At 30.3% G+C, this 72,089-nt stretch overlaps 1 protein-coding gene, 5 non-coding genes and 1 pseudogene across 6 annotated transcripts; 5 read left to right on the plus strand and 2 right to left on the minus strand.

Annotated features, from left to right (window-relative positions):
* Positions 1-17,138: 17,138 nt before the first annotated feature.
* On the minus strand, positions 17,139-18,965 carry LOC129314080 (albumin-2-like; annotated as a pseudogene).
* A 25,299-nt stretch (positions 18,966-44,264) lies between these two features.
* LOC129314756 (small nucleolar RNA Z199) lies at positions 44,265-44,345 on the plus strand. Its single transcript, XR_008594261.1, has one exon. It is a non-coding gene; the product is annotated as a small nucleolar RNA Z199 (small nucleolar RNA).
* Positions 44,346-44,645: 300 nt separating this feature from the next.
* On the plus strand, positions 44,646-44,733 carry LOC129314701 (small nucleolar RNA Z161/Z228). Its single transcript, XR_008594212.1, has one exon. It is a non-coding gene; the product is annotated as a small nucleolar RNA Z161/Z228 (small nucleolar RNA).
* A 919-nt stretch (positions 44,734-45,652) lies between these two features.
* On the plus strand, positions 45,653-45,733 carry LOC129314753 (small nucleolar RNA Z199). The gene has a single exon (XR_008594258.1). It is a non-coding gene; the product is annotated as a small nucleolar RNA Z199 (small nucleolar RNA).
* Positions 45,734-46,028: 295 nt separating this feature from the next.
* On the plus strand, positions 46,029-46,115 carry LOC129314702 (small nucleolar RNA Z161/Z228). Its single transcript, XR_008594213.1, has one exon. It is a non-coding gene; the product is annotated as a small nucleolar RNA Z161/Z228 (small nucleolar RNA).
* A 573-nt stretch (positions 46,116-46,688) lies between these two features.
* On the plus strand, positions 46,689-46,777 carry LOC129314698 (small nucleolar RNA Z161/Z228). The gene has a single exon (XR_008594209.1). It is a non-coding gene; the product is annotated as a small nucleolar RNA Z161/Z228 (small nucleolar RNA).
* A 5,944-nt stretch (positions 46,778-52,721) lies between these two features.
* On the minus strand, positions 52,722-57,218 carry LOC129314081 (albumin-2-like). Its single transcript, XM_054957457.1, has 3 exons — positions 56,905-57,218; positions 53,730-53,920; positions 52,722-53,452 (listed from the first exon to the last, which is right to left on the minus strand). The coding sequence occupies exons 1-3, from the start codon at positions 57,216-57,218 to the stop codon at positions 52,722-52,724; spliced, it is 1,236 nt and encodes a 411-aa protein (XP_054813432.1).
* Between the last annotated feature and the right edge of the window lie 14,871 nt (positions 57,219-72,089).

Consider the following 72,089-nt stretch of genomic DNA (forward strand, 5'->3'; position numbering starts at 1 on the left):
ACACAATAATTTTAGACCAAGATCCCATCTTTCTTAGCAATTTTTAGCGAGAACTTTTTCATCTTAAGCAAACCCATCTCTGGATGAGTACTGCACATCACCCTCAAAGTGATGGTCAAACAGAGGTTGTAAACTAACATGTCGAAACCTATTTACATTATTTTGTCCATGAGCAATCAAAATTATGGTGTCAGCATCTTCCTTGGGCTGAGTACTCTTTTAATACCAGTTTTCATACTATTGTAGGACATACTCCCCTTGAGATTGTATATGGGCGTCCTCCTCTACCAGTTCTACCTTATGTATATGGAGAAACCATGATTGCTGATTTGGAAACTCAACTTCTAGAAAGGGATGCTATGTTGAAGCTTATTCATGCAAATATCCTTAAAGCTCAGTCTAAAATGAAAGCTCAAGTAGATGCGGACAAATGGGATCTAAATTTCAATGAGGGGGACTTTGTTTATTTGAGAATCCAACTATACCACCAATTTATTTTAGCTTTGAAGAAGTATGAAAAGCTGTCACCTCATTTTTTTAGGACCTTATCAGATTATTCTCAATGTGGGACCTTATCAAATTATTTTGGCTTCGAAGAAGTATGAAAAACTATTTTCACTTGCATAAATATTTTAGCCCACTAATATAAACATAAGCATCAAATCACATTTCCAAGGGCCCAAAATACATTTTCACCCAACACAAAACCTATAATGCAAGTAGATCAAGAATATATTATCCTAGTTGGCAATATCATAAACTAAATATACATCAAAATAAAAAGAGAAAGGCCTATAGAAGTGATTATTATCACTTGGCTTAATGCTCATTTTCTCTATTCTTCTCAGATGAGTTAGCTCATGTAATATGTTAAAAAAAGGGGCGAGCACAACCACTCAGTAACCAAGGTACATCTAAGTTATACAAATGCATGACAATTAATCATAAATGCAAGTGGCTAATAAATTCATCAAGATAACCATGTAGACAATCATATCAAGAACATGTTAATTACATTAACATCTAACTCATGTGAATAATTTCAATAACAAAGTCAAATACAAAATTAACATGATTGCCCACAAGTACTAAATTTTCATATAAAATTGGTACAAATGGCCACATATACATTATTCACATATTTACCACATGTTTTCATTTTCACAATTTCAATCATAGTCTCAAACATAGCCATCAATCACTCAAATGGCATGATAATAATAATATGCATGATCAATCTCTTCCTTATATCGCCCTTTATTTTCTTTGACATAAAATCTACGGGCCAACAACTGGAAAAGATTGTCCTTGTGGTGAGACTACCCAAGGCCTTAACCATATTGTGAGGGGCTATTGGGCTAGAGTCACCTTATTCACTTATAAACACAGTTTTCCCTAAATCACATACTATGAGGTGTTATATCCAAGACTAGCTCTACCCAAAACTTCAAGTAGCCCAATAGGGTCAAGTCCCTTAATAGGAACAATGCTACAATGCCTTACAAGGTAAGTAGCGGCAATAATCCTAGTGGCTATAACCCTTAGGATTATTGGTTATTAGCCAAGTACCACATGGATTTTGCATAACTGCTAGCTCCTTTACTAAGGCAAACCCCCGTCATATGATCATGCTCATGAGAAAAGGCATTTCAAAAACTAATATATATAATTCACAATTATCCCACATGCTTATCAATTTTCTTACTCAATAAGTATCAAGAATGATATTTCAATCATGCCTCTTACATCAATTTTTATATTACCACATAAATCACATTAACATCATATAAAACTCAACAAGCTCATATACAATTTATCACTATGCATAATCCATAATTTATAATCAAGAATATGCACATCATCATCAACCATCAATCTCATTACTCAAATCATGTCACAATTAACTTGGTCATAAATTATAGGGTCTCAACAAAGCCATAATATGTATTACAAACAGCAATTCAAGATTTATGTGTGTATATATATATATATATATATTCATTTGTTTTGCAAGCATAAATAATTAATTAATATATAAATACATAAAATAGATTTCTCTCGATTACCTTAATCTTTGAGAGGTCAAATGTTACTTCTCAAATTACAACACTTCCAAAGCTTTCCAAAGCTTGATTGGCGCTTTGTAACAATTAATATACATTTAATCATATCACAATGTGTCAATCATATTATTAACACAATTTTCACTCATATTCCAACACTTAAATTTTTTCTTTTATTTATTTCATTTTTTTAAGACCCTAGTCTTAGCCTCTTAAGTTCTAAAATTCAATTTCATATATTTGAATCTATCTACTTAGTTCAATAGCTTTCTTCACAATAATTTCATTGAACTTTGGCTAAAATCATCATTCAAATAATTTTCTACTATTAAAATTTTTCTTTTTATTCCAAAAATTCGCACATAAAAATACCAAAAAATTGCAAACTTGGTCTCAAGCCTAGAATCATTATTCTATAGCCATAATAATTTATTTCTCATCCCAAATAATCATGTAAATATCAATAAATTAATTTATATTTTTAGATTTAACCAAAAATCTATCCATAGAGATCTGGAGATAAACTCAAAGGCCTCAAATTTTAATTTCATCAATAAAATAATACTCTAGAATATTTATTATATTACCAACAACCTCAATAACATATTTATTCATCAAAAATTCATCCCTCTTCCAAACTCTAAATTTTTCATAACCTGAAAACTGTAACTAAAGAAGAAACATGACTAAGAAAAATGTTTAGGTCATTACATAGTCTTAAAATACTTAAAATTTTATTTAAAATATTCTATTATGAAAATCTACCTTTTAAATGAGCTCCTCTGCTGGTGACACTCTCGCTTGCGCTCTCTGTTTGGTGTTCGAGCGCACAGAATGAAAAAGGGAAGAGAAATAAAAAGGGCAAGAGGTGTGTGTTGGTTTTAGAACAAGTGTGGATCCTTCATATAATTTTATTTTCTTCCTATGCCTTAAATCAAACACGTGCACGCGCGCACGCGCGCACGCACACATATTTAGCAAATCCATTCTCTCTCTCTCTCTCTCTCTCCCTTTTTTTTGCACTATTTACACATTAACACACACACAAGCAAAAATTATCCCCTCCCCCTTCTTCAATTTTTTTTATGTTCCTTTTCCTTCTTCTTGTTTCTTTCTTCTTTTTTTATACTATTATTATTACTATCTCTATTTTCTAAAAAAATCATAACTTAGGATATGGATTTATTTTAAATTAAATCCAATAATAATCTCCTATCTAAAATTATTTATCTCTAAATACTGAGATAAATACTCTTTCAAAATTATTCATTTACTCTTTATTAACTTAATTAATCTTAGGTTAACTTTTTGGGATGTTACAAAAGGGAGATACTAATAAGAGCCCATTACTAGTATATAAAAGGTGCAAGCACAATCCCAATTTGAATGCTTCCTTTAGATCAATTGACAAAGGAGTTATACATGTTAAATAACTACCTTATGTGTTGTTAGAGTTATAATGTTGTAGTTTATGTTTCTTATCTTAGGAATGTGAGTTGTCAAGTTATTAGGAATTCAAGTGTGTGTGCTGTCAAAATTACATTGATAACTGTAATTATGTAGTTTTATATATAAAATTGTAAGATAATCTATGTAGGGAATTAATTTCTAACTTATCATTTGGAGATTCTCTTTCACTTAGCTTTATCTAGTTTGTATGAGATTCTTGTCTAGACTTAGATAAAGATTTATTTCATCACATTGTTATCTAAGTTCTAACATTTTTATCCTGAGACTAAATGATGAATTTAGATTTATATTTTCTCATGACGGTCGTCTAAGATTCACTTTGATGGAACAATCCAAAAATTCTAACATGTCATACTGATGCAATAGCATACTATTATGTTGCTATGGTAGAGTCTACGCTTAGCTTCAGTTCTATTTAGTATAGAAGAATGTATTGCCATTGCACTTTTTATTAAGCTGAAAGCTGTTGCTAAAGTTAATGACTTGAAATCAACTGTAAAGTGAGAAACTCCACTTTCTCTCTAGCTTTTTGTAGAGAAGGTTAATCTTCTTTCTTGCTTCCTTAACAGTTTTCATTTCTCAATCTCTCTCATGAATTCTCAGTCTAAGATTGATGCAAACTTCATCTTCTCTACCTTATCAACACATAAACAGGCCTTAAATCCCCCTGCATCAAAAGAAGAGATAGATTTGTGTGAACATTGTATTTTGTTCGGACATTTTTTAATTTAATAAAAATAATAATAAATAACTAAAAAATATATAAAAATGAAAAAATAAAATTCAATCCTTTTTTTAGGATTATATTTAAAAAAATAATTCAACAAAATTAAAAAAATCTTTCTTAAATCTTTAAAGATCTTTCCCAAATTATCCTAATTATTTAAAAATATTGGCAGTCAATTTTTAAGAGTTAAACTTTCTCTCCTTAAATTTTATTTTTCACTTAAAAAATATATATATATATATATATATCTGTGTGTGTTAATCTAATCAAAAAATAATAAAAAAATTAAAAAAATAATACATGAGGGCCGGATGAAAACACTGATCATCACAGATCTAAAAGGGCCTCCTTTTTCAACGCATGCAAGCAGAGAGTAGGCGAAAAAACTGGACATGCACACAGAAGAAGCACACACAAAACACACACAGCAGAGAAAGCTAAAAACACATAGAGAAAAACATAGAAAAGCAGAAGCAGAGATGCTTGCATGCATATAGCAGAGCAGAGTGAGAAAGGTGAAGCACGTAAGCTCTCTCCTTACACACAAGCTCTTCCCTGTTTTTGCTTTAAAAGGGATGAGTACAGAAGAAGCCTAAAAGGGAGGAGGGGATCGAAGAGTGAGAGAGAATACCGAAAATAGGGGGAAGAGAAATGAAAAAAGAGAGAACCGAGAGCAAGACAAAAGAGACTGAAAGAAAGAGAGAACTAGGAGCAACACGAAGCTTTTTTGAAAAAAGAAGAAGACCGAGTGAGAGATACATAGGAGAAGGACAGAAAACTGGAGAGGAGACAGACGTGAAAATGGAAGAAAAATAGAGCACAGAGCGAGAAAAACAAAAATGCAAAAAAAAATAGAAAAAAGAAAGCACGAGAATGAGAGCAAAAAACCAAGGAAGGAGAGAGCGATAAAGCACAAAAGAAGCTTGAACAAAGAAGAGGAGAGCTTTAGCGAAAAACCACACGAGAACCAGATGAAAAAGAAGGAAGGAAAAAAATAGAGATCGAGGAAGAGAAGAGAGAAACTGAGGAAGAGAAAAACAGAGCACCGAAGAAGGAGAGAGCACTATCCAAAACTAAAAAGAGAGAGCTAGAGACGCAGAAGAGGGAAGGAGACATAGGAAACACAGCCATGCATAAAGGGGACGTCAAAATAGAGAACAAGAGAGAGAAGAGAAGCTGAAAAAATAGAGACGAAAAAGGGAGAAAAATTGAGGGAGAACAGAGCACTATTCAAAACTTAAAAAGAGAGAACTAAAGATGAAGAAGAGAGAAGGAGACGGAGGAAACATAGCCATGTAAAAAGATGACGTCAAAATGAAGAACGAGAGAGAGAAGAGAAGCTGAAAAAACAGAGGACAAGAGAAAGAGAGAGAACCGGGAAGAGGAGGACGAGAGAGGAGATAGCAAAGTGGAGGAAAGAAGGCCTGGCACTTGCTTCAGATTTTTTAGAGGAGACCGAGAAGCTCTGGAGAAAGAAAAGAAAGAGATCAAAATGCAGCAGTGAAAAAGCTTCAGAGAACTTTACTCTCAGAAAATGCATCGAACCTACATTAAGCAGGTTTGGATAAAATATTTTTCTTAAAGATTTACTAATGTGATTATGGTCGTGACAAATTTTATGTGCATATATGTTATAGAAGGGATGTGTGAAATTTAGTTTAATTTTCTATGATCATGTATTGAATGAATGTTTGTTCTGACTTGGTGATTAATGCATGTTTAAATTCATTTAAATGCTTAAAGATGGATTAGCAATCTAGTTTTTCAAAATTCTGATTTCATGATCTTACTGTTTGCATTATGAGAGCTATCCAAATTTAAGTATTTGATGATATAATATAAGAGTATGCTCTCAAGTTTTAAAGCATCAGTAAAAGTGTTATGGGTTTGAATCACATTTTTTATTTCAAGTTTTCATAGGTCACTGTCCAACTAAGATGATTCTATATCATGAAGATCAATAAGATTTCGCAGGTATGAGGATTAATTTGTATATAATAATATGAGTTCCAAAGACTCGTCATTAAAATTAATTCTCTTTTTATAATTAATAAAATATTTAAATCTTATGAGAGATTTCAAGAATCTTCATAGAGAATTAAATTAAGTGCATTATCATGTGGGATAATAAATCCTCATAGAATTTCACAATTATTAATTTATATAGTAAACAAATGATTTTTTGTAAATAAAATTATAAATGTTTTTAATAAAATTAATTAATCAAATTAATGTATTAAATCTTTTGGTCATATGAAATTTTTAAATGTCTATAGACCTTTAGAATAATCATCTTACCGTGAAAGTCAATAAGACTTCACAGATATATCAATTAAGATTTCTATATTTAAAAATGTAAAATACACAATTATGCATTAAAATATATTTAAAATATATATATATATATATTATTTAATCCTTTATTGTGTGAGGATTTTGAATCTCCACAGATATTTAGGATAATCGTATTACCGTAAAAGTCAATAAAGCTTTGCAGGTATGATGATTAAGAGTCTTTTAAAAAAAAGTATATATGTACATACATGATTAAAAAATTATTATTAATACTTAAAAATATACATAAAAATATAAATAAATAAATTAAGTTGCTAAATTCTTTTATCGTGTGAGATTTTAAAATCTTCATAGATATATAGAATAATTGTATTACCGTATGAGCCAATAAGGCTCTGCAGGTATTGCGATTAAATTCCCATCATAAAATATAAAATAAAAATAAAAATAAAAATAATTTTTAAACTCTTTTCTTTTCTTTATTCCAAAAATTTAAAAAAATTGAGAAAGTAGTTAAAATTAAATCACTTTTTACAATTTAAAACACACATATCAAAATTTCAGAAATTGTTTTATTTGCAAAATGGTGAATTATTTCTAATTAATTTTTCTTCAAAAAAAAATATTTTCACCAATAATTTTTAAGCCCGAATTACGTGGATTTTGATCCCCATCACAGGGTACGTAGGCCTCAGAGTCGGATTCTGAGTCAAGTCCATCCTCATAAATAAATAATATTTCTCACTTAATTCTTATCATTTTTATATCAAACATATGAATATTAAAATAATTTTAAAACCATATTTATATTGCACAACAAACTTCAGGTAACCGTTCTTATGAATGGATGTTATGGCCTTCCCTATACTCAATCGACTCCTGAACTTATTTTCTGTTTTCACAGACCATCCTTATCCTCCTTTAAACAGTTTCCCAAGATTTTTCTCAAAATTTTGGTGGCGACTCTCATTTCTTCGGTCTTCTTTCTGAAGGCCGGAACATCTGCTCTCGTGCCATCTGCATCGCATTTTTCGGGTGCGATAACTTGCTTAATAGAAATACTTCTAAGCTTGATGACATCGTGGTTGATAAAGATTCCGAAAATTCACCAATAACCAAAACTGCAGATCAAACAGAACAACTCGAGTCTTACTAAATTTCATAACAGTGATTAATAAAGGAAACCTATGGAAATACAAACTATGAAAATCTTAGAAGCCAGACCTAACCATGCAAGCTAGATTTACATCGAGGGGTCAAAGCACCTATCTCTTACAAAGACTCCCTGATTGGATACAGTGGTTGCCATGGTATTAATACAGGAGGAAGCACTAATCATATAAATGAAACTCTTGCAAAGGAATTAGATAAAGCATGGACACCATCTGAAAAAACAAGGAAGCTAATAAATCAATATCCATCTCTACAAATCTCCAATGAAGAATGGAAGAAAATATGCCTACCTTGGATGGATGCCACAGTCATTAATACTTTGGGTTTACATCTCAACTCGAAATCCCTCAAACCAAGGTTAGCAAAAATGTGGCAACTCAAAGATTTTAAATTGATTGACCTAGCCAATAGCTACTATATTATTAGAATTAAGGATCATTCTGCTTATGACAATATTTTGAATGGTGGCCCTTGTACAATTTTTAACCATTATATCCTTGTTCAACGTTGATCTCCTAGTTTTAATCCAAACTTTAACACATTAGGCAAAATTGTGCTTTAGGTTAGCCTGACCAACATTACAATACAATGCTATGATAAAAAGGTGCTTTGGAGATTAGGCAATTTCATAAGGAAAATTCTAAAAGTGGATTCCAACTCATTATTTGAATCCAACTCCAAGGATGAGTAAGGTAAGATTGAAAATGGTAAGTTTGCAAGGATCAATGTGGAAGTGGATCTTAAAAAAAAAACTTGTACCAAGACTCCTTATCAGAGATGAATTATACAACATAGAATATGAAAGCCTAAACCTCATTTGTTTTGGTTGTGGATGCTATAAACATAACAAAAACAATTGCCCCCACAACCTTAAAATCACAACCTTAAACAAACCAAGTTCAGTGAAATACAAAACTGATTAATAGAACAATAACGACAAACCAACCAAAGAACAAGAAGAAATGGTAGACAAAAGCATTTAGCACCTAGGTTTATAAAAAAAAAATCAAAACTTACTAGAGGAAGAGTTTAGTGAGTTCATGAGATTCAGAAGGCTAAGAAATGCGTAAAACCCAAGATACCCAATGGATAACAAACCATCATGTCAGAATTGAGGACTTAACCTCTCAACTAGGATGAGATTCGATGTCCTAGCCACTCTAGAATGTGAAGAGAAAGATCAGAGAAGAGTCAAGTCAACTCTAACTAACGGCTTAGCTAAGATCGCCCCTACGAAGATTGTCAAATAGATATAGGGAAAGAAAGAGATGAAAGGCATGAAAAGGGCAAGACCTAGAGAACAAGAGGTAATGGCCGACTCTCCAAGGGATTTTGATCTGAGTATACAAGAGAAAGGGAAAAGGGTTACAAGGATTGGGCCATCTTTCAATTGGGAAGGCCCAAAAATTGTGAACTTGGATAAAAAGGAGTCCAAGGAGTTGCAGCCCAATAATGCGAATAATAGGCCCACAAAAAGAATACATAGTGTTCTCAAAGGAAATAAGAGAAATTTAGGCTATTCAGATAAGCCCAAAAATGTGAATACTACTCAGCCCACTATTGAATCTCAAGACATAGATAAAATCAAAGTTAAAGCTCAATTCTCCCCTGATCTTAGCGCTTGGAATACATCTGTGAATGATCCAAGAAACTCTCAATAAATTTCTCCAATTATTTTCAATCCTCTTATTGATCAAAGAAAGCCTCCCAACTAGGAAAATAATCAAAGGTTTGTTCCAAAAACTCAATTCAATGATTCTTCCATTATAGAAGCTGACAACAATTTATTAAGACCAGTAGATATTCAAGAGGACTTCATACATGAGGACATTAATGTTGACATTCTTGATAATGATTTGCTTGATGAAGATTATGATAATCAAGTTTATAATGACAATCTTGAGAATGATGAATTCAATGATGATTGAATTGAAGAAGTATTCGAAAATCCAAAAGACTAATCTAAATATAGGTTTATTTACTCCTTTTATTTTATTATAGATATTATTTGCTGGAATTGTAGGGCTTCTTGTGTGAAAAATTTTCCTAAACATATAAGAGATATCATTAATACTTATAATACTTAAATTCTTATTTTGCTTCAAACTAGATGAAACACTTGCCCTGAGTGTTGTTCAAAAATTATACAATTTAAACAAACTAAGTGTGGTTAAGGAGTTGATTGTAAAACCAAATTAGGAAACAAACTATTTAAAACACCAAACAATCTACACAATAGCAAAACACAAATTTAAATTTATTTTTTTTAGAACAGTTTGAAGAATTACGATATAGTGCACGAAAGCAAACTAGGCAAATAGGGGCATTTAATTGCTGTCATGACAATCCTCTCAGGCAAACTTCCAGGAGGTGCCAATTCACCGTTTGGCCTTTGATTGAAGTGATCTCAAAGCTCACATGTCACTTCTAATGTGTATTAATAGTGTTCTAAATTTTAAAAAGATCTAACTGTTGGATTAAAATTTGGACACGTTACAAATTTGGTCATTTTTTTGCTATTTTTTAGCTATCATGACAGCACCTTCGGACTAACTTTCAGAGTACACCATTTCATCATCTGACCTCCGATGAGAGTGATTCTAAAACTCACATGTCACATTCAAAGGGTATTACAAGTGTACCAAATTTTAAAAAGATCTAACGATTGGATCAAAATTCGTGTATGTTGCAAATTCAGTAACTTTGCTATCATGATGGCACCTCTGAATCAACTTTTGGAGTGCACCATTTCTCCTTCTGGTGTCCAATTAATGTGTTTGTAAAAAGCCTATACAAAGCTTATAAAAAGTTTTACTTATGACTCAAATTTTAGAGAAATCTAACGGTCAGATTGAGATTTGGACACCCAAATACAAAAGTACAGTTTTTTGATAAAACCATTTTTAAAATTTTCCAAATCTCATCCTCAGGGTTACAAATTTGTGAGAGCACTTTGGACATGTCAAATAGGACTAAGAGTACTTAATAGAACATTCAAACTATAGAAAAATTTCTTATATCAAAATTTGACCACCCAAGTGCCATTTCCCAAAATAGACCCTAAACCCCTAAAATGCACAAGTCATACAAGAGTGGTCAAAAATTAATCCAAATATCATGTATTTATATATATGCACATGCGGGGCTCACGCACCCACTCTTTCTATCCAAGGTGTATGTTTGCTCATAGCACACCATTTGTAATGCAACCATTTTACATTTGCTTATAGAATCACATATACATCAAAATAAATATATGCTTGTAGTAGAAACTTGGTCTACTAAATAAATCCATCAAAAAACCACAGACTATAACCAAGTTTCTTAGCCACAAGTCTACAAGCAAACAAAAATTCATACACAAGCCATACATTCCACACATATTCACACACACATATATATAATCACATTCTACTAGCTTTGCTCCTTTACAATAGATTTGCTAAATGCATTACAATAGATTTTTTTAAAAAAGGGATTGCAGTTGTTTACAATCCACAAACAACCCCTAGCTTTGCTTCTTTCCTCATCCACCACTGGTTCCTTCACCTGGACCTAGAAATATTGAAAAGAAAAAGGTGAGATAACCACAGTCTCAGGAACAGAGAAATCTACGTTAATTATTACCAAGTAAGATATAATCGAATAAACGAATAATAGATTCAACATAGTATATAATTTAACTATTTCAAATGCATGACATAGGCCAGTATGGCCTTTCTTAACCAACAAAATGCCTCTTGGTACTTTTTAGCTCGCAGGTAAACCTTATACCCACTTGTACCTCTGTAGACACAAAACATAATTCAAGGTATGATCGAATACACCTAACTGCCCGTGCTCTTTCAACGTGAATCCTGAGCAGCTGAAGCTAACTCTTTCCCAGAGCCAGCTCGACATACTCTCCATATGAGGCCTATCTTGGCCTAAATGCTCAACCTCACACTTCATATGCCGGATTCCCTCCTCCACTGAGAGGTGTCAAACACTCAATCTACTAACCACTTTAGTGTACTGAGCCCATAATATAAAAGACAACACTAAGTATTGATAGTGAGCCATAGAATATCACAAGACCGAATCTCCTCATTGGTGAACTCCCACCAAGATCATGCCTCCTACTCTTTTCTGAGTATTGACCACTTCAACATTTAAGGTAGTATAACACTTATAATTTATCTCTTAAGTAGTTCCTTAGTCTATCTAAGGTACCAAACTTAGTTACACTTCCCTAAGTGCAACTCTTCATTTTTTATGATGACAATGCATGCTAATAATCTTATTTCCATCACTAACATCATTATTAAATAGATGTAAATATAAATGCATTATTATTAAAGCAATACCCCATAAACCCTTCTAAAACACATTTTATTTGCATTCAATTGTCTAAAACATGTAATGTATGCTAGATAATATTATCTACTCAAAAATAGCTAAACAAAGCAATAAGAAATATAAATTCTCCTATTAGCTCAACCCTTTAGTATTAAAAGGGTTTTCCTTGTACAAAATAAGAGTTGGCTTGTTCTTTAACCTTTCAATAAATTCCACCAACTATTCCTTACGGCACATATGTGATCCATATCACTTTTCATGAAAAATAGCATAAAAGAAGACTATAACTCATACCACATAACTTGGGTCAATGAGCCATAATCCATCCCAATGGTCCATGTATTAAACCAACTATTCTCATATTACCACTTAACTACCAAAGTCATTTATTAGCCACCATTAAGCAAATTTTCAAACCATACAATTTTTAATCAACCAAAAACCTTCACTTAGTGTTACAAACTTTCATAATTAGCCCTTATAATGAAAAATAAAGCTTAATTTAAATCTTATTGGCTCCAAATAGCATGATTATAACCCAATCAATAGGTTTAAATGATTAAAGAGAAAAACCCAATCCCTTAAGGTTTGATTTTTGCCGAAAACTTCCTTTTTCATCTAATTGCCCACTCAAAATACTAGAGCACCATATAGAAACTCAAAACAACCTCCCTAGGATCCAAGGAAACTAAAGCTCATAAGAAAAAAGCCTTTGGAATAAAAATTCAAAAATTTTCTCTTCCAAAAATTTAAGAAAACCAAGAGGGAAGGAAGAGGATTGAAACAGGGAGTTTACCTACCGCATAGCCAAGCTCGCAACGATTGCAAAGACTTCTAGATTCGAGCCCTAGCTTCCCTCTCTTGCTTCCTCATCTTCACCGTCACTCTCCTCTTTCGTTTTGTTGTGTTTTGTTTCTTTTGTTTGCTCGTTTCTTTTTTGTGTGCTCTTATAAAAAAAACTGATCTAAAAATTTTAGGGCAAATTACAAGTAAGGGCCTAACATTTTTTTAATTATAACATAAAAGCTCAAGTCAATTTTGGTAATTTTTTCATAGTTAAAAATAAATAAAATCAAACTTTTGCTTAGAAAAATTCAAACTCGAGACCTTTATCATACTATTCTTAATTTTTAATTTAATTATAATATTTTATTTAAAATAAATTTAAGTTTTAAAATTTCAGGATGTTACACTAGAGCTAGCGGTACTAAAGGAAATAAAATTGTTAGAAAACTGGGTTTCTATGAATAGATTTAGGTTGAAGCTACTGGTATACTGACGGTATTTGGTTATTATGGAATAATGATATTGTTAATATTGATTATATTTACTCTAATGTTCAGCTGTTATTTTACAGGGTCAACATTTTAGCTTCTAATAATTTTTATATACTATCCTGTGTTTATGGCGATCCTAACCCATACAATTGTGACCCCTTTTAGGACTCTATCATCTCCATTGCTCAAAATATTTTTGATCCTTGGCTAATTATGGGTGACTTCAATGCCTACCTTTCTTGTCAAGATAAATCTGGGGGAATAATTTCAATTGGAAGTCTATGAAGCAATTTAGACATTGTATAAATTCTTCTAATCTTCTTGAACTAAACTTCTATGGTGACGGATTTACTTAGAAAAGAGGCAATATTAAAGAATGTTTGGATTGGGCTTTTTGCAACATAAAATGGAGATTTCAATTTCATTAGGCTTATTCTTTTAACTTGCTTAAGTATGGATCTGACCACTGTCCTGTCAGAATTCAATTACATAAGAAAGAGCACTAAAAGCATCATTCCAAAACCTTTCATTGTCAAGTTGCTTGGATGCTTGAGGATTCCTTCCATCCTCTTGTTAAAGATTCATGAAAGTGACATTGCCTTCTCCAACATGCAGTAGATAATGAATGACCTAAAATTATAATCCAAGATGAACCAATTGAGTAAGAATAACAACAGATATGAAGCTAAATGGAATCTACCTAAACCTGGTTGGCTCAATGTTGATGGCTTTGTTATTAATAATGGTGCTGTTGCTTGTGGTGATATTATCAGAGACGACAAGGGAAATTGAATTAAGAGATTCTCTAAAAATATTGGTTATTACCCAAACACAGCAGCTAAGCTTCTGAGAATTTTAGAAGGATTCAATCTTTGTTGGAATGAGGATCTTGTCAAAATCAATGTCTACTCTGACTTTTTGGAAGCCTTATTGCTCATTAACAACAGGTGCTACGATACCTATCTACTCTTTATGATTATCAAGAACACCGGAGAACTCATCATGAAAGATTGGGAGGTTATCTTTGATTATGTCTATAGAGAAGCCAAGAAATTCACTAATCTTCTAACCCACAAGGCATCCTATGAAGATTTCGATATTTCTATTTTTGACAACCCCCTTGATTGTATAAGCCTCATGGCTTTAGATATGACTAGACCTTAGTCTTTTTTGCATAGTTTCTCCTTGGCCTTGTATTAAAAAAAATTGTTGCTAAATTTTGGTTCAACTATGAAAATATGTTGCAGCTATTTGTCTATGAAATAACATTTAGATTTTTAGATTTTTAGATTTAGAATATTTTTTATCTAATTAATGCAAGATAAGTGGATTTTAATGAGTTAATAACAAAACGTTATTATGTAATAAATAATTTAGAAAATATATATGTATTGATTTAATTAGAAATTATATTTCAAGTATATAAGTTTATTTTTTTACTTTAAAGATTTTGCTTTTAAGTTGGAAGAGCATTTATTTACTAGTAAGGTCTTCATATTAGAAAGCAAGTTTTGAACCATAACCTTGTTATGAGTTAAATTTTAACCAATTTGACCAATTTTTGTTGGTTATACGTATGTTTCTTCGAAGTAAAAGTAGATTAAATGTCCACCCATTGACTTAAACTCACCAGCTAAATTGAGTGATTGGGTCACATCTAGCTATAAAATGTAGAGCATTAGATGGAAACGGACGGCTAGGATTGGCCTATGAGCATCAGGTTCATCCCTCAAGATGATTGATGAAGGTGGGAGAGACCCATTATTGTTTTGGGCCCTGGGAATTATTGGGCCACCAATCATCTGATGTTGAACTCCACTTTCTCATTTGAGTTGGGCTTAATTATTGGTTTTGAGCCTCTTTTCTTTTGGATTACATTTTATGTTTTAAAAAACAAATACAAAGGCTGGAGTTTTCATGAACATTTTTTGTCATTGGTTGTCAAATGGAGGATTGAACCTGCGCAAAGCTAGGCCTACAATGCTTTGCATCTTCAACCTCTCTCTACATGAAGATTTGTCAGCCGATTTACAAGTCAGTGTTTTTATTTTTCCCCCCTTTCACAAGTGAAACTTTGTTATTTTATTGCTCACGATACACATGATCTAACAACCACTTAAAAAATTATAACTAGTCGATTTGTTAATTTTGTTTTAACGTTGTAGTTACATTTTCTTTTTATTTGTTAATATATATTTGTTTTTCAATATATATTTTTCTTTTTGTTTTAACATTACCTGAGTTTTGAGTTAGAGTATAAGATACTCATTAGGAAAACTAGCCACTGTTATGCTTTAACTTAACTTGATTCAGATTAATGAGAGTCTAAAATGTTTGTAATATATATTTCACTTATAAAAAGATATATCAGTTTTTTTTTTTTTGAGAGGGGGTATCTCATAAGATTTTTAGTTTGTGATTATGAGAATCAAAGGAGAGAAGAGGCTTTTCTTTTCTTTTTTAAAAAAATTAATATGTTTAGCCTGTACTCTGTAAGTTCAAACCTATTATTCTACATCCTATAGATAATCGGAGAAGGGGAAAAATCTAAAAAATATATACATACACACAAACATTTGAAGACGGAAACTTAGAGAGAACATTTCAACTTAATTTAATTATGTGGCTATGGTATTCGGAATGGAGTGAATTAATCAAGTTTTCTGTGGCAGGAAAAAAGGAAAAGGGGGAAAAAACAAACCAAAAGTTGGTGCTAGAAGAGGAATATTGAAATATGAAGGCGGAAGCTTAGAGAATCTTTCAACTCAAATTATGATTACATACAACCACTTTGAAATTTTTTTAAGATAAATTGAATATATCACATCATTTGTGGTTTGTTGAATAAAAATATTACATTAACATTAAATATAAATTGATTATGGTATTAATAATAGTAGAAATAGAAAAGATAAAAAATTAAATATGTATTCTATTATAAGAATAAAATTAATTAAAATAATGTTTTATAAATTTTTTATTTAAATGACTAATGGAATATTTCTGTCGCTAATTTACATAGTCAATCCATCACTAAATTTCATCATTAATTTACTTCTCATAGAATATTTCTTGGCAAATTTCATTGGAAAGTTATTCGATTGTTATTCCAAAACTAATTTATTATTTTAGTTATTTTAATATTTATATTATTCTAAAATTGAAATTTAAATAAATTGAGAAAATAGTTAATTGTAATCTAATTTATCGCTTCATGCATTTTGCACTCTACTTTTTCCCCCATAAAATACTATTTTTTGAATATATATATATATATATATATATTTTATGTACTTTCAACTTGATCATATCACAATCGCTATAACTTTATTCAAGTCAAATGTAAAGTTGTCAATTTTCTTAAGTGCATAAAGCTATTCAACATACGTTGGAAATTTCAAGGTTATCCCATTATTGATATAATTTTTATTTATTTAGACTTTGTCTTTTGAGATATTTTGGTATGTCGAATTGACTTTAGAGATAGCAGAGAAAATTGAAATATTCACTTGGTGGGTTTAATTTTTCTTTCTTTTAATTTATCAATACTTTTCTAATCTCATGAAAAGTTAAACATAAGACATTTACGATACACTTCTCTTGATTGTAGCCAACTAGTGATGATATTAGTAATGTATTAGTGATACGATATTTATAGTTATGTATTATAATTAATATTAGTAATATTTTAGCAATTCATTATAATTACTAATAAATTTTTTATAGCAAATTAAATTATATTATGATATTACACACACACTATATAAGTTTAGATTTATGATATTACAATTCACTTGTCTCATTAGTAGCCTATATCTACTTTTATAACTGGGAAATGCATTATATCAAACAAGCATAGAAAAGCACAAATATGAAAGCATACATAAACCAAAATGACAACATGACACCACGACAAACAATACATGCTAAAATATGAAAAAGTTACAACGCAACAGTGCCACAAGGAACTTAAAGACCAGAGAGAGAGTACACCAAACTTGCAAAATATCCCCAATTCCCTATAAGGTTTGTTGTCAAGCATGCATGCACTGCAAACCTACAAGAACTTTTGTGCCATCAAGCTAGTCCTTCAGGTTAAAGAAAGATGATTGAAGAAACTGTGCACCAAGCTCCATTCGGCAACCAAATAATTTGAGTGAGTCCCCTTCAGTCAGCGAACATGTGGCTTATTCATAGAACACAGTATCCAAACAGCACACATAACACGAAAACTGGAGAAGACACCATGCCAGCAATGCTAATGCATATTAAATTAAGTGGAAAAAAGATCATCAACAAAAGATTATATTCCAATATTCATACCATACTATAAGTATGTTCTCAGCTTCTTAAAGCTCGTCGTGGTCTCGGTTGTCTTGTTTACCGTGATGATCATGTTCATCAAGCCCGTGATTGTTGCGAGGCAATATTGGCTTAAGAGAGGGCCAATTGTCAACTATTTTCTTCACGCCACCAATTATAGTCATTAGTTGAACCTGGGGCAAAATTGATTAGTGCATATTGGTCTCCTTTAAAAATGTAAGCTTCATTTGTCCTGTGAGATGCGAAAGCTGCTTCTATTCCACTTTCAAAGATAGTGCCTATGAAACTGTGAAAGCCTTCGTTAATGCGACGGATGGCAATTTGGGTCTTGGAATTGTAGTTTATAAGAGCATACTGGTCGCCTTTGAATAAGTAAGCTTCATCCCTTGCAGTTGCCCTAAATGCAGCATCTATGCTATTCTCAAAAACAGTACCCTTGAAGAAGGGAAACATGGCAGCGATTGTCATAGGACCTTGGAGTATTTTGTCATTTGTGGATCCTGGAGCATAGTCTATGTAGGCACAAAGTTTCTCAGAGAATATGAATACTTCCGTGCCATCAGTGTCAAAGGCACAGTCTATTCCGTGTTCTCCAAATGGTGTACCAACAAGAGAACGGTAGCCATCACAAATCAAAAGTGGACCATTGATAATCCTGTCGTTTGTTGATCCCGGAGCATAATTCACCAGCACATACTCATTTTTCATGAATAAATAGGCTTCATTGATACTACTTGCACGGAATGCAGCGTTGATGTAGCTCTTTATATCTTCTACACGATTGGCATACCAATCATATGCATCATCCGAGACTTGTCTTTTCTCTCTCACTTGATTTGATTGATTTGGATAGATTTTCAGCTTTTTCAGTTTCTTACGTCCAGAAGTTTTATCCACGTAGTCAACTACGGGCCCCCGAAGTGGAAGCTGCCTAGGCGGATCCGACTGTGGATTAAAATTGGCATTTAGTCTAAGTATGTCGTCAGCTCTCTCACATCTGGTATACCTGCACAACAAAAGATAAATAAAATAAGTATGTATAATGTATTACTCATTATGGTCTAGGAATGTTGATCAATTTAAAACTTAGATTGATCCAACTTCACGTGTGATAAGGTATAATTGAGCAGAGCGAATGTATTGAGGTGCAATGCCACCAATGAAGGCAACTTCATCTTGAGCAGGATATTCATAGAGACGACCCAGTGTCTGAGAAACCCAAATACCACCAGGAGCGTTGACTCGTAGCGGTAGACTCGCATGGATTGTCCAGGTTGGAGGCTGGGGCTTGGATGTCATGCACTATTAAGTGTGGTGCTAACGAAAGCATGTGTTGCAGGCCTAGTTGACTCAAGAGGCCTGCCAGCATTATGGACATAATGATGCAAATTGAAGTAAATGGTTTCGGGGGTGCTCTCTTCACGTCTTGCTTGAAATCCATGAGCAAAGACTTGTTCATAAGCAGTCAAGTCCCAACGGAACACACGCCTCCTTATATCTTGGTCATCTTCGCTGCTTCTGTATATGATATCATCCAAACGCGGATTTCCCAAAGGGCCACAATTCATATAGTAAACATGTTCCACCAAATGTTGAACTTCCAATACCTCAGATTGGTTCAAAGGCTGTGGATAGAGTGCTGCAGCCCCTCTCCATGGTGAGTCTGATGGGATTGACATGTTTAATTTCTTCTTAACAAAGGGATCTAATGAGGTATGTTGCAGGATGGGTATTGGATGGATGGGTATATATAGGCCAAGAGTTCAAGAAATTGACATGAAACACACATACACACACACATGACTAGAAATGTGGGGATAAAAAAAAAAAATCAAATCGATCTAAAAAACGAAACAATTTTTAACGAGGACAACATGCATTCTTATTAGTGAACTTTAATGTAAAACCTTTCTATATTTCCCCTGAAACTTTTGACCATATAGCCCCATCTTCCCACTAACCGGAACCTTTACACTTTAATTTTCACTTTAATTGATATTCTCTCTCAAGCTCTTAATGATAAAATAAAGTTAATTAGCTAATTTCTCAATTTATGAAAAATATACTTCCCTAGTCTTATTTATAAGTTATTTCTAACATATTTTATTGGAATCAAAGAAAATTTTAAAACTCATTAACTCAATCTAAAAATTTAATAAGTTTTTAACTTTGTCACTATTAAATATACGCACTTTAATAATATATTTTTTTGTCCAATATTCAATAGAGGATAAAATAAAAAATTTATAATGAAAATTTAATGATGTAACTTATAAATGGGATTAAAAAAAATCTTCTTTCTTTTTTTCGTAAATAAGTCTAGAGGGAGTAGTTAATATTTTGAAATTTGTAAAAAAAATATGTGAATTTTTAATCTTATCATTTATTAAAAATAATGGCCACAATAAAATGTATTTAGAAATTAAAAGTTTGATAATAACTTGAAGCGATTAAGGAGGGCACTATCAGGAAGATATATTACCTCTATTTGATGTTATAAAGCCCTTTCAATTAATTTACATTCCCTAATAAGCATATATTTCTTTTAATTCTATTTATAAGTCACTTCTAATCTTTTTATTAGAACCAAGAAAAACTTTAAATCGCATTAATTCTATCTAAAAATTCAATAATTTTTTAATGTTTATCCCTATTAAATATATATATTTTGAAAACAAAATATCCTAACATTTAAAAACCTTCCCACATTTAGTAAGAGTAAAAGAGTAAAGACGGATATCACTGATATTCCTCATAAATAAGGCCAAAACAAATACTTAGAACCATATCAGTACAATATATTTGAAAAGAGATAAAAAATCATGATAATGCACACGTAGCATTTAGCATGTGTTTCACATAGTCAAATTTCTTTTAAAAAAAATTCTTTAAAACGATGAGGCAATTTTTTTCACTGCCCACAAATATACTCCTAGCTATTAAGGCCAAGTCCTATTTTCTTTAACAATATAAAGGACGGGTCAAGAGAGGAGCAGTATCTTTTGTTTGTTTCTTTTTTTGACCAGCTATTGTTGGTTTCTTTAACAATAATTATGAAGTTTGAATAAGGCTTCTTTTTGTTTCTTTTAAGTTCACAGATCAAAATCATTTTGTTTTGCTTTATGTTATGCTTTTTCCATTAAAATATCAAATAAAACTTAAATTATTTTAATGTAACTCCACTGTAAATTTGTCGTGAACCATTTTTTCCTCAGATATATGAACCATTATTCTCAATAATTTGGATGGATTGATGACATGTTTCTTCTTAACAGAGGGAATAAGATATGTTGCAAGATGGGCTACGGATGGATGGACAGATATAGGCTAAGAGCCTAAGAAATTAAATTGACGTGATATATAGTATATATTTATATGTATAATTAGAAACCAAATCACAATGTGATTTTGTACGAGGACAACACGCATACTTATTGGTGAAGTTTAACGGAGTGTGAAACATTTCTATATTATTTAATGAAACTTTTGACCAAGGAGCCCCATCTTCCCACTAAGCGGAATGGGTCTCATCAACCCCCTTTACACTTTAATTTTCAATTTAATTGATATTCTCTCTCAAAGCTCTTAATGACGACGGAAGAACAATCCTCCTTGTGTTCTCTCTTTACTTCTAATCAAGAAAGTTATTCCATTGTTCAATTTTCTTTACTTTGGAGTGAACTGATAAATTCTCCTTGGTCTGTTGAATAGAATAAAGTTAATTAATTAATTTCTCAATTTATAAAAAAAATATTTTCATGTTTCTATTTATAAATCATTTCTAACATCTTTTACCATAAAAAAAATATATTTAAACTTGTTAACTCTGTCTAAAAAATTAATAAGTTGTCAACTTTATCCTTATCAAATATATATACTTTAACAATATATTTTTTCTTTTCAATGTTTAATGGAGGGTAAAAAGTAAAATTTATGATGAAAATTTATTAATGTGATTTATAAATAGGACAAAAAAAATCTTCTCTTTACACTATAAATAGAATAGAAGGGTGGCCAAAAAAAAAAGAAAAAAAAAGGATTGAAGGGGGTAGTTAATATTTTTTATTTTTAAATTCATAAGAAATGTGATTTTTAATTTTATCATTTATTAAAAATAGGGAAAATTGTCCAAAAAAAACCTCACCATAAATTTATTTGCTGAGAAGGACTTGGGTCACATTCTAAAATTGGGTCCTTCTCTGGTATTAAATGAGACCCATATAATGACCATTTTGCCCTTATGAGAATTGAAAAAAAAAAACAAAATGCAAACGGCTCTCGCAAGCGCACAATTGATTGGATATTAGTTGAAGGTCATTACATCCTGGTTGATGACGGCGAGGGTGACGACGTTAGTAGTGGTTGTTGTCGGTGAAGTGGAGGGGTATTCAGGTGAGTATGGTAGTGCATCAACACCAGCATTAGAGGACCATCTTAGGGCATAACATCAAAAACTTGTTGCTGTCTTTGGTAAGTTTGCACCATTTATTTGAGTGATCCCATTACTTTTCAAATTTTTGAGTGACATTTATTCTCCTATTTCAAATGCAATAGGTTTGGTTAGTCTTTATCAAAGTACATAATGGTGAAGGGGAAAGAACCTAGGAAAGGGAAGCCTAAGGTGACTAGTTTGCACAAGTTTAAGAAAGATTTTTGGGTGGACAAGAAAGGTAAAGGGATGTTTAAGGGAATGGTAGAGGGAAACAAATGTGCAAAGGAAGCTTGGAAAAATTTGTCTAAAGAAGAGAGGAGTGAGTATGATAGGATTATAAAAGAAAAAGAGAAAGGGCAGGAGGTACATCCTCAAGCAAAGTAGAATTGCTAACAAGGTGCTCCCCAAAACAATTTGTGGAAGTAGTAGTTCTTGTGAGGAATAATCAACAATTGAAGACTAGGGCATATAGAATTGGGTTTGGTAAGATTTTAGATGTTAGGTGTACCAAATTACACCATGCTCTATATGTTGAAATTATTAGAGCGATTGACCCAGCAACTTCATCAATATTCATTAGAAATGTGAGCTTAGTGATAAATAAGATGTTAGTCAGAATGTTAATGGGATTGCCTTATAGGGGGAGTTTTTGAGGAAGTAGTAACAAGCAACAATGACTTATATTTGGAGTTTAAGAGGAAGTATGATAGAAAAAAGTTTTGTGACTTGAAGAGCATGCTCATGTCAAGGGTGCATGTTGAAATGCTTGAGTCATTATTTGTACTTTTCACTCTTGGGATATTGTTGTGCCCTCTTTCATTAGAAATTGTCACACAGTGGCTATTGAAGATTATATGTTACGATAGAAGCACATTTGGTTCATATAATTGGTCCAATCTCATGGTGAAAGAGTTGATGAAAGAGGTTGGAGATTATCATAATGCTTTGAAAAGAGGAAAAATAGGAAAATATTTTCATGAATGCCTTTATTTTTTAATGTTAAGAATATAAACTTGTGTATTTTAATTTAAATGTTGTTTTGATTTAGTTGGTTAGTCATGTAAACTCACTTGTTTTCATACAGATATTGTTGTTTAAGAAGTTTCCATTGCTTGGTATTGCACCACCATCATGAGATCGGCTACTTATATATTAGGATGATGAGAAAGTGAACGAGATAGTTCAACTGGAGAAGTCTAGTGTGCAAGGGCTTTTGTGCTCTTTTGTTGGTACAAATCCAAATGTGAAAGTCAATGTGGATCACCCAATAATTCCTCTAATCACAGTATTCAATACTCTAATGAGTACAGAAATTTATTCGCATGTAATGAGAATGCTTAGTCATAGTCTTGCGAGAGAACTTTTGAAAATGGAACAAGAGGGGAAACTAGGGGGAGCGAAACCACAAGGGGAGAGAGAAGGAGAAACACAAACTAAAGGAGAAGGGTAGATTGTAAGGTTTGTAGTTAAGGGAGTATTGTTGGATATAAGGGAGGAAGATATTATGGATGTAATAACCTTGATAAAATAAAGTAAAATAAAATAAATATATAATGATTTGTTTAAAGTGTGTTTTTTATTAATATTTAGAACAATTATGGTAATAAGGAGTGTTTGTATAGTGGAAGTGTGCAAACAATTCATTTGTTGGGTCCAAAGTTTGAATATGTTGAGGCATAAAAAGGGAGTTTATTTTTTTATTTATTTTCAGCTTCTAAAATTACCAAAACATCCCCATTCCATTATATTTTATTTTTTCTTCTTTCCTTCTCTCTTCTTTAAGTCTGTGCGTGTTGGTTAGTGGACAGCTCGAGGATTTTTACCAGAAGCTTTAAAATCTCATCTAGCCCTCTATCCTCCGCCATCATCTTTGTCGTTCAACTTGCCACCAGTGACTTCAAGAATGCCAAAATCTCCACTATGGGAAGTGCATTGAGTTGCTTGTGTTGCTCTTCCCTATTTCACGGTGTTCTTCCTTTTTCTACTATATGTGAAATCATGCAAGTACTTTGGCCTTCCTCATCATTTTTCCATCTGTCGCTGGTGATCATGAGCATGCCGGAGTTCTTTCTTTCTCTTCCCATATTGCAGTCGTACATTGAATTTTCTTTCTTCTTCCTCCTCTCGATTCATCTGCCACTAGAAAAAAAACAGCTGATTAGTGACAAAATTTTTTGTGACTAATCAATAAAAATTCTATTGCTAAATGGATTAACGACAGAATATTTTCTTTAATAAAAACACCGTCACTAATTTGTTAGTGATGGAATTTGTAATTCCATCGCTAATTTCCAATGAAATAGCGATGGAAAATAGCAACGAAAATTTTCTGTCACTAAATAAGGATAAGTTATTCTGACTTTGTGATGGAATGCATTCCATTGCGAATCCATCATTAATTTTTCAACGGGCTTACTCCATTGCTAATTTATTAGGTGGACCAAAATATCATTGCCACGTCACTCAGTAAACCAATGCCACCTCATCACCACCTAGTCACTTAGTAGACTAGTGCCACCTCATTGCCATGTCACCGCCATGTCATTTGTCACTGCCATGTCAAATATTATTACCTTCAGTTATGCCTTGGCTAGGTTTGAACTTGCAACCCCATACACCCAGGTGCCTTTGTGTCCAACTTGTTGCCAGTTGAGCTGAAAGAAATTTTCAATCTTAATTGATAAATTAAATATATAATACTTAACCACACACACATATATTAATAAATATATTATTTAAATGATTATTAAATATATTATTTAAATTTACTTTTTTTAACATTATATTTATTTATTAATATGGAAAAATAAATTTATATATAATAATTATTTCTATTATATTTTATTTAAAAAATTATTTTTGATAATAAATTTAATATTAAATTGAAAAATATTTTATTATCTTTATATATTATATTATAATTTATATCTATATAATATATAATATTTTAAATTTTTACTTTATAATTATTTATTTTTTTTATTTTTAAATAAGAATAATTAAGTATACAATTTAAATTATTATTAATAATATACAAATAATTTAAAATAATAAATTATTTTACATTATAATTTTTAAATTATTTATTTATATCATAATAATAAATTATTAAATAAATATTATAAGTAATAAAATTAAATTAAAAATAATTTGTGATAGAAGTAGCAATAGAATTATGACAGAAAGTTTTGTGATAGAATTTTCCATCGCAAATTCCATCAGTAAATCATAATAAGATATCCTGATCATTAGCAATGGAATTTTTCATTGGTAAATTTTGTCGGTAAATTATTTCTGACGGATTAGTGACGAAATAATGATAAAATTTTAGCGACAGAACATTCTGTTGCATTTATCAATGGAATTAGAGATGGGTTAGCGACGGATTAGCAACAGAAATTTATTCCATCGCTAATCCATTGTTTTTTTTTTGTAGTGTGCATAAGGCTGCCTCATCTTGCTCTTTCTCTATTCAGTTTAGCTGGGTTGAGGTGAGGAGCTTTGAACCCTTTCATTTTGGTTTTGTTGTGCATGTGAGTATGTTCTATTGTTGCTATGCATGAGGTTACAGAATTTTTATGCATTCTGTTGTTGCTCATGCTGTTATAGGGAGGAGGAAATTCAAATTTGAGCTGAAAATTTATCTTAAAGCTTGATAATAATATACATATGGTTCAACTTTTGAGTTAAATTCATTTTGTTTAAATTGGTTGATAGTGAAGATTTGGTTAAGATAAAGATAGAAGAGATGAGATATGAAACTTGAAGAATGATGAATATAAGATGTTTGTTGAAATGCTTGTTAGAAGAAATTGAATTTGATTTTTGAATGTTTATGGAATTTCATTAATTCTTGTGAGAAGTATGAATTTTAATTTGGATGTTACAAAGGATATTTGACTATGAAATTAATAATGTGATCATTTGAATTCTTGGAGATAGATAGTTTGTTGATGAAATATTTGAATATTAGAGTTTTTATGAGTGGATTGGAAATGATATATATTTGGTGCCTTGACAAAATGCTAATGAGGGATATTTAAAAAAAAAATGTAAGGCCTTGGTTCTAAAGTTTCAAATTTACTAGAGTTTAATTTTGGTGAGGATGATGTTGAAAAGGAACTATTGTATTGTTTAAAGGTTTAATAAAAATCTTAATATGATTTATAGAGTATTTGAAAAATGAGAAATTTCATTGATGTTGAGAGGTGAAATTAGAATTCTAGGAGTTTCAGGTAAGTGGATAATGTCCCAACTGACTTTCTAATAAAATTTTCTTTACTAAAATATTACTCCTTTTGTTTAAAAATGTAAGACATTTTTTAAGGAGTTGGATGTTTAAAAATATAAGGCATTTTTAGTCTTTTAAGGTGTAATCATTGTCTTTTTTTCAAAAGTGTCCCTATTGATGAATGACTTTATATTTATTGTAGAGATATCGATAAATATAAAAAGATAGGGTTAATTTAAAAGTAGATAACTACTTTATTGAGGGGTGAGATTCAGTTAAAAATGCTTTATATTTTTGAATGGAGGGAGTATATTTTTATGCAAATCCTTTTAATAACAACAATGTGATTATTGAATATTTGTTAGTTAAATTACTTTATTTGGTGAAATTATCCTTACTAAATTTGATAATTTTAGTTAATCAATAAATGCAAGTTTGGACTTTAATTATAAAACTTCATTTGGCAAATATTGGATTGTTACAAAAAACTATTCATGAGAGTTTGACGTTGGAAATAAGCATTTTATTTTAATATGATGATTTTCTTGCATGTTTGAAATTGAATTTGAAAGGGACTTTACGCAGGACACTGGTTGCTAACAATAGTTCCGTTAGCCCTTGGCGCCTTGATCAATGACTAGCTAGTTTGAATTTCATGAATCCTATTTTCATGTTCGTTATTCATGTTTTTAACACATATGTTTGTTTTCATGGTTTCGAGCCGAGTTTGATTAGCATTACTTTCGTAAACGGTATATCCATGTTTGGTTTTATGGCTTTGGCTACATTAGATTATTTATCCTCGTGGATTATGTGTCCACATTTGTCTCCATGGCATAAGCCGCATTCGGTTATTTATCCTTATGGACTGTGTGTCTACATTTGTTAATTATTCTGATAAGTCCATATAATTATGAGTTTTGATTATTTGATGGATCTATGTTCTACTGGTTTTGATTAGTGACATATTTATAATTACTTATCACGATTATTTGCTTTATTGAAATCAAATGATAATGATGTCTGATAAGATAATTTAATGATTCAAGATTTTATCTAAAGTTATATAGACCTCTTTTTTGACAAAATTTAATAAATATTTGTTTGCAAAAATTGTTATGTCTAGCATGCATAATTATTTCAAACTTTCCTTTTATACATATTTAGTTATTTATTGTTGGGACTTCATTCACTGAAAAGTTATTTTTAGTCTCAGATACCTTAGCTGATGCTAATCCTCCTACTAACCCCTAAGGACTTTTAGACATGTTGGGTGGAAAGTTGACTAAAATTCCTCCTTTTGATGAAATTATAAATAATTATGTATTTTATTTTTGAAAGTATGATTAGGTGCTCCATATATACTATAATTAGGATTTCTACTTTGATATATATGCTGGCTGGAAGGAGCTGAGCTCCTAAATGATATGATGTTTTGTTTGAAACAATGTATTATAGAATTTTTGGGAGATTCTATTTATAAGAGAGGTTCTGATAAAATTTTTATAAAAATTTTGAAGCTAATGTGAGACTGTAAGTGATAATGAAATTTGGGTTTGTTTAATTTTCACATGTATTGTGAAATGCTAACGTGTAATCTCTATTGTAGGTTGTATGTCTTGTAAGCCACGTCCTAATGCACGAACAAAAGCATAATATTATTCATCTCTCTTTCCTTGATTATTGGAGCTTGATGAATATGCAATTCGTACGTGGAGTAGTGCGAAAAAGAAATCCAGCCGAAAGAAATTAACTGCACGAATGCTCCGAATTTTGTTTCTTCCATTATGAACGACGTTTTATTCAGGAAAATAAATCAACACTACTACGGTCAAGCTTTCATCATGTTCACCCTTTTCCAATGCTACTTGTTATGGTTTAAGAAATAAATATAGGATGGACACTGATGATTCTAAATTTCTGTGAATTTAATTTTAAGAAGGGAGGAAAATACATTTTTGAAAATTTTAAAAATAATCAATCTCAAAAGTCACTGAAAATGATAAAAAAATTATAATAAATTAAAGGACCCAAAAATTATAGACACTGATCCCAAAATATTACAGAAAATGATCTAAATTTTTTTTAACCCTTTTCTATCATTTTCTAGTCAAACAATAGCCAAAATTAACTTTTATTAATAGTAGCGACCATATTGTACTATTTTAAAAGTTGAAAAAATAATTTACATAATAAAATATATTTAAAATCTATAATACTACTAAACTTAAAGCTCAAAGGATACTTTACTCATTTATCCAATAAAAAACATGGACCCAAGGTTTATGGGCCAAAAAGCGGATTTAGTGTTGAAGGCAGTATTGCTTCATAAAAAAAATTAAATCATAAAATTAATCCACATATCCTTTTAGTTTTTGAATTAAGTTTCTATAATTTATTTTATTTTAATTAATTTTTATATTTTAATTGTTTAAATGTGATAGTCCCTAAAGGTTAAAATTATTAATAAATGATTGAATTTTTCAAAATAAAAGGCACTTTTAAAATTTATAAAAAATTGTTTAAATTTTTAGCCAAAAAATTTATTTAAGAAAATATTTATATTTTTATTAAAATTATATATATGTATATAAGTTATTTTGAAAACATAAATTAATTATATAAATTTAGAGTTATAAAAATTATGTAATTAATTTTAAGATTATACAATCTTTTAATAAACATAGAAAAGTCCTTAATTTTATTTTTTAAAAAGTAAAATCAAAATATTTTAACAATGAAGGACTAATATATTAAATTGATTAAATTATAAAGGCTTGATCAAAATAAAATAAAGTATCGATACCTAATTTAAAATTGACAAAAACTACAAGAGTTTGTAGATTAATTTTCCAAAAAAAAAAAAACAAAAAAAAAAGAAAGATAGCGGTATTGGCTGTTTCAATTTTCAAACTTCACATTTATTTAACGAAGTGATATTTGTCCCAAACAAACAAACTTATGGAAGTATCGATTCCCTACCAATATTTGTTTGAATCCCTCATTTAACAGAGACAGAGATGAAAGTAGCAAATGGACAAGTAATATGAGAAGTTCTTAGATAGATATGATACCATTCATAGTCCATCCAATAAAAACAAGACATTTAAATGATATTAAATATAAATTAATTCTGACATTAATAATAAAAGAGAGAAATGTAAAAAATTAAATAAACATTCTATTATAAAAAAATATAATCATAAAAATAATGATACATATAAGATTTTATTTAATTGGATTAGTACATTTTTATTGAATGAATCATAGATGATGTGAGGTATCAAGTCTATCCAAAGATTTATCAAGTCTCTAGGTGAGATAGGGTTCCAAGCCAGACTAGTTATAGCAAATCCGCATTAATTAAGGGATCGTGTTCACTGTCGCCTAAATCAAGGATCTTCTCTTGTGCTATATAGTGAAGAAAAATGAAACCAATTATAAAATGTTTCGTTCCTTATTTAAGAGAATGATATCTAGTACTCCCTCCATCCTTATATATAAGGTATTTTTAACTGAATTATGCAAATTAATAAAAGTTGGTTATTTAATTAAAAATACATTAACATTTCAATTTTGCTCTTAATTATTGTAAATAAAAAATGAATCTATATTTTCAAAGTGAATTAATGAGAGTATTTATCTTTTTCTCTTCTAATTTAATAAGGATATAATTATTCATTCATTAAAAAAATATGCTAACAATTTCTTATATTTAGGGATAAAAAATATTTTAAAAGATTTCTTATATATAGGGATGGAGGGAGTAATAACTATCCAAGTTTAAATATTGTTAGAATCAATTGAAATAAACCCACCCAGTGATTCTTTTTCTTTCGATAAAGTTTGAACTATCTATCTCATTTGACGCTATTAGCATTAATTTTGTATCATTTTTATTCACATCATCATTAGTCCCCTATTAAGTTATTGAAAAAAATCTTCTCTATCCACTACAGAAATTACCTATCTAGATGAATAGATCAAATCATTTCTATTGGGTCTAGCTAAGGGACAAACCAAGATTCAAATCCTGCTGAAAGAGGTGCTCACAATAGTGTCCAACTATACTTCAAGCAAGAATATTATCTCTAATAGAAGAATGTTTGTGAGAATAAAAAAGGCAAATTAGTTTTTCTACTCAATTAAAACAATAAAATCCAATAGACATGAATATCATAATTAAATAATGAAGAGATTCCCCAATGTTCCAGTCATCAAATGATCATATATAAATATGTGCTCATATTTAAGAAAAGAAGTTGATTGGATTTAAACAAATTAGGAAATACTTTGTCAGAAATCATGAGTGACTTTAAGGATATTATATGATATCTGCCTATTATCATCATTGTTTGTTCGCTTGAATTTTGTCCCCAGCCCCCCTCTCTTACCAAACTCGGCAAGGGGACAGCCACTCTGTTTCCTTAGATTACCAAATTATTTCAAACAGTTTGTGTAAGTAAATGTGAAACAATTAGGAAAAACGAACTACTCCCGCTATCTATCACAATGAAAAAGCTCTCTCTTCTTCCCAATAGGCCTTCCTCTAAGGAAGAGACGATCTGCTAACAATAAGGAGCTCGAAGAAGATCAAGAACGCTGCTGAACATGGAACTGGGCAAGGAGATGGTAATGTTCTCAGTGGTCACTGGCCTGCACTAGCTGAACAGCCCAACGAAGCACTGAAAACAAACAGACCCTTTGCTGATAAGTTGAAAGGAGTGTCGAGGAATGAAGACTCAGATGATGAGATTGAAGATGTTGATTGTGATAACTGTGAGGGTGAGGGTCCCTTGAAGAAACATAGCACAAACTCAAATGAGGGAGACACTGAGCCAGACTTTAAGATCATCAAGGACTTTTAGAGGAACTTTCCAACCTTTGTTGTGTCAAACAAAGTGAAGAAAAGACTTTACAGAGCACGGGAAAAAGTTGTTATCATCAAGCTGCTAGGCAGAAACATTGGGCTTAGAGCGTTGGAAGCTGGGATGTAGATCACGTGGGTGAAGAGGAAAGGTGTTACCAGGTCATCAATATAGGGCATGGTTTTTTTTGTGGTCAAGATGTCAAACAAGAAGGACTACTTCAATGCTATATGTAACATCTTAAGCTTTTAATTTGAAAATTTTATTCTCATTAAGGGTAAATTAGTAAAATGCTCCAGAATTAATTATCCAGAACAAATTTTATGTAAATACGTGCAAAAAAAAATTCATCTAATAAACATGATTTCTAAGATATCCAATAATAGATGATAGTTGATCCCATACTTAAAAAGTGTTTTAAGAAGTCAAAGTAGGGCATACCCTTTGACATACATTAAACTATATTGTTAATTTGTTTCTAAAAAAATGCAAGAAGGACGAAATGGCTTAAAATTTGGTAATTATACAACTTTTTATTTACAAGAATGCCATTAATGAAGCTAGATCCTTCTAATTAAAGGCAATATCACATTTTCCTTCTTCATTTATGCATTTCGGCCAAGCTTAGAGAGAGGGAGAGGAAGAGAAATCTAAAGCTTAGAGACAGAAGGCGAATAGGAAGAAGAAAGCTTGAAGATCAAGAGCAAGGATCGAAGGTAAACAAGATCTTCCTTAGGTTTTCCATTATCCTCTTCGTGAATCTTGCCTGCATGTGAGATATAGTGTTTTAATCTCCATCTTCTCTCCTAGCTGAAAAGTTTAAGGTCTGACTATCGAAGAAATGCTTGAGTTTTGAGTGATTAAGGTCTTTCATGTTAAAGAACTTGATAGAAAGCTTGAATAGAAGCTTGCACGTGTGATTTTTGGTTGTGTCTTGCTGTCTGAAATTTTGAACCTGATTTCTGGACATATTTGAAAATTTGAGACCTTGAGAAACGTTGTTTGACATTGGTTTATGTGTATATTTAAGGCTGGAAGTGTTTAATAGTAAGTTGTTGATTCAGACCCAAAAGCTATTCATGAGTTAAAAGCATTGGTTCTTCACTATCTAGCTTTGAGTCATGTTGGTTACGTGGTATTTTCTGACCAGTATGTTTTGATTCTGGCTATGAAATTTGGGTCAGTTACAGAGGATATTACAAGCTTTAAAAGGAGTCTTGTTTCACGATAAACAAATAAGTATACAAAAGTTATGATTTTTCTAAATTGAGGCCAGAAATCTGAAAATTAGCGGAAGTGATTTTAGTTAATGTGAAATTTGCTCATTATTTTGGAAGTATGAGTTTGCAAAATTGACCATATGATATTTTTATCTTACATTTCAGTTCAATGAGAACATATGGACACTAGAATCATGCTCAAAAGATTTTTATAGAATTAGTTATGAATTTTTAATATTTGAGCTTGAAATCTTGAAAAAAAAATGTCTTAATCTGGAACAATGGGATTCTCAAAGTTGTAAGTTATTTTTGGTGCATAGGATAGTTTGGAACTTTTTTTTTTTCCTTGAAGATGACTAGTTTAATTTGAGAACCAGACCATGCCTAAATGATTTTTCTAGGATTAGTTATGAATTTTCAAAAGAGCCCTATTTTTATAGAATTAGTTGTTGGAAGATAATTAGGACTTTGATTGGCCCAAACGATTGTTTAGGTTAGCTAAATTTAGTTATTGAATATTTATGTTAAGTTAAAAAATTACTATATGATACTCAATGTTGTAGATTATTGTAACTCAAAACCTCTTTGAGCGAGAGGATTCTATTGGAGCATTTGTTTACTACGAGTAATCCTTTTGCGATAAAAGAGTTGAGGTAAAAAAATAATTTATTTTGTTTTCTAGCATGTTAAATTGTTTGCAAGTGTTTTATGAAATGAAGTATGTATGTAGATCTGCATTTATGTGTGCGTTTTAGAAATATGTAAAGTGGAAAAGAAAATAGTTTTAGAAGAATGAAATGTATGCTAAATGAAATGTGTTGCTTTGGTTGAGTTTTATGGATCTTAATTGATAAGATTAGGGATTGATGCAAAATATGAATGTGAATGCGTAATGGTTGCATTGTCTAAAAGTCATGATCATAAGTGAGGGTGGGAGTTTCATCCTAGGCAAAATAGAATTAAAAATCCATATGGTATGGATTGTGTAACATCTTAAATTTAATTTAAGGATTTAAATTAGTTAATTAGAGATTTAATTAATTAATTAGGTTGATTATGAATTAATTATTGGATTAGGATGGCCATTTAGGCCTATTAGACCTCTTAAAGGGTTTAGGATAGGGCTTGAGGGTTGAATTGGGTCTTGATTTTAGGCTTTAGTTAAGTGTCCATTTTGGGTTGTTTGTCGTATCAAATAGTGCAACTTGCCATGGCAAGCATGTCAAAATTTTACAATTGCAAAAACGTGATTAGACAAAATTTTAAGAAGGTTTTCAGGAGAGAAATCGAGAGAGAGGCAATGCATTCAGCTAGGGTTTACCCTTTGGGACATATCTAAAGCATTTTGGAGTATTCTAAGCATTAGGTAAGCCCTAAATACTCTTCTTCTACCTTCTTCTATGCATTTTGGATTTTTATTTCTCTGAGGGTGAAAATTCAAACCTAGGGTTGAGTTGGAACAACTTCTAGGGTATTTATGAAGGTTATGATTGTTATTTAATGCTTTTATATCTTAATTTTAGTGGTTGATAGCAATTAATGCCATTAATGAAAAGTTTAGAGTTAACCTAATGCTAAATAATAAAGTTAAGGCTATTGGGAACTAATGACAGTGATGATTAGGCTTATTAAGAGTTAAACAAACAAATAGAAATTAGCTTCAGGGTTATATAGACTTAATCATGCTTAGTGGACAATTAGGCCTTAATCATGATTAAGAAATAATGTAGTTTCTTTGTCTTTATTTGTAGAGTATAATGTATTGAAGCTTGAGTTGGTGTGAAGCTCCCTCCAAAACCCAAATTTACACTCTTGAGGTGATAAACCAAAGAGTCAAGGTAACTGCAACTCTTATTAATTCATATTATTATGTTTGCAATAGTGATTAATTTACCTAAAATGAATTATTTGTAACGCTTGGCATGGACTTGTCATGTAATTGATGGCTTAAGTATAATGATGTAAGAATGGAATGTCTCATTGAATGTTGATTTAGGGTTATATGTTTGTCAAGTTGCCATGTGATTGGAGTATGCAAATTGTGAGTAGGATTGATGAGGTTGGAGATGTGTTGAAATTGCATGAGTGGATACACTATATTGGTTGAAGAGTATATGCTATAATATGATGAATATGTGATCTAGAAATTGAATAGAATGCGAGTGATGTTGTTTAAATTCCATGTTTGTTGTAATGTTATGCATGAGTAAAATTGCATATGGTTAATTTAACCAGCATGAACATGATGAGTGAGAGTTCACGCTAGGTTAGTCAAAGGCTAGATTAGTAAAATTCACACGGTGTAGCTTTCACTAAATTTGCACCCAATGGTTTGACATATTTGATTACTAATGTATTTAGTATTGCTAATGACCTTCACTATTAGAAAAAACTAAAATTAGTGACAGAAGTGTATCACTCATTTTAGCTTTAGTAATGGATCATCTGTTACTAATTTTCATCACAAATATGATGTCACTAATTTAGTGACAAAATCTATTACTAATTAATAAATGTCTGTTACTAATTTATTTTATAGTTAATTTTTTTTGCAGGTCTAGACATTGCCATGTCACCTGCCCATGCCATGTCTCAAGTACATATTACTCTCACCACTTATCACATCATCGCCACTTGTATCTCTATGTCACATTACCACCATGTCAATATTTTATTCACATTACCACCATGTCAATATTTTATTTTAATTTTCCTTGCTTGTGACATTACCTTGTCTTGAACCTAACACCTCCCTCTTTTCATATGATCTTTTTGTCAGTTGAGCTGTAATGACTTTTCATTCTTAATATATAAAATTTAATATATATTACTTAATTAAACACATATGTTTAATTTAATGCATTTTTAATATATTTAATACATCATTATTTAAATACATTGATAATATATATTATTTTTCACACACACACACACATTAACACATAAATATATAAATTAGTAAGTATTATTATTTAATAAATATATTATTTAATATCAATATATATTTTATGCAAAATAATATATTTTATATTATTTTATAAGATCCATGTTATAATTAAAATATTTTTATCTGATCAAAATTTTATTTTTATATTTAAATTTAGATAATAAAAGAAAAATTATTTTTTATTTTTTATATGTCATTTTATATTATATATTTTACTTGTAATAAGTGAAAAAATTATTTATGTAATTATTTAATTTATAATTATTAAGATTTTATTCATGTAATTCTCTCCATGTATATTTTAATTTTTTTTATTTTTATATATATTTAAGCATATTTTACTAATTTTTCAATTAAACATATTTGTTACTAATCTTTCATTAATATAGAGATTTAGTGATGGCAATTAGTGATAAATTTAAATATGTCACTAAATTTATAAAATTTGACCAAAATGTGGCGACATCCTATATCTATCACTAATCCGTTACTAATTTATGTAATTAGTGATAAATTTTAGTTTGTCATAAAATTTTTCTTACTAATACCTATAATTAGTGATGGATTGGAGATCTATCATTAAATGTCCATCACTAATTTTAATTTTTTCTAGTAGTGCTTTTAGGGTTAGTAAAGCAGATCATAACACTTGCTACTATCACTTAAAAACTACTATTAGAAGGAGAAGAAATAGATTTATTTGGATGAGAAATAACTCTAGCATGTGGGTGGAGAATGATAATGAACTTCAACTTCCTCAAGCAACTAGTTGAAGAAGAAGAAGAATGCATTCATCCACTTCCTTTCCTAGATGCAATCTTAATTTGATTAATATGATCTTGTGACCTTCCCAACTGATGATGAGGTTAATGAAGCAATCTTCTCAACAGGTCCTTATAAAGAACTTGGATTTGATGGGTTTTTTCTAGTATTTTTTCAAGAAAACTAGGTGATAGTTGGATCTTTCCTTTACAAGTATGTCAAAAGTGTATTTGAGGAAACTAGTTCTGTTATAGAGGCTAACAAGACGTTAATTTCTCTTACACCCAAAAGAGAAAGGCTGAAGTTTGTTGTGTACTTCAAACCCATTTCTCTTCAGACAATGGGCTATAAGTGCATTATTAAAATTCTTACTAGAAGAACGAAGAGAGGTAATGGATGATTTGATTTCACCTTTCTAGTCAAGTTTTATTTTGGGAAAGCAGATTCAAGACAATATTAGAGTGGGTTAAGATATTATGCACATTATGTACAAAGCAAGGGAAGGGAAGAAAAGGCCTTATGGCTTTGAAGAGAGACTTAGAGAAAGCTTATAATCACATCATGCAGGAATTTCTTCAACAGATTCTTATTGATGCAAGAATGCATTTCCAATTTATTCAACTTGTTATGAGTTGTGTCTCTTCCGTGTCATATAATGTTTTATGGAGTAGGGCTTGGTCTAATTATTTTAATCCCAGTTCGAATCTTCAACAAGGAGACCTTAACTTACCTTACTTGTTTATTTTGTGTATGGATAGGATTTCACATATCATTTGTGATGCTATCAAAGCTAGGAAGTGGAAACCTATCAATATGGCCAAGAATGGACCTTTTATGTCTCATGTCATGTTTGTAGATGATTTATTGCTATTTAGTGAAGCATCATAACAACAGGCTGAGACTATGTTGGAATGCTTAGATATGTTCATGAAAGCTCTAGGGGAGAAGATGAACAAAAACAAATCTTCTATCTTCTTCTCACTAAATATAAAACCAGGTTTGAAGAGGAAGACCAAAGACTCTACAGGGCTAAAAGTACCTACTGAGATTGGTACTCATATGCTTCTATCTCAATAGAAAACACAAACCTTTTGAAGAATTCAAATATATTGTTGAATGAGTTAGGGCAAAACTTGCAAATTAGAAAGCTTATTGTCTCGTAACTGTCATGAGAGTTACATTAGCAAAGTCAATCTTGAGCTCATCTATCCTATGCGAGTGGCAAAAGTACCTAGTAGAATTTGTAAGGAAATTGAGAAGATTTAGAGGAATTTCATTTAGGGTAACAACCAAATTCATTCTTATCACCCTATTAGATAAGAGAAATTGACTCTACCAAAAGCTTATGATGGGTTAGGCTTTAAATAGTTACAGTTAGTGAACAAGGTGTTTGGTGATAAATTGACTTAAACTCTTAGGAATGGGAGTAATGAACTTTGGGAAAATGTCCTTCAAAATAAATACATGATGTCAAATAAAGAGAATTACTAGTCTCAAAGCAGGAAGACTCACAACTATGGAGGCTTATTTGTCAACAAAAGGATGTCATAAAGGAAGGCACTAAATGGTGGATAAGAAATGGTGAATTTATTAGCTTTTTTAACAACTACTAGCTCTCTATTGATAAAAAATTAGGGACACATATATTCATCTTTTAACACAAGAAGAAAAGGGAATCTAAGTTGTAGACTAGGTGGATTTTGATACTTGGCATTATATTCGACTATTCCAAATAGTCACAAGTGAGGTATTGCAACGATTAATTTCTATTTTGCTTCCTATATAAGGAAGAGGGATTGACTTGATGGCTTAGAATGGAAATTTCAATGGCTCTTTTTTTGTGAAGAGTGCTTATTTTGTGATTGAGAAGAATCTTCTAGAACTTCTTAATCCCATCTTCAAAACCATATGGAGGAGGAATTCTTTAGGGAAAATGACAAATAATGACCCCCTAAGGACATTAATCTCAATTAAGGGCCATAAAATATGAAAAATCCAATTAAGGACCATTGGGATTTAAAATATCAAAATACTTGTGCGTGCAACTTTATTTCTTGCTCTATTTCGGCGTCTCCTTCTTTCTTCTTTCATTCTCGTTCTTTGTCATTCCTCGGTGTGTCCATATTAGCTCCAGTGTTGTGAACACATCATGCTAGATCTAAGATTTGCTGTGGTTCATCTCTGTCAGAGCTTTATACTCTTTCCTCTTGCTTGGCTTCACCCTTCTCAAATAGTAGTGACATTGCCACTATTAGAGAGAAGATTGATTAACAAAGTTGAAGAAATTGTTGATGATGAGCACACCGTCGAGAGAAACAATACACTGTGGTGAAAAGAGGATTTAGAATAGAAACTTGCAACTCAGGAATGGAGAATGTAGAATTGACTATTCCAACAAATGAGGAAGAGAAACTCTATAAAAAATGATGTTTATATATATTGAAATTAATGTAATATAATGTCGATGCCTATTTCAGGTTTAAATATATACAAGTGTAAATGCTACCATCATATAAGATTGCTAAAGTCACTAACATAGTATAGGAATATTGCTAATGTAACTAGTGAAAACATAGAACCTCACTTGGGAATAAATTTTTCCATAGTATTTCAGACTTTGAAATGTAAATGCTGTCATAACATAAAACTCACTTTTAAAATGTTCTAAGACCGCTTATGAAAATACAAATATCACTTAAGAAGTCACTAACTTCAATGAAGAATATGAATACTATTGTGACTTATTAACTTTCACTAACCTGACTAAATTGGGATCCACTAATGTCACTTGACAATTCATTAACCCAACTTGAGAAAATTGCTAATGTATATTGTGAAAACACGAAACTCTACTTGGGAATGTATTGTTTAAGAAAAAGTGACATCCAAATTGAGACCTAGTAATATCACTTGGGAATCCACTAATCCAACTTGAAAAAAATACTTAATGTATATTGTAAAAATATGAAACCCTACTTAGGAATAGATTGTTTAAAAAAAGTGACAAAGTATAGTTAGTAAGGATAATGAAAATTTTTTAGTTTTTCAGACTCTGTTCTAGTTAGTAAGGAACAAAGTATAGTTAAACTCAAGATTAAGTAAACCAAAATACATGTCCATATTAAACAATCTATTCTCAAGTGGAGTTTTGTGTTTTCACAATATACATTAGGCATTTTTTCAAGTTAGGTTAGTGGATTCCCAAGTGACATTACTGGATCCCAATTTAGACAAGTCGCTTTTTCTTAAATAATTTATTCTGAAGTAGAGTTTCATACTTTCACAATATACATTAGGCATTTTCTCAAGTTAGATTAGTAGATTCTCAAGTGACGTTCCTGGATCCTAATTTGGACAAGTCACTTTTTCTTAAATAATCTATTCCTAAATGGAGTTTTGTGTTTTCATAATATACATTGGCCATTTTTTCGAGTGGAGTTAATGAATTCTCAAGTGACATTAGTGGATCCCAATTCAATCGGGTTAGTGAAATTTAACAAGTCACATTAGTATTCATATTCTTTAATGAAGTTAATGACTTTTTAAGTGATATTTGTATTTTCATAAGCGGCTTTGAAACATTTCAAAAGTGAGTTTTATATTATAACAACATTTATACTTCAAAGTCTAAAACATTGCAAAAAAATTTATTCCCAAGTGAGATTCTATGTTTTCACTAGTTACAGTAGCAATATTCTTATACTATATTAGTAACTCAGCAGTTTTATGTGATGACAACATTTACACTTGCACATACTTAAACTTAAAATAGACATCAGCATTATATTACACTGATTTTAATACATGTAGACGTCATTTTTATCTTTTAGGAAAAGTTTCTCTTCCTCATTTGTTGGAATAGCCAATTCTACATTCTCCATTCCTGGGTTACAAGTTTTTATTCTAAATAGTCTCTTCACTATAGTGTACTCTTTCTCTTGATAGCGTGCTCGTCATCAATAATTTCTTTAGCTTTGTTAATCAATCTTCTCTCTGACAATGGCAATGTCACTACCATTTGATAAGGGTAAAGCTGAGTAGGAGGAAAGAGTACAAAGCTCTGACAGAGATGAACCATAACGAATCCCAAATCTAGCATGATGTGTTTACAACACTGGAGCTAATATGGACACACCAAGGAACAACAAAGAACGAGAATGAAGGAGAATGGAAGAAGAGAGAAGGAGACACCGAAATAGAGTAAGAAATGAGGCTACACGCATGGCTATTTTGCTATTTTTTCTCAAGGGCATTTAAGACCATCTATATTTTTTTAAATCTCAATGGTTCTTAATTGGGATTTCCATATTTTACGGTCCTCAATTGGGATTAGTGTCCTTAGGGGGTATTTAATTATTATTTTTCCAATTCTTTATGTGGAAAACATACTATAATAGACTCCCAACTAGAGAAGCTCATGGTCTCAATACTCACCTTGCTATAATTGGTGCCTCATAAAAGTAAAAGATATTCTTCACATTACTCGTGATTGCAATCATGCCTAGAAGATATTGAGGAGCATTGTGCACCCAAGGTATTTATCTCCATTCTTCTTTGTTTCTTTGAAAGAATGTATGAGTCAAATCTCAAGATGAATTTAGGAAAAGATAGATGGAGAAAGTGGGGATATGGAGTAATATTATCTAGAAATTATGGAGATGGAGTATCTTTAAACTTAATTTTCAGAAACCCCATGACCCGCTGGCTAAAATTATGTCTACTTGGAAATTTTTTACTTTCAATTGCCGAGGGGGGAGGGAATCGAGTAGCTTTGCTTCACAGACCTCAATTCATAAGTGGATGCTTCCCCTACTTAACTGGATGAAAATTAATGTGGATGGCATTGTTGCTCTTGCTAGTAATGAAGTTGGATGTGGAGGAGTTTAAGAGATCACAATGGTTACTAGATTGTGGGGTTTTGTTACAACCTGGATACTTGTAATGCCTATGAAGCTAAAGAATGGGCAATGCTACATGGTTTTTGTTTTGTCTGGACCTTGGATTTGGATAGATAATATTAGAATGAGACTATAAGAATTTGATTGGCAATATAATTGGAGGATGTGGAAGTGGTGATATGTGTAGTCTTGTTCTCTTGGAGATATTAGATTTTATTAAGTGGAATTCAAATTTTCATAGTCAACATGTTTCTAGAAAGTAGAATCAAGTCGTTGATGGACTGGCAAAGGAAGCTATATCAATTACTCTTCTCTTTTTTAGGTTGATCTTGATTTCTTAAAGAGATTAGTGTCATCTGAATGTTTGGGATCTTAATCCTTTATGATGGACTTAGTCCTCTTTCATTAGCCAAAACAAAAAAGAAAAAGAAAAAAAAATATTTCAAACTAAATTATAAGAAGATTTGAATATCCTTCTACTTAGATACCCATTATGCAATACTCTATATTTTCAAACCAAATTATTTAACATTATCATGGTAATCAAATGTCTACCATGATAATTAAAACCAAACTTATCCTTTTAAAACACTTATCATAATAAAAAAATGTCTTCCACGGTAGAAAGAACAAAAATTGTCCTTTGAAAATATTGTTATGGTAAAAAAAGAGTCTATCATGGTAGAAAAAAATCAAGCAACTATAATAAGATTTACCATAATAGAAAATGATTTTTTATTTAAATAACTCAATTTTGAAATTAGCTGCATACCATGATAGAAAAGAATTTAGCATGGTAGAAATTATTAAAGTTAGTAAAATGAGTCTACAATGATAAAAAGAAGTTTTCTAAATCAAGAAGAGTCATCCAAACGGGATCCTATTCTTAATAAGAGTTAATAAATCAAAACGATGGCATAAATCATAAATAATTATTAAATATGATAAATGTAATACTTTAAATTTTTAAGCCACTTTTCTTCAATACAAGGGTAATTAATCCAAAACTCAATTTTTAAAATACCTAGCATGATAGAAAGAATAAGGGCTAATTTTCAAACCCTACTATGGTAATAAAATATTTATCATGATAGAAAGAATTAAATATAATAATTTAAACCTATCATGGTAATAAAAAAATACTAAATTAGTTAAAAGCATACCAAATGAAATCCCATTCAAACAAAACTTTAAAATTCAAAATATTGAGTTAAATCATAAATAATAATAAAGCATAGTTCCTAAGTACGAAATAATTTAACAAAAACAAAAGTTTGCATAAGAGTAAAAGTATCTGAAGAACCATTTCAAAATTTTAAAATTTGCAAAGGAGTATTTTTGTAAATATTGTGCTATTCGACGTGGCCAACACTGCCTACAGCGAAGGATGACAGTACACAGAGGAGGCCTTCCTTGGGAGGGCCATGTGCTGCAGCCAATGTGACGTGCTCCCAAAATCATTTTATCTTTTTTTAATAATATTTGATCTTTTATAAAAAAATAAAATTTATCATATTTAAAAATTTAAAATCAACCTCCATATGCATAGAAAAAAAAAAAACCCTCCATAATTTTTATATTTTTTTTATTGCAAACTCCCCTATTCTCCTTTTATTATTTCTTAATTATCTTATTAATGAAAGTTAATTAGTATATCATATTAAAAATAGACACATAACAGCTTCTGTGATATTCTATGTAATTTAATAATAATTTTATAAAAATTTTATTCATATACTTTTTGATAAATTTTATCCATATTTTTTAGTTATTAGTGGTGCATTTTTTTTATTTTGAAGGATAAATCTTTATTTATACAACCCTTTCTTAAAGTCATATATATTTTATTAATCGAATATAATAAATACTCCCTCTGATAAAAAATATAAAACATTTATTAAAGGGTTGAATTTAAAAAATATAAGACATTTTTAATATTTAAAGATATAATCATTATTTTTTTTAAACTGTCTATAATAAATAAATTATTTTATATTTATTTTACAGTAAAATATTTTATTAAATATAGTAAATATAAAAAATTGAGTTAATTTAAAAATAAATAGCTACTTTGTTGAAATAAAATTAAGTTAAAAATATCTTATATTTTTTTAATGAAGAGAGTATTATGTTAACATAATAATAAAATTAAAATTAATAATAGAAGGGTTTTAAAAATAAAAAATTAAGAAAATTAATTTTAAAAGAAGATATTTTTTTTTTTGGATGAACATGAATTAAAGGAAGACAGCTAATTACGTGCAATTATATTAAAATTCATGAGGGCATACTATTATATTGGGACTTGGCAGAATCACACTCAAAGATTCAGAAAGTCAGTTATTCATATATAAAAATTAATATAGAATAAGTTGTTATTAAAACAAAAATATAACTTATTGACTTGTTATTAATCCTCCTTGAATGATCCTTGTTCAGGTTTTGAATGTGATCCTCCCCATTATATTTTAGTCTAAAAAAAAATTAAGATACTAAATAAAACAAAACTTATTACAGACTTTCAGGTCGCGCGTGTTCTGTTCTGGTTATAAAATGGAGGCGTCCATCTAGGGTTACAAGCACCATCAACATTTTGAATCGGCGCTTGCTTCGCTTCTTAGTTCTCGCCCCTTTTCTCTTTCTCTTCCTCCGCCGCCCAGAACTCACAACCAGCTTAGATGATTGCTCCGAGATATCCTTCATGAAGAAAATTTCTTCATATCGTTCCTCAACTTGTAGACACCTTTTCATTATCTTCAGCTCCAAGTGCCTAGAAGCCATTGAGTGCTTCTCTTATTCCTCAGAGCTTCTTTTGGTGGGCTTTACATTTGGTGGGTCAGATGACTATGCTTCCACAACCTCTTCTGGAGCTTCTGGAGAAGTTAGTCAGATGACTGACTATGCTCTCTATCTGATTCCCTGTTTAGTCTCTTTGGCTCTCTTATTCTATGTGTTTTCTCTATTTCTGCTGGCGATAACAGATTCTCAATCTCAGCTACATTCCACTTGCCCCTTTATTAAATCCTTAACCTTAACGCCTCCGATTCTTTCCTCCAAGAATCTCCAAATGAGTTGAGATCATCCTCCTAAACTTTTGTAGCTAAGAAGTTAAATTGGATTGGTTATTTATGATTAAATTTGTGATTATGATAATCTATTTGAGTTATGGTATAGTTTCGTTCTTAGTTCTGTTTGGTGTTGCTTCTGGTTCTCTGTTTTCATTCTATTAATGCAGTGGGAGAATCAAGTGATGATTAAAAATACTGCAACAAAATGATAGATTTGATTGTATGATTGCTGGTATTTAAGTTGCTGATGATTCTCCCACTGCCTTTTCTCATTAAGTTTTGATATGAGTTTCGGGTCTCTGAGATATTTTCAACATTCGCCTATGAATCGTTTAGTTTGTAGAGAACAATGAATTTGGTGGGGATGTGATGAGAAGTTATTTGGTCCGTGTTTCTGATTAACCGTGATCGAGAACTCGTTTTAGCACACTCTGATCTCTACCTCATTTTGCCTGACGAAACTTGACAAGGATGAATTGGACAAATTGTCTTGTGCAATTGGTAAATTTTGTTCATACCAAGGTTTTATTATTTAGTTCTATCCTCTGCCAGGAAACCGTATGATGAATCTGAATTTACATTTTCTCACAACGGTCGCCTGAGATACATTTTGATGGAATGATCCATTAATTCTGACGGGGCATATGTCATACTGATAAAATGACATACTATTATGAGAATGATGATTATGCTGTGGTAAAGTGGTGTCTAAGCTTAACCTTCAGTTCCATTTGGTTAGGAAAACTGTGTTGATGTTGCATTTTTTGAGTTGAAAACTTGTGCGCTCAATTCTGCTTCTATTAAGAAAATATGTTGTGGTTCTTTGATTATAATAATGTATTGAATATTATTTTCTAAATATTTTTTGGTAGCGGCAGCGTTTCTTTGTTTTCTCTCTATGATCCAGTAAGAGAATCAAGTGATGATAAACAATATTGTCTGTGAATCATTTAGTTTCTGGAGAATAATGAATTTGGTGGAGATGTGATGAGAATTCTTTTGGTCCGTGTTTCTGATTAACCGTGACTGAGAAATCATTTTAGCACACTCTGATCTCGACCTCATTTTGCTTGAAACTGAATTAGTATTTTTGCATGGTGAAACATACCAAGGATAAATTAGACAAATTGTTTTGTGCAACTGGTATATTTTACTCGTACCAAGGTTTTATTATTTAATTCTCTCCTTTATCAAAAAACTGTGATGAACCTGAATTTACATTTTCTCTTTACCGTTGTCTGTGATTCTCTTTGATAGAATGATCCATTTATTCTGATGGAACCCATGTCATAATGATGAATCATGAAATTACATACTATTCTGAAAATGATTATGCAGTGTTAGGCTAAAGTCTAAGTTTAGCCTTCAGTTTAATTTGTTAAGAAAACTGTGTTGATATTGCCTTTTTTTTTTAGTTGACGACTGTCCTCAATTCTGCTTCTATCAAGAAAATATGTTGTGGCTATTTGATTATGATAATGTATTTAATTATAGCATTTTATTTTAAAAAAAAATTTGGTAGTGGTTTTGTTTCTTTGTTTTCCATATGATGCTGCAAGAGAATCAATTGATGACAAACAATACTGCAACAAGATGATGGTTTTGATCCCATGATTACCAGTATTTAAGTCTCTGATGGTTCTTCCAACGGCTTTTCTCATCAATCTTCAGTGAATTTAGGGTTTGAGAGATATTTTCAAGATTTGTCTGAATCATTTAGTTTTTGAAGAACAATGAAAATGGCGGGAATGTGATGAGAATTTATTTTGTGTTTCTAATCCCTCATGACCGAGAACCCATTTAAGCACACTGATCTCAACCTCACCTTGCTTAAAGCTAAATTATGATTTTTTGCGTGTTGAAACCTGCATAGGATCAATTGGGCAAAACATGTTTTGTGCAATTGGTATATTTTTCTTCTACCGAGCTATCCTGAGACTGAATGATGAATTTGGATTTATATTTTCTCATGACGGTCGTCTGAGACTCACTTTGATGAAATGATCCCAAAATTCTGACAATCTCATACTGATGCAATGTCATACTATTATGTTGCTGTGGTAGGTAGAGTCTTAAGCTTAGCTTCAGTTATAGTTAGTTCAGAAAAATTTATTGCCATTGCAATTTTTATTGAGCTGAAAGCTGTTGCTAAATTCTGGTTCTATTGTGAAAATATGATGTGGCTATTTGAGTATAAAGATGTACTGAATTGTGTGTTTTATTTTATTGGGTGGCTGTTATGGTTCTTTGTATTTACTTTATGATGCAGTGGGAGAACTATGCTATGGTAAAAAGTACTGCAACAAATGATGGTTTTGATTTAAGTTGCTGTTGATTTCCCTCATCTCTATGGTTCCTGGACATAAATGAATGTGGTGGAGATGATGTGAGAATTTTTTTGGTCTGTGCTTCTGATAAACTGTGAGATATTCCATTTTTGCACGCTCGGATCTCCACCTGATTTTGCTTCAAGTTGAATTTGATTTTTGGTGGTCGAAACTTGCCGGTTTTTTTAATTGAACAAATTAGGTTTTGTGCAATTGGTGTGTTTTGCTTGTACCAAAGGGTTATTCCCTTAATTCTCTCCTCTATCTTGTGACCAAATGATGAATTTGGATTTACATTATCTCACGACGGTCGTCTGAGAATTCACTTTGATGCAATGATCCAATAATTCTGATGGAATATTCGACATATTGATGAAATGAAAATACTATCATGAGAATAATCATGCCGTGATAGGGTAGAGTCTTCAGTTTCAGTTCTATTTAGTTCAGAAAACTGTTTTGCGATTACCATGTTTGAGCTGAAAGCTGGCGCTAAATTCTGGTTAAGCTAGTTCTCATTATGTAATGAACTACAACATATGATGTAATATTCTAGAAGGATGTCTGGGAGTAATAAAAATTTTTTTGGTTCTACTGGAAAAATTTATTGTGGCTATTTGATTAGGAAGTACTCTTTTTGCACTATAATATATGACATTTTTTATAAGCAGTTTAAAATATAGAATATTGAATAATTTTTATAATTGTTTTATCAACTATATTGCTATTTTATTATTTTTTAAAAAATGATGTATTAAAAATTTAATTTGTCATTTATTATGGTATTAATATAGGATATTTAATGAATATATAAGTAAAAAATATTTTTTTATAAAAAAATTAAGGTTTTAATTAATATTTTGATAACTTTGAAATAGTTGTCAATGTTTAATGTTATGATTTAGAGAGAATAAGACTTAAGTACTTAATTTTTATATATTTAATATATTTTTATTTAATTAGATCAAGATAAGTGAATTTTAATGAGTTAATAATATAATAATAAGAGTTTGTTATAGAATTAATAATTTATAAGAAATTCATATGATTTGATTTAATTGAAAATTAACATTTTAAGTGTATGAAGTTAAGTATTTAAGTTTTTCAATAATTTAGTGAATTATTCTCTCTATAAAATATTTTTTAGAAGTTAAATATTTAAAAGTATAAAGTAATTTTAATCTTTTGAAGTATAATTATTATTTTTTTTAAAAAAATATCTTTATTGATAGTTATTATATATTTAATATAGGGTGTTTAATAAAAATAAATATAAAAATAGATAGTTTGAAAGTAGATAATTATTTTATGAAGAGGTGAGATTTGATTAAAAATATTTTATATTTTTAAATAAAGAAAGTATAATTTATTTTTATGGTGAAAGTTTCGTTTGGTGGTTATAGGTCTTTGTTCTAGCTCTCTGATGCAGTGGGAGAATATTTGACTGTGTAGAGACGAATGGAGATGGTAAAGAGTGTATGAGATAACCTTGACTCAAAAAGGGGTAGATGAAGAAGAGAATAATTACGTGCAAGGACTGATGATTATATATATGTATGTATATATATATATATATATATATATATATATATATTATACTACTGATTTATCATGCGTTTTGTGCAAAAGGATGTTGCAAAAAAAAAACAAAAGAAAAAATTTGTTGCAAGTGGCCGTTAGTTTGTATGTGTTGGGGCGGGGTATGGTTCTATTTAGTTTTACATACTTAATATATTTTTATTTAATCAGATCATGACATGTAAATTTTAATATATTGATGATATTAGTAATAAGAATTTGTTTTGTAAAATAAATAATTTATAAAAAATATACATGTTTGAATATAATTGAAAACAAGTATATTTGTGTAAAGTGTAAGTATATAATTTATTTCTAATGTGTGTATTTAATTGAATTACAAGGAAATATTTAGCACTCTGCAAAGGAGATTAAATTTAACATTAGTAACGATAGATAAAACATTCACTTAAAAGGGTCATTGAAAAACCTAGCATGTCAATTGTCATGATATGCATGGCGTGAGTTGCTTAACTTCCGTTTTTTTTTTTTTTAAAGTGTAATCGAATGTGACAATTCAATAATTTCTAATAACGTTGATAAGAGAGTGGTCTTAATTTGACTTGACTTGATTCAGATTAACGATGAGAGTCTAAAAAAGTTCCTAATATCTATTTTACTTAGAAAAGATAGGGAGAATTTTAAATAAAAAATAGGATATAACAAAATTACTAGTAAGTTTCAAAAAAATTTAAAATTTTAGTTCAATTTAAGGGATAAAAATGATAATAATTTTAACTGTAAAAAGATTAAAGCATTCTTTATTTATTATGCAGAGTTATTAGCTGTTAATTTTTTTATTTTACCTATTAATTTACTAATATCACTTATAAATTATATCTATTTATCAGATAAGTCATTAATTATTAATTTGCTAACTTTACTTGTTAATTTAGTAACATCAGTTATAAATGCTTATCAATAATTTATAAATGATATTAGCAAATTACAAAAACTATTTGTAATTTACAACTAATGTTAATAAATTAATAAGTAAAGTTAACAATTTAATAACTGATATTGCTTCTTATGTTTGAATAATTTATATAATTATTGACATGTTAATTTATGTAATTTGCAAATCATATAAGTAAATTAATAAGTAAAGTAAAAAAATTAATAATTAATGATTCTATATAACAAGTGAAAGGTATTTTAATCTTTTTATAGCTGAAATTATTTTTACATTTATCTCTTGGACTAAAATAAGATTTCAAAATTTTTTGAAACCCACTTTTAATTATTTCACATCCCTAGTTTTTATTTGAAATTCTCCCAAAAAGATATGTAAGAAAACTTTTTTTTTTTGGGATTTCAAATGGAAAATATATGAGTTGATAAAAAAATTTTAAATGAAAAAAATAAATGAGTTAAGATTTGATGAAAATGAAAATTGTGAATGATTTGTTTATTTTTATATTTTAATGGACGGGAGATGAAAATGAAAGATAAGAAAAGATATATGAAAGTTAATTGAAACATGGGATCTCATCTTAGTCACACAATTAACTCTTTTTTTTTTTCATAATGGGGAAAATGCATTATATCAAACAAACATAAAAAGTTGCAAATCAAAATGACATGACATGATCGCAAACAGCACAACTAAAATATGAATTCTTACAACCACAAGAACCCAAAGGACACGATAGAGAAATACACCAAACTTCCAAAATATGCTCAATGCCCTTTTAAGGTCTGTACTTTGTTGTCAAGCATGATTGCATAATAACCAATAGGAACTTTTGTACCATCACGCTAAGGTTAAAGAAAGATGATCCGAAGAAACTGTGCCCAAAGCTTCATCCAGCAACCAAAAGGTCTCTTCAGTCCAAGAACATGTGGCTTATTAACAGAACACAGTATTCAAACAGCATGCATGATACTAACATGGAGAAAACATGAAGTCAACAATGCTAATACATATCAAATTAATTAGAAAAAAAAGGTCATCGACAGAAGTTTTGTGTTCCAATACTATTCATACCATACTATAAGCATGTTCTGAGCTTCTTAAAACTCCAAAATAAAAAATACAATTTTTTCTTTTTTATTCAAAATTTTAATTACGTTAATTCACAATTTAATAAATTGTGTTATTTTCATATATTAATTTAAAAATTAAAATAAATCAAACAATTTCAACTATGTTGTTTTGAAATATTAATAATGTTAATCAAATTTTTTAACAGTTTCAACTAACTACAAGACGATTGGAAAAAAAAAAAAAAAACCAAACATTGGGCCTATAAGAGCCAACTCAAGCCTATTTTAAGGACTTATAAAGGTCAGATTTAAATTTTTTTTAAATAAAAAATCCTTTCATTTTTAAGCACAAATTTCAAAAAAAAAAAAAAGATTTATACTAGTACTTTAAAAGGTCCGACTTTTACTGATAGCTCTAAATTCCAAAAAAATCTACCCACCAAAATGGAAAATAATTTTTTGATATAGCAATAGCCTTATCTTTGATGCTTGATAATCATAGGGGGATGATGGATTTGCATTCCGTGCTCATCCCCTACAAGGGTGATCCTAACCCTTCATTTTATCCCAAAATGATCTTTGCACTTAGTTTTAAATTAATTTTTAAATATTTTAAATATTATATTCGTGAAAGTAAAAATTATAAAAAAATATTATTAAATTTTGACTGTCTAAAATATATCTAGATAGTCAATTTATAAAAATTATAAAAAATTTAATATTAAATTAGATCATCCAGATTATATCTGGATTGTCTAGAATATATCTGAACAGTCAGTTTATAAAAAGTATAAAAAATTTATATTAAATTAAATCATCTAGATTAAATATGAGTTGATAAGATTGATTATCAACAAATTTATTAAAAATTTAATCTTTTTTATGCATTTTTATTTTGATTAATATAAAATAAAAATAAAAATTTAAATCTGGATTGTCTAGATCCTGTCAGGAGTGATGTGTATGATAGTGCTCATCATGTAATGAGCATTGAGAGCAGTCCAGATTTAATATTAAAAATTTCTATAATTTTTATTTTTACAAATATAATATTTAAAATATTTAAAAATTAATTTAAAATTAAAGGCAAAGATCATTTTGAAACAAAATGAAAGGCTATGATCATCCTTGTAGGTGATGAGCACGCCATGCTCATCAAGCATGGGTTGCAAATCCAGGGTATGACAAGTAAGACATTGTAAAAAGATTAATATAAAATAAAAACATTCAACTTGTAAATATAAATTTTTTTATAAGTTTGGAAGTTTTAATTATATATACACTTTATTTTCTTAGATTAATATAATTCCCTTACAAGATTTTCAATTTTCATTCTCCCATAATCATAAGAAATTAAAATAAGAAAATATAAATTTTAACAATTATATATAAATTTAAAACGAAATCTTTATAAGATTTGTCACGCCCCAACATGCAAGGAGAGAGGCCCATGATGTATGTGCACATTGGGCCTCCCCTACATTAAGACTTGTCAACTGATTTATAGGTCATGTGGTTTTTTATTCTTTTTGAAGCCGAACTTGGTTATTTGCTTGCTCAAACATGCAATAGCAACCACTATTATAATCACCAGTGGGTCTTCTTGCAGCATTAAATAATCATTGGAAGAACTTGTCACTGTTATGATTCAACTTAACTTGATTCAGATTAATGAGAGTCTAAAAAGTTCCTAATATCTGTTCCACTTAAAAGAAAGATATATCAGAAATCTTTTTTTTTAGGGGATCGGATATCTAAAAAGTTCTTTATCCAAACATTTTTTTTTGTTTTTAAAAACATAAGACATATCTTAAAAATAAAAATCATACATGCAGTAACACTTATTTCCTTTGATCCTATTTATATGTCACTTTTAACATGTTTTACCAGAATTAAAAAAAATCTTAAATCTTATTAACTTTGTCTTAAAAGTTAACAAGTTTTTACCTTTATCCCTAATAAATATTCTTAAATCAGATTATTGATATTTTTATTCAAGCATTTAATAAGGGTAAAAATGTAAAGAAGAGTGTTGAAAATTGACAAGTGCTTTATAAATAGGATTAAATTTTTTCTTCTATCTCTGCCCTATAAATAAGATCAGAGGAGTATTTTTTAAATGGTCTGAAACAGAGTTCTTGAAACACAGTGAACCAAATGTCTGCGCACAATAATCAGTGGCAACAAACTTGTTAACCCATAGATATTATAAGAAAAAAAGCCTTTCAAGTTTCAATTGAGGTTATTTTAGATATTTAGGTAATTCAACCATGGGATTTCATCTTAGCTAGCCACATAATTCAGTATTCTTCTAATAATAGGGCGAATGCATTATATTAAACAAACATAAAATGTACAAACCTGAAAACATCAACAAAGAGGACAACATGACACGAGCACAAATTAACAATAAAACATTGGAAAGTTACAACACAATAGTGCCCCAAGGTTTGTTGTCAAGCATGATTGCAAGAGGCAGAGGATTAGAGAATCTGTGAACAAAGCTCTATCCTATGACACCACAGGGAATGCTTTGCAAAATGGTTTGAGTGAGTTTCCTTCATCATCAGTCCTAGAACATGTGGCTTGTTAATATAGAATATAATATCCAAACAGTACACGTAATGCGAAACCTGGAGAAAAAAATACACATTACATTAAGAAGTAGAAAGTGAAGATCATCAACAAAAGTTTGTATTCCAATCTTCTTACCATACTATAAGTATATTCCTAGCTTCTTAGTGCTCGTCATGGCCTGGGTTGATTTCTTGGTCGACATGATCGTGCTGATCAACCTTACGATTGCCTCGAGGCAATATTGGCCTAAGAGAAGGCCAATGGTCAAGGATTTTCTTCACACCACCAATTATATAGTCATTAGTTGAAGCTGGAGCAAAATTTATAAGTGCATATTGGTCTCCTTTAAAAATGTAAGCTTTGTTTGTCGATGCAAAAGCTGCATCTATTCTACTTTCAAATATAGTGCCTCTCAAACTATGAAAGCCTTGGTTAATGTGACGGATGGCAATTTGGGTCTTGGAATTGTAGTTTATAAGAGCACACTGGTCCCCTTTGAATAAGTAAGCTTCATTCCTTGCAGTTGCCCTAAATGCAGCATCAATGCTATTCTCAAAAACAGTACCCTTGAAGAAGGGAAACATGGCAGCGATTGTCATAGGACCGTGGAGTATTCTGTCATTTGTGGATCCCGGAGCATAGTCTATGTGGGCACAAAGTTTCCCAAAGAAGATGAACGCTTCCGTGCCATCACTATCAAACGCACAGTCTATTCCGTGCTCTCCAAATGCTGTACCAACAAGAGAATGGTAGCCATCACAAATCAAAAGTGGACCATTGACAATCCTGTCATTTATTGATCCCGGAGCATAATTCACCAGCACGTACTCATTTTTGATGAATAAATAAGCTTCGTTGGTACTCCATGCAGCATTGATGTAGCTATCTATATCTTACACATGATTCGCGTACCAATCATATGTAAAGTTTCTGATCATGAGTCATATAGACTCTGCTTATTGAGAGAAAATCATGCATCATATCTTAATGAAATGAATAATACTCTCTATTCAACAAACCCAATGTATACAAGTGTTGCTGTGCTGACTTAAAATAATACATAGGAAAGTAAATGACATATGTGCCCATAGAAAATCTATTAAATCTATTTCTCATTTCTACACTCCCCCTCAAGTTGGTGCCATAAACATCTATGGTGCCCAACTTGCCTAGAAGATATTCTTGTGCTTTTTTACCTAGTGCTTTGGTGAGAGGATCTGCTTCTTGTTGTCCTGAATGAACATGATACAAGTGAATAATCTTCTCCTGTAGCTTGTCTCTGACAAAATGACAGTCCATTTCTATGTGCTTCATCCTCTCATAGAAAACAAGGTTGTTAGTAATGTGTATGGCTGCTTGACTGTCACATTAAATACTCATAGGTTGAATATGAGAAATGTTCAAATCCTTAAGTGATCTTACAATCCAAATAACTTCCGACACTGCAGAACTCAAAGCTCTATATTCAACTTCCATAGAGGACTTAGACATCATGTGCTGCTTCTTTGTTTTCCAGGAAACTAGACCATCACCCAATTTAACTAAATAGCTAGTAATAGTCAAGATGTATTGCATGAAGCCCAATTTGAATCACAAAAACAACTCAAATCTGTGTTTTTATTTAAGCTGAGCAACACTTCAAGTCTTGGGTTGTGTTTTAAGTAACGAAGTATATTCTTCACAGCTGCTATATGAGCTTTCGTTAGATGGATCATAAATTGCTAATAATCTACACAGGAAAAGAGATATCAGGATATAGTCAAATAAATCAACCTTCCTATCAATCTCCTATATTCTCCAAGATCCCTTAACAATTCTTCTTCCTTATGTTTACCTTCTTCATACGCTAAAAGCTTTAGGTTTTGTGGCATAGGGATCTTAAGAGGCTTACAACCACTCATACCTGTATCTGATAATAAATTTAGGACATATTTATGCTGACTCATCACTATAACTTTACTGGACTTGGCAACCTCAATCCCAAAAAAATACTTTAAGGACCCCAAATCTTTGATTTTAAATTTGGAATTGAGAAAATCTTTAATTTCAGCAATACCTACATGCGAACTACCAGTTATAAGCATATCGTCCCCATAAACTAGCACTAATACTACACCATCATTAGGCTGTTTAGTGAATAGTGAATAATCATACCTATTCTATTTAAATCCATCTTGCAATAAGGCCTTAGACAACTTACAATTCCACTGCCTCGAAACTTGTTTCAGCCCATACAATGATTTTTTTTTCAATTTATATGTTGTATTCTCCCCTTTACTATAAAGTCCTTGAGGTACCCTCACATATACCTCCTTATTTAAATATCCCTACAAGAAAGAATTATATACATCTATTTGGTGCAAGCCCCATTTATTTTGGATAGCAAGTTAAGTATGATTCTAATTATCACAATCTTAACTATTGGAGAAAAGGTCTCATGATAGTCTATACCCTTCTTTTAGTTATAGCCTTTGGCCACTAGCCTAGCTTTGTATCTATCAACACTGCCATTAGATTTATATTTAACTTTAAAGATCCTATGGCACATTTATTTTTAGGTAATGGCACTATATCCTAGGTATTGTTATTTTCTAGCAACCTCATAACTAGTTGGTTCATGAACAGAATCAATTGAAGATAAGAAATAGTTATAAGAATGTGATATGTTAGCATACGAAAGATGATTTTGAATAGGATACTTAATGCTAGAACTAGTGCATGAAGAGGCAGAAAAAGCATAATCTTTTGCCCATATTGGTGGTTTTCTTTCCCTAAAAGGTCTTATCTTAGGCTGTTCAGGTGTATTTATGTCTATTATGTCCTCTTCATCTATATCATTATCACACTCCATTTGATTATTAACATGTTTTATGTATTCAAACCTATTTGATTTAGGCTTATAATGCATGGTTTCAATATCATCCCAAAACTAATTGTGACTAGAAGACCATTGAGATTCTTAGTTCGTTTGTGTAATGTGTTTAAAAGGAAAATGATTTTCAAGAAATTTAACATGCCTACTAATAAAAACATGTCTAGTAGCAAAATCAAGTAGGATGAAACCCTTTTAATTATGTGGATAACCAAAGAAAACACAAGGAACAAATCGTGGTTCGAACTTATATGTGATGTTTAAGTTAGTTGCAAAAGCAAGAGAATTAAATACTCTTAAATGATCTAAATGAGGAACCTCACCATAAATCAACTCATATGAAGTCTCAAATTGCAATATTTTGGAGGGAATTCTGTTGATTATGTATGCTACAGTTTTCACACATTCTGCCAATACTTAATAGGCATACCAGACTGTATCATTAATCCTCTAGAAACTTGAATTAAACTCCTATGTTTCCTTTCAACAACTCCATTCTATTCTAGGGTATAAGGACAAGTTGTTTCATGAACAACTCCCTTTTCCTCTAGATAATTCCTAAGAGTAAAATTAACAAATTCCTTTTTATTATCAGTTTTAATCTTCTTTATCTTAGTAGAGAATTGGTTTGAAACATAAGAAAATTTTTTTAATATGATTTGTGGTTTTAGATTTACACTTCATTAAGAAAACCCATGTTGCTCTTGAGAAATCATCTACAATAGTAAGAAAATATTAATGACCCATGTGTAAAGGTTCTCTATAAGGTCCCCAAACGACCATATGCAATAGTTCAAAATATAGCTTTAATCTAACAATACTAATAGAGAAAAGCAATTTGGTTTGTTTAGATTGAACACAAACATCACAAATTGTATTATCAGTTCTATAAGCATTGTGTATAGCAGGTAAATGTTTAATAATATTGCTAGGTGCATGACCTAATCTACAATGCCAAAGCTAATTATGATCTATTGTTTTATTTAAATCAGAATTCCTAGCAGTAAGAACATATTGTTTATTATCAATGGTCATAATATACAATCCCTTAATTAGTCTACCAGTTGCTCTCATCTTGCCATCTTAAAGGTCTTGGAAAAGGTAAATATTAGGAAAAAAATGCTACCATACATTGTTGTTCCCTTGTGAGTCTAGATATGGAAATCAAGTTAAAACATAACTAGGGAGAAGACAGGGCATCCTTCAAAATAATACCCTTAATTAATTTGATGTCAACTATGTGAGTAATCTGAACACGTTGTCCATTAGGGATTTTGATGGTTTTAACTAGTCCATTATATTCTCTATAACTATCCAGATAATGAAGACTGCTCACCATGTGGGTGGTGGCTCTTAAATCTAAAATCCAGTCAACATGCAATTTAGAATCATAATTACTCAAACCTGTACTAGTCAAGGCATGCCTTATTGGCTTTGAATCCTTTTTGAGCAATTAGAAGATTTGTTCATACTGTTCCTGTGTGAATGATGGTGCTACACTACCATTTGCTTCATCCCGTGTATTATTACTTGTCACTTGATTAATGCGCTGCTCAAGAGCCTTGTTGTCTTTGCTCTTCCAGTTGGGTGGAAACCCCATAATATGGAAGCAGTTCTCTTTCACATGACCCTTCTTTTTGCAATAGGAACACTCCACATTTAGGTTTCCATGACCACGTCCCCTTCCACGGCCTTGTCCTCCAATGACTACTATAGCATTTCCATCAAATGGGGTAGGCTTGTTTATGTTCATTATAGATCTTTGAGCTTCATCTTCAACAATCATGCCATATGCTTGATTAACTGTTAGAAGGGGGTTATCATTAGTATTTGGCTTCTTGCTATAACACCTTCAAATTTATAGACCGATTTTCCGCAAGTTATTAATTCAACAAATCCTTTTTTTTTACTTTTTTTTTATTGAACCCTTATCATATCCAAGACAATATACCACAGGTCTTAAAATATCTCAAAAAGCAATTAGAACCATGAGGGATAGACATGATCCTCATAGCATGTTATTCAAATCAGATCATAAATCAAGAGGGACAGACATAATCTTCTTGGTCATATAAATACTTTTAATAAAAAGGATTAGAGTTTACATGCTTCACAAAGAAGATATGTCCTAAGTTGGCATAAGATACGTTGTATAATCTAAAATAAGAGGCAACGTAAAAGATGGTGTCTCATACACCACAGTTACACCTCTGGTGCTTTCTCGGCCGGACTCGCTCCTGTAAAAATATTAACCACGGGGAATGAGACTTAAAAGTCCCAGTAACTAAAAATTAATATGTAATGATGCATGCGGATGTAACTAATCATGCGATTGCTAAGTGGGCACACAAAACATTTAACCGAACAATACTTTCAAACAAACCGAACAAGTATTTAATTTGCATGGCTGCACCTTATATCCTCCTTTCACCATGCTCGGACGCCAAATCACCCGGCCAAAGGTGAGTTGGACCAAGCGACACGCCACTCATTGGGTCTAATGAGGGCTTACCACGTGGTAATAATTAACTGAACAGAAATTTCCATTAACACCATATATTAAAATACCCTGACAAGTCATGCATCATTCAAATATCCAAATAGGAATATATCCGAACAATAATATCTCATCATGATAAACAAAAATAAATTTTTGACCCACTTGGCAATAATTTCAAACAAGTATATATATACAGTATTTATTTTCATTAATTCATAATTTTTTAAACAATAAAACAACACATAACTATTCACAAACACACCCATCACAACACATTAATAATGGTTACCTTGTGTCTTGAATAACAAGTTCCCCTTCACAACTCCTTTTTCACCACTATCTTTATCAATATAATCTACATAATTATTTCACAATACTATATATTAATTTTACATTAAAATAAATAACTCTAATTTAAAGAGTTAGAAAGTCTTAGATCTATAATCCATATTAACACTAATTTAAGATTTATGCCTCATTTAACTTCCCAAATTCTTTTTCTAAAATTCTCATACCCTAATAAACTATTTTTTTATCCTCAAATCACTTCTCGTATCACAATTTCATCCTTCTATATTCTAAAAATTCATCCAAAAATAAATTAAAAATTTTAGAATTATCCTTGACCCTCAAATCACCTTTCTATAACCTCAAAAATACCTATTCATACTTAAATAAATATTTAATAATCATAGGTTTATCCCTACATCTCAGATTTCACATAAATTCAACCATATAGATCTAGATTTTAACTCAAAAATTCTTAAACATGAGTTTCAACCTCAAAAAAATATTCTATAATATTTATTATATCCCTAAAGTTTTAACCTATATTTTTAATCCATCATATCATCAGATTAACTATCATATAGAAAAATCCTAATCAGAATATTTACTCTATCCTACAAAATAATCATATCACTAGAAAGCTAATATTATTTAGAAAATAACTATAAAATTAATTTTGTAATTAAATAAATTTTTAAATGCTAATCTAAATAGGAAAGTTAGAACATACCTGAAGAAAAAGAAAATAATCCCCCCTTATGAGAAAACGCTGAGCAACGTGAGAGGAAGAGAGAAAAATAATATAAAAATAGGATTGTGGTCCCAAAATTATATTAAAAAAAACTATAGGTTTGAATTTAATTATTCAAACCTTTGGGCCATTACTTGCAATTTTCACAAATTGTAATAAAAAATTCCTCATGCTTCCTCCACAATGCACCTCCTCTTTTTATACATGAGGAGGTGCCTTTCGTTCCCACATCTAACCGATGTGGGACTAAACCCCCTCCTTTTTTTTTACTTTCTTTTCTTTTTTTTCTTTTTAACTCACACACACACATTAATAATAATTTTTTTTAAATCTTAAAATTATATCTTAACAAAATATTTCTTATATAATTTTAAACTTAAGTTTTTAATTCATAATTAAATGCCTAACTATATTATTATTTTTAAATAACCTCAAATAATATAAATTCCTATTATTATCATCATTTAAAAAAAAACTTAAATTTCATAATTTTTTTTATCTAAAAATTAGGATGTTACACTTGCAACACTAAATGTGTCATTGAGTCCCATTAAAAATTGCAATAGCTTTTACTATTGAATCAGGTCCCCATAAGCCTTCAAAGTCCCACACTTACACGATGGGATGATAATGAGTGCAGCTTGTTTTTCCCATAGCTTCTTTAGTCTAATAAAGTAGTTGGAAATTGAGAGTGAACCTTAAACCAAGGAGTTGATTTCTCGATGAAGGGAAAAATCCTAGTCCCCATTGCCTTATCAAAACATTCTTTAAGTTCATTCCATACTTGAGATGCACTTTGCGAGAAAGCCATACCGCAAGAAAGTTCCTTCGTGACAGAATTTAAAAGCCATGATAACACCATAGCATTGCAACGTTCCTACTAATCATGAAGGGCTAGATCTTGCAATTCCTTTGTGTGAGAACCATCAACGAATCCCAATTTGTGTTGTCTAAGAAATGGGATTCGCATTGCTTTGCTCCAGATACTGTAGTTTTCACTTTCAGTCAAAATATGAAGGATGAGTGTGACGACCTGTATGTTTAAAGGATGAAGATACAATGGATAGGTGAAATTAATGGTTGTCACCGATGCCACTTTCTTCTCTTCGTTCAGCATTTGAGCATTATCTTTGAGGCTTGTGAAGGAATGGAGAATGTATGATCTTTCTTTACTCGCGTCTTCATTCATTCGTGTTTGACTCAAAAGAATGTTAGGGTTTTCTTGAAGAATGACCCAAGTTTGATACATGTAGCTATATGGTTGCTTTGGGTCTTTTCTTTTATCGACCTAATTTTGTTGAAAAGGTATGCTCTGCTCAGCATCTCAGTGGATCTTGAATGTGAATCTTGGATTCTTTGATCCAAGTTTTATGTATCTTGTTTTAGAGGAGGCCTAAAAATAGCCATACTCTGGATACCATGTAAAGTTTTTGATTATGAGTGTATAGAGTTTGCTTATTGAGAGAAAATCATGCATTATATCTTGATAAAATGAATAATACTCTCTATTCAATAGACCCAATGTATACAAGTTATTTATAGTATTGTTGTGCTGACTTAAAATAATACATAGAAAAGTAAATGACATATATACCCACATAAAATTTATTAAATCTATTTCTCATTTTCTACAATATGCATCTCACGAGACTTGCCTTTTCACTCTGCTCTCATCATCAAATGGATGAAACCTTAACCTTTATCAGGTCCTTACAGTGACCCTCAGGGGTTTTGTACTTAGATATAGTCCTTCGTATTCAAAGCTGCCTCTTTGGATGTGACTAGGGATTAAAGTAGCAATTAATACATAATATGTCATTAACTCTCTAAAAATTTAGATGATACCTACTTGCAACAAAAGCTTTAGAAATTACTTATTATGGTACACGAGTGATAAATAATTTAATCAAGAAATGATGATCAATTTAAAACTAATTGAGGTCTAACTTGGCATGTGACAAGGTATTCTTGAGAAACGTGAATGTATTGAGGTACAATGGCACCAATAAAAGTAACTTCACCTTGACTAGGATATTGATATAGATCACCCAGTATTTGAACATCCCAAATACCACCAGGAACATAGATCTCATAGCAATATACTCGCATGGATTGTCCAGCTTGGAGGCTAGGACTTAGGCATTATGAACTATTAAATATGGTGCTAATGAAGGCATGTGTTGTGGTCCTAGTTATCTAAAGAGGCCTACCAGCTAAATGGACAAAGTGATACAAATTGAAGTAAATGGTCTCGTTAGTGCCCCCTTCATGCCTTGCTTCAAATTCATTACAAAACCATGTCCCTTTTAAAGAAAAAATAGATGTGGATTATTCATAATCCATGTAAAAAAGACGTGGATTATGAATAATCCATGTCCCTTTTTATCAAATATGAGATGTGGATTATTATATTCAACATCCCTTTTTCATAATAAGGGACATGGATTATTAATAATCTATATCTCTTTTTGTTGGAAAGGGACGTGGATTATGAATAATCCATGCCCCATATAATGAAAAAAGGGACGTGGATTATTTTTTAAAATATATAATTTATATTTTTTTTACAGCCAATAAACTTATAAATTTTCACAACAACAACAGCCCAACATCCAATGTGTCCAACAAATAATAGCAGCAGCAGCATATATAGACTAAAGGAATACTAAAGCCATTATATATTCAAGTGTTCAATATTTGCAATCAAAGTTTAACAAATTACAACAATATACTAAATAAAGTTTCTAGCCTTCTAACTTCTAAGTCAAGCTAAAATCTTAATTAAACAAACTATAAAATTTGGACTATATAAATAACTCTTGAAGAAGTTGACGTGCCAAATTATTTTGAATGTCATTTATCTCTTCATTAGTGTAGGGGTACTCATTGTCAAAAAGCTACAAATTTTTATACGATTTTTATTAGATCTAGTAAAATTCTAAAGCCTCTATATTCCCTCTCTAAATTTTCATTGAGATTAAAATACATACTAGGTGTAAATTCTCGTTGGTATAGAATTGAATAATTTCATACATATAAGAGATAATATAGTATCTGCACACTATACTCCATATCTATCGATGGCATTAGTCAAATAAAAATCAAATGATGAGCATAAACAATAACATATATGGAATGATTGTAGATGAACTTTGAATAAAAATTACTCACATTTAAAAAAAATCCAAGTCAGTGAGCCATTTTTTTTATTCCACTTTTGGGTGGGTGGTAACTTCCCCCGTTATACGATATATCTTTACTGAACTATAATAAAATTTAAATTAAAAAATAAGAGATTAAAACAATTTAAATATATAAAAAAACTAACGTTTATAAACTATAAAACCTTAACTTACATGTTAAATATATCTTTAGTTTCACCACTAGGTTGCTTGCCCATGGAGCAAAACTAGTAAATCTCATACAAATATGGGCAGACAACACAAAGAGACTAGTGATAACTACAACATAGAAGAAATATAATCAATATATGAAAACAAGAAAAATATTACCAAACTAAATAATATATATGCATAAATATAAACAACTTGCCCTTCAAGAAATAGGGCTAGATAATATGGCAATTTTGTTTCTGAAATAGTATTGCCCACATATCTCATCCTATCTATGTCAACAAGTTTTTTAGGCCATAGAATGAAGTAACCTAAGGTTTGGCTTAATTTTACAACCTCATCAGTGCAGAATGGCACTGTCGCATGAGGCTCAAGAATAACCTCAATCGACACCTTAACTTGGTTGTCTGGAATATTGACATGATGGATTATTTTCCCGATCATGTATACCCGAGCTGTAGTAACTACCCGCTTCATGGGCTTATCTAAATAAAGAAAACAAGAAGTCTCATCATCTCCTGAGGGACTATCAATATGCGTTGCTATCTCTGGTGGATTATGACTATCTTTCGTGCTTTGAAGCACAGGAGAAGTTTGGCGAAATAAATAAAAAGGTTAAATATAAAATAGAAAAAATGGAAAAAATTGAATATTTAACTAATTGAAAACCTAGGGTCCGTGCTGCTCAGTTCCCTGTGTAGTTCCCATGTTGGAAACCATGGATTTGAATTCTTGAAGAAGTTGCTCACAAAACAACACACGATCTTGCTCGTACTTTTGAGTAACCTCATCTAGAATCTCATGAAGCGTGGCTCTACATACAACTCCCGATCTTCGTGGTGTTGCTCCGAAGTACTGCCTTAAACTGACTCCTTTTCCTACCACTCTAACACGGCTAGGATAATCCAGCGTTTCAATTGCTGACATAGCCACTCACAAACTTAGCAAAAAGGAGAAAATTACACAGCTTCAACCATTGAAATACCCACACTCAAAATTAACAAGAGGTTCAAAGCTTCAAACTTGAATTAGTGTGATAGAGGAAGGAAGACAATGAAGAAGTTGATGCAAGAAAGGAAGAAGAAGCTACCGTAAATAGTAAAGGAAGATTCACAAATCAAACCTCCATCAAAGAACACATTTCAAACAGAATGGAAGAAGAAAAACCAATAGCGCCTAGACCAAAGCAACGTTCAACAACCCAAATTGGTGTAACAAACGAACGAAGGGGAGGAAAAATGAAGAATGTAGAGGATGGCATGGGTCTCTAGATCTAACCTTGGCATGGGTCTCTAGATCTAACCTTGGCATGGGTCTCTCTTCCTCATGGATCTTGCCTTGCCCAATTTGGGTTTTGTAGTGCCTTATCATGGTTGGGTTTTATAGTGCCTCAACCATGGGGAGAGAAAAAGAGAAAATAGAAAGGATTCTAACTTTTAAGAATGAGAGACAGGGATTCATGAGGGAGGGAGTTTATCAGAGTTTAAAATGATTTCATTATCCATGTCCTTTTTTCTACAAAAGCAACGTGAATAATGAAAATATATCACGTAATTTTTAAAGAAAAAAATAACGTGATTAATCATATCCAAGTGGCTTTTTAAATAAAAAGCAATATGGAATTGCTTATTTTTCTCGGTCTTCAACTTAAAATTTTGAACTACAAAAACCACATCTTTTTTTACAAAGAAAGAGACGTGGATTACTCTAATTTTAAAATTTATTTTTTGTATTTTGTCACTCAAATCCACATTCCTTTTTTAGCTAAAATGTGACATGGAATTGTTCAAATATTTTTTGAATTTTAGCAAACAAAGCCACATCCCTTTTTTGACAAAAAGTGATGTGGATTATTTTAATTTTAAAATTTATTTTTTTAATTTTATCACTCAAATCCACATCCTTGTTTAGCTAAAAAGGGACGTGGATTGGCTTAGTTTTTTTTTTAATTTTAGCACTCAAATCTACATCCCTTTTAAGCTAAAAAGGAATGTGGATTAGCTTATATTTAATCTAAATATTAAAATTTAAACTATAATATCTACATCCTTTTTTTATAAAAAAGAGACATGTCTTATTTTAATTTTAAAATTTATTTTTTAAATTTTATCACTCAAATTCACTAAATAATAAAATTATTTTCTATACAATCTAGGTCGTTTTTTACAAAAAGAGATGTGGATTATTTTAAATTAAAATTTATATTTTAAAATTATAATTGAAATCCACATCCCTTTTCAGATAAAAAGTGATGTGGATTTTGTATGTTATAAATTTATATTTTTAATATGTTAGTCATAAAATCTACATCTATTTTTTAATAAAAGTGATGTTATTTTTTTAATATAAATTAATTTTCTTGGTTTTTAAACAATTAAATCCACGTCCATTTTTCTTAAAAAGAGACGTGGATTATTTTCGACATCTATTTTTTTTTATGAAATTGACGCAGATATTTATATCTATTCAACACTTATTTATAAAATTGTTACTGCTTTTATTTTTTATGTCACTTTATTAAAAGGTGACATAAATTGAGGAACATAAAATGTTTTCTTTTTGTAGTAGTGGCTATTGCTCTCATGGAATTTGGAATGTATTTGTGAAACATCAGGAATTGGCTATGCACAGTCCACTTCAGAGTGTGTGTTATCGTTTAACTGTTAGTCTATGTCTCTGAGATTTCGAGACCAATGGCCATGCCTTCACAAGATTTGGGCCTATTTGATATTGTGATTTTATGTACCAACAATCTAAGAGGCGAGTCCACAATTGACAGGATTTCAATATGCTTATCTAACTGCATTGATTTAGGCTGGCCTTTTTGTTTAGGTTGCTAATTGGGTTTGACTTTTTAGTTACTTAACCCATATGAGGTTATGGCCCTTGGTAAGCAACATTTTAATTTTAGCCTAAACAATTATGAACCACTATTATCAATAAAATAATTGACTTGAAAGACTCTCAAATCTTTAAGACTATGCTTGGCAGGAGAGGAAAATATAGGGGAGAGAAAAGTTGAAGGGAAAAGTGGAAGGAAAACAACATTTTCTCTTACTTGGCTATGAAGAGAAAATTAGGAAGAAAAAAACACGTGGGACTTACATATTTTTACCTCCCACTTTTCTCTTCAAATATGGAAAGATTTTGAAGAGAACATTTTATTTCTAAATTTATCTATCAATTTTTTCGTTGTCACCTCTTGCTTCCCTATATTCTTGTCATAATATTTGTATTATAATTAGATTTTGATCATGAACTTTTGTTAAACAAGTAGTTTATTTAATTTTTAGACTAATTAGATAAATACTAATTCTAAATTTTCAGATTAAGTTTTAATTGAGTACCTTATATTTGGTTGTAATTTCAAATTTTAAGATTATTATATATTTAATAATTTAATAAATAAAATTTTAAATTGGATAAAATAATTTTATATGATAAAGATTGATTTATATATAATATCTTAAAATATTAAATTCTATTATATAAAAGTTTTTTGTGAATAATAAGGTTAAAATTACACCCTTTTACTTTTTTCTTCTCTTTATTTTCTCTCCTCTCAGTTTTTCTCCTTCCTATTTTTCTCTGCAAGCCAAACACAGCATAAATGTCCTTAGTACATTAAAATAAATAATTACTTTCATATTTATAAAAGTGATCGAGCGAGAGTCCATGTATACACAAACGACCTAAAACATGCATGTGATAATAAAATATATTTAAAAAATTTTTGATAATAAATATGCAGCTTGTATTTTTACATTGTCACATTTATTAAATTTTTCTTTGAATTATTAGACATATCCTAACAATAATCTTAATTTTTCATAAAAATTATATAATAACCGTAAGAATTATAACATATATCCTAACAATAATTTGATTCTATTTATAAGATGTTTTATATAATAACAAAAGTAAACTTGATTATAAGTTATTCAATAATGAGATAAAATATTTTTAAAATTTTACTATTTAATTTAAATAAACATTTCCGCAAATAACAAAATATCATAATCTTTTTTCAATTAATAAGGACACAATTTGAAATTTGAGAAGTTCTTTTATCAAATAAAGTAAAATAAAAATAATAACCTTTTTTAGGCAGTTGGTCAAAAAAGAAAAGAAAAAAACTTTTTAATCTCAAACATCTTGTATAAATTGAACCGGAATGAATATACCTTGTGAAGGCCACACCTTCACCATCACATTCCACACGTTTCCTATCTTTAATGGTGGAGCCCAGTTATGTTACTCGATGGAGCACTATTTGTCTGGTAAGGCCAATGCGTGGTGTTGAAGTATTTCCCCCCCGTTTTATCACTACTGAACTCGGATTTTTTCAGAGTAAAATATTTTGACATCCTCTCTATTTTATTTTAATTATAGATGTATTTTTATATTTAAAATTTATACGAATTTTTTTAGTATGAATAGTTATAAAAACACAGACATTCTCTCTATTTTTAAAATTTTATTTTCACCTACCTAATCAATAATTGACCATTAAGTTACATGTATTAAATCAAAATACCCTCTTTAAATATATAATTAGATGATAAAGGCAAATTAGTAACTCTAAAATTTCAAACATAATTATAAATAATAAATTAATTTTTTTAGAATTTTTTACTGAATATTTCTAAGTGTATTGAAAATTGGATTAAAGTGTCGATTTAAAAAATAAAGGTGGTGTCTTGGTAATTTTAAAAAAATGAAAGGGAGGTCATTGTATTTTATTCTATTTTTTAAAAGGCTAGTTTTTTTTCCCTACACGAGTTCATTTTCATGAATACTAAAACATTAGAAAGCTACCGTCAGGTTCAATTTAGTAGAAAGGATTAGTTTCTTACAATATGATAAACCAAGCTTTAAATTCTCATAGAAAGATGTGTCTACATTTAATATTCAACAATGTCTTGAACAATATTATTTTTAATAAGAAAATGCATTTTTAAAAACTGCATATCTATATTAGAAAGCCACGTCATACTCTTTCTTTCTCTAAAAAAAATATAATTCTAAGATAAATAATATTGGAGCTAGAGACAATAATAAGATATAGTTTTCCATCTAAAGTTTGAACATGTCATTGTCCGTTAGGGGGGGGAACCAAAGATCATGCCTGCGTGGAATAATTAATGAGTTTACTAATATATGTGTAATTTGAATTTAGTATTTAAAATATATATAAAAAAACCTCACTGCTGAAATGCCATCTATTTAATTTATTCTTTCTTCCTTTAAAACAATAGTAGTGTGTTATTACTCGCTTCATCCTCCTTGTATAAAATATTTTTTAAAAGCTTATTTTATCTCTAAATTGACAATGATATTTTTAAATAATTAGACGACTTTATCCTTGTCTTGAAAAATAAAATATATCATTAATTATATATTTTTTCTACCACCATCATGATATTAATTATGATATTATTAGAAGTAAAACTAGAAAATCATTATGTTTTTATGTGAGTTCAACTAAATAATAAATCTTTATTAATATGTGAGATTCGATTAAAAATATCTCATATATAAAGATAGATGGAGTAATTCAATTTTTTTTAATGATAGAATAAATATATTTACATAGTAAAAATATTTTATATTTTTTAAAAGAAAAAATATACATATAAAAAAGGCCCACCTTCATCACCAGCGTTCCACAAGTGTCTTATCTGAAGGGTGGAGCCGTGTCACGTGAACCGACGCAGCAATGTTTGTCCACTGGTATGAGATAATTATTTTTTATATAAGAAAGTGAATGAGAATCCATAGGCTTAAATTGCATTTTCAATCCCTGAATAAGATTTTTTTTATTTTTAAAATTTTATAATGTGTTTTTTTTTGTTTTCTAATGCAACACCACTTGTTTTATTAACACAAATTTTTTACACTGAAAAATTAAATTTGATAAAATATTATCAAATTTTGACATGTTAAATTTAATTTTTTAAAATAATAATGATTAACACAAAAAATAATTATTTTATATTAATTTTGTCAGGGTTAGGGTTAGAGGATTAAACAAAAATTTTATAAAATTAAATGACTAAACTAAAGCTTTATATAAAATTAAAAAAAATCAAATATACTTTAAGGGAATCCACTTGTACATACGCACGACCGAAAAACTTGCATATAAAATTGTGTATTTGAAAAGTGTTAAAAAAATTGATAACAATTATGTAGCGTGTTTTTTTCCTTTCTCTTTGAAAGTTTACGTTAGTTAGGTCTATATAATCCGCTAAGACCACGATTTACCTCTAAATTTAAAATGCGTTTATAAAATTATTTATAGATTATCTCCTAACAAAATTTTCATATCGCTATTAAGATCTAAACCCATGACATTATAAATTATATCTATATTCTTATCATTTTGACCAATTTTTGTTAGTAATATGTGTTTTTGCATAGTCACCTTTTTTTCTTAAGTTGTGAGACTTATCTAACTTTATTAATTAAAAAAACAACTAACCTTATTTTGATACCAAAATAATAAAAACAAAATAATACATAAGGAAATGATTTAAACATCTCTGACATTATGTTATCACATACAGCTATCTAGGAACTGGACAGGAGTTGATGATTCATGCACACACTTTTTTAATTGGGTAAAGTAGCAAAAGCTACAAACTAATTTTCGAGAATCATCTGATAACTTAAATTATTAGATAGTGTAAAATAAATTTTAAACTTTTAAAAATGGAGTATCTAGCACCCCGCTGTTAACTTCAACTTACGAATATTATGTGGGGCCCACAATGACACGTGGCACGACACGTGCATGACACATTAGCATGGTAAAGATGCAAATTTAATCACAAACTATTTTTTAAGGATCATTGTGTCACGGATGATATCTCCGTGACCGTGTAAAGACCAAGATAATAAACAATCCGCTGGTTAGCCTCGCACAATATGGGTAAAGGAGGCGACATTGGCATTGGTGCGTTCTGCCTTAGTTTTCGGGCTAAGTGCACAACTGGTCGGGGGCTAGTGCCGCCTCCCTGATGAGCCCATGGCAGGGCGAAACCAGTGTGATTCGTATGTGGTAAGGCTTGTCTTGAGGAGTATGGGGTCCTCCAAGACGATGCACGGGCGTCGTGTGCTACGCCAGACTCTCAGCCCGTGACAACTGGGTGGCTTATACTATAAAACAAAGGGACCATCCAATACCTTCCCCTCAATTTTGACCAAACACTGCTTATTTTCATATTTACGAGGTCCATAAAGGATTAACCTCTCCAATCTTCTTGCTTTCGCTCTCAATCTTAGCTTAAGAAGAAGAGGTTTAAAAAGTTCTTATCTGAAGACATTCATGAAGACGACACTAACGAAGTAGGAGATATAATTTGTGATTAAACTAAGCTAGAATCAAGCTTCTCTCAGACATAGTAAAATTAAGCTTATACTTCATTGGCATCATCTTTATGAATGTCTTTAGATAAAAACTCATCAAATCTCTTCTTTTAGAGTTGATATTGAGAATAAAGGCAAGGAGATTGGAGAGATTAATATTTTATGGGCCTTGTAAGTATAAAAATAAACAATATTTGGCCAAAATTGAGGAAAAGGTTTTAGATGATTCATTTTTTTATGGTAGAGGCTGCCTAGTGCTCATCAGAAAATAATTTGTGGTTGAATTTGCACCTTTACGATGCTGATGTGTTGTGCTCATGTTGTGCTACGTGTCATTGTGGGTTTCATATAACTTCCGTTAGCTGAAGTTACGGCGAGCTACTAATGTTTCATTTTTTAAAAATTCGTGATTTATTTTACACTATTTGATAGTTTAGATGCTCCTTAAAAAATAATTTGTGGCCAAATTTGCTACTTTACCATTTTTCATTTATCATTGTGGCCCATAAATTTATTTTTTTCATATAATATTCTCCCTCAACTTTTAAAAATAATATAATATAACTACTGCTTTTAATAAATATTAACTTTAATGACTTGTTAACTAGAAAATAATATAAAATATAAAAAAATTAAATAAGAGAATCCAAAAATTACAAACAAGAACAAAGAACCTCTCAAATTACATGATTTTTAAATTTTTTTATCATTTTTTTAATAAACTAACGGTTAAAGTATTTTTGTTTATGGTAAGTGATACATTTTTTCACTTTTCAATGTTGATCAAAAATATTATATAAAAGATGAGTTTAAAATTTTAGATAAATTTGAACATATAATTTTGCTTTTTAGTCCAAAATAAAAAGTGATCAAAATTATAAGGTATCAAATAAAAAACATAAATTAATCTTTCAATTTTACCCATTAATTTAAGAAAAATTGGCACAGGTCACAATATGTCATTCTCTGTTTTTTAACTAACAAGTGTAAAGTGTAAACCACATTCTTCTTTTGGCCAGAGAAAGTGCAAACCACATTCGATAAATAAGACGGAAGTAGAAGGCCCCATCTTCATCGTCGCCAGCGTTCCACACGTGTCTTATCTCAAGGGTGGAGCTGACTCACATGAACCTACACATCGGTATTTATTCGTTTGGTTAAAAAGCAGAAAGGCTCAAGTTTATGCCCTTTTAATTTTAGAGTAAAATATTCTGAAATCTTCTTCATATCATTTTAATTACACATACTTTATTTTGTTTTTAAAAATCATACAAACATCTTTTATATGAATACAAAACACAAACATTTTTTTTATTTTTAAAATTTTATTTTCATCTATCTAATCATATGTATTTGACTATTAAATTATATATATTGGACAAAAATACTTCCTTTTTAAATATAAATATTTCCCAAAAAGTATTCAAATTATCCAAAAAATTAAAGCAAATATATTTGTATATTAATTTTTTAATAAATATTTTATTTTTTTCATTTTTTAAACGTATTTATTTAGTGTTTTAGAAATATTTAATACAAAAGGGTAATTTTTGAGTTTTTGTCTTTAATTTTAATTTTTTTTAAAATTTTTATAATTATATTTTATTATTTTCTTATCAACTAATGATCAAGATTAATTTTTATTAACAACAAAGATTAGATTGTATCATTTTTAAAAATTAAAATGAAATATTGCATAAAAAATGAGTTTAGGATTTTAAATATTTCTAGATTTATAATTTAGAAATTAATTTATTCATTTACCATTAATTAAAAAAACTAACCTTCATTTTTCTATCAAAAATAATAAAAATAAAATCAATAAATATAAAATATAAAGTTTGTAAAGCCATTTTTCGTACGTATGGAAATGATCTAAACACCTTTAAACGCCTCTGACAACATGCCACGTGCGACTATCTAGCAATTCGAGCACGTGCAATTCCAAACTCATTTTTATATTATATTTCTCATAAATTTTTAAAAAAGTTGCATTGTAACGTTAGTTTTAATTATTAGTTAATTAAAAAATGATAAAAATGAACTAAAAAAGTTATAAGAAGTGATCTAAAAATTACAAATAAGGACATAAATCACAGAAAAATGATAAGAAAATTTTCTTAATCTTTTCATATATTTGTGATGTTCTTTTCTTTCAAAACCAGTTTCAGTACTCATCACAAAGATAATAATAAGCATTGAGAGCTTATCACCTCCAAATTATTCAGATTTAATATGGATGGTCCATATTTATAGTTTTTTACTTTTACTTTTTTTTAAAAATATTTTAATGGATATAGAATCTGAAATAAAGACAATCTCTTAATGATTATTTTTCAAAAAAAATTATTTAATAAATATCTGTTAAAAAATTGTAAATATGAACTATGAAAA

The sequence above is a fragment of the Prosopis cineraria genome, unplaced genomic scaffold (genome assembly GCF_029017545.1).
Source record: "Prosopis cineraria cultivar Desert tree isolate PC_DT_omini unplaced genomic scaffold, ASM2901754v1 PC6, whole genome shotgun sequence".
In the NCBI taxonomy this organism is placed as follows: Eukaryota; Viridiplantae; Streptophyta; class Magnoliopsida; order Fabales; family Fabaceae; genus Prosopis; species Prosopis cineraria.

What these genes read in the sequence shown, in the direction of transcription:
- LOC129314081 (XM_054957457.1), bottom strand. Translation starts at nt 57,218, where the DNA reads ATGATTGTTGAAGATGAAGCTCAAAGATCTATAATGAACATAAACAAG. An exon ending in CCATCATTCACACAGGAACA is followed by an intron (nt 53,921 to 56,904) that starts GTATGAACAAAT and finishes TTAATGTGACAG; the next exon opens with TCAAGCAGCCATACACATTA. An exon ending in AGCACAAGAATATCTTCTAG is followed by an intron (nt 53,453 to 53,729) that starts GCAAGTTGGGCA and finishes ATCATGTGTAAG; the next exon opens with ATATAGATAGCTACATCAAT.